This window comes from Mustela putorius, unplaced genomic scaffold, assembly GCF_011764305.1.
Source record: "Mustela putorius furo isolate JIRA1106 unplaced genomic scaffold, ASM1176430v1.1 tig00003988_pilon_pilon_pilon, whole genome shotgun sequence".
NCBI lineage: Eukaryota > Metazoa > Chordata > Mammalia > Carnivora > Mustelidae > Mustela > Mustela putorius.
Genome location: NW_025422127.1, coordinates 10,880,623 through 10,951,602, shown reverse-complemented (window position 1 = coordinate 10,951,602; position 70,980 = coordinate 10,880,623). Strand labels below are relative to the sequence as shown.

General features: G+C 49.4%; 1 protein-coding gene across 1 annotated transcript; it reads left to right on the top strand.

Annotated features, from left to right (window-relative positions):
- Window positions 1-15,115: 15,115 nt before the first annotated feature.
- On the top strand, window positions 15,116-47,642 carry CD9 (CD9 molecule). The gene is made up of 8 exons (XM_004766733.3): window positions 15,116-15,349; window positions 35,965-36,067; window positions 42,272-42,369; window positions 43,088-43,162; window positions 44,950-45,048; window positions 45,182-45,271; window positions 45,803-45,886; window positions 47,044-47,642. Exons 1-8 carry the CDS (start codon window positions 15,284-15,286, stop codon window positions 47,107-47,109), a joined length of 681 nt encoding a protein of 226 aa, XP_004766790.1. The 5' UTR covers window positions 15,116-15,283; the 3' UTR covers window positions 47,110-47,642.
- Window positions 47,643-70,980: the final 23,338 nt, after the last annotated feature.

Sequence of the window (70,980 nt, the reverse complement as noted above, 5' to 3'; positions counted from 1 at the left end):
GCAGACTGCCAGGGAGAAACGGAGGGAGCAACCACAGGGGTCTTCTAAAGAGAGTCTAAGGGACGCCTGGGTGGCTCAGTCAGTTGAGCCTCTGCTTTTGGCTCAGGTCATGATCCCAGGGTCCTGGGATCGAGTCCTACATCAGGTTCCTTGCTCAGTGAGGAGCCTGCTTCTGCCTCTACTGTTCTCCCTGCTTGTGCTCTCTTTCTCTCTCTCTCTGACAAATAAATAAAACCTTAAAAAAAAAAAATCTAAAGAGAGCTTACTGCAGGGTTAAGTGAACCAACCAGGGATGGAGATGGCCCTGGGAACTAGCCCCGTGGGAAGCCTCTACCTTCCTAAGCCTGAGGGTCAGAGAAAGAAGCCAAGTTACCAAAGCCAAGGAAAACCAGAGCTGTGGCAGCAGAGGGACGCTGCCACTGCCTGGAATGTGACAAGGCAACAGGGAGATAAACACCCCAACCCATCTCTCCTCCCACCTTCCAGCAGGGGGTCAGGGAGGGTAGGGGAAGCAGCTATGGAGAGGGCGAGTAGAGGGTAGAGAGTGGGTGGGCTAGCAAGAAGTGGGGCAAAGAGAAATAACCAGCACACACTCACATTCTAAGGAGCGAGTCCAAGTGCATGAGTTGGACACAGTCTGGCCACACTCTCTCCCTACAACAGGGGTTCCCACGAGTGCCGCCCACCACGGGCACGCCCAAGCCCCCTACCCCAGACTTGCAAGGCCCTCTCCTGACTTCCCACCTTGTCAGGTGCTATTCCCTCGGCTTATTACATTAGCCGCCTTCTCCACGCTCCAAGCTCTCCCCTTCTTTTACACATCAAAGTCCCATTCATCCTTCAAGGCCTTTCTCCAATGGCACCTCCTTCGTGCAGCCTTGACCAAGTCCCACACTCAGAGCAACTCCCGCGCTCCCACAGCCTCCTCCAAAGGCTCCATCAGAGCAGCTGTGCCCTTGTTCTGGGGCGATTTGCTGGTCTACCTCGCTGTTCAGGTCGTGAGCTCCTTGAGACCGGGGATTGAGTGTCTTCCTCTCTCCATCTTTGGCCTAAACACAGTACCAGGCACATCGTCAGTCCATAAACACTCCTCGCATCTATGAATTGAAGATGAGGAGAGGACTTTCGTTTCCTTCCAATTCTCACCCCACCCCTATTTTTTTGCTCCCACAGCAGAGAAGCAGAGGAGGGCAGGAATGAGAAAGAGAAAGAGGAATGTGTACTGCAGTATCAACCCTCTGCTTTTCACTCCCAATCCAGCCCCAGGCTCTGCCTGACCTAATACAGGAAACCTTTCTCCTTGGCCTTTCTATTACTGGACAAGTCCAGGTTTGAGTGGAGTGGACCAAAAGAAACAGCTTTTTCCCCCAGGCCGCTGCCCTGTCCCCAGCACTTTCTGTAGTAGCATCCACCCCACCCACAAGAGGTCCTAACCATCTGGCGTGGTCACAGGGGCGCTCTACTGCCCCTGCGTATTATAAGCACTTTTTGTCATAGCATGTCTGATGGGGCCAGGGCGGCAGGGTGGTGGGGAGACAAGCCTCATTCCTTCCCCTTCTACAGAATTCATTCATTTACAATTTGTACCGAGTGCTTCAAAGGACCAGGCACAGAGGACACTGCCCTGAATGAGCACAAAAGGCCCCTGCCTCCCGGACCTACAGGCTCATGGGGGAGAAGATGCTGAACAAGTAACTGTTCACATATTGTGCGGGGACTGTAGAGAAGGGGGAGGAGGCCGCGGAGGGAAGGAGCAACCAAGAGAACAGATGGAATGAAAGAAAGCCAAAAGCAGAAAGATCCTCACAAACCAGCTCCTCTTCTCTCTTCTGCTTAAAACTCCCGAACTCAAGGGACCGGGAGAGAAAGAATTACCAGGCAGGAGGGGATTGTATCCGCTTCCCGGGGCTGCCAGAGCCTACCACAGGCTGGGGGGCACCGAACAACGGAACCTATTGTGTCACGGTCCCAGGAGCCAGGAGCCTGAGAGGAAGGTGTGCACAGTGTTGTTTCTTGTGAAGGCTGTGAGGGACAAGGTCTCATGCCTGTCCCCCAGCTTCTGGGGGTTGGTGGGCCATCACCGGTATTCCTTGACTTTCAGATGGTGTTCTCCCTGTGTCTTCACAATGTCTTCCCTTTGTCTGTTGTCTCTTTCTCTTCACAGGGGGTGTGTGTGCGTGTGTGTGTATGTATGTATGTGTGTGTGTGTGTGTGTGTGTGTGTGTGTGTAACATACATAACAACAAACTTGTGTGTATGTATGTGTGTGTGTGTGTGTGTGTGTGTGTAACATACATAACAACAAACTTAACTAATTCAGCCATTCTGAAGCACAGAGTTCAGCGGCACTAAGCACCATTCACGACGTTGGGCAACCATCACCACCGTCCATCTCCAGAACTTTTGCATCTTCCCAGACTGTAATTCTGTCCCCGTTCAACACTAACTCCCCATTCCCCACTTCTCTAGCCTCTGGGAGCCCCCCTCTGCATGCAGTCTCTGAATCTGACTATTCTAGGTACCTCCTAAGTGGAACTGTGCAATGTCTGTCCTTTTGTGTCTGGCTGATGGCACTTAGCACGATATCTTCAAAGTTCGTCCCTGTCTGCTTGGCATTCTTTTCATGAGGACACAATCATACTGGATTAGGGGACCGCTCTACCAGTATGATCTTATTTTAACTTGACTGATTATATCTGCAATGACCCGATTGCCAATTGCAGTCACATTCTGAGGTCCTAGGGGGTGGGGACCTCAACATATGAATTCGGGGACAACAGTTCAACCCATACCAGACATGCACTGATCAAGACAGAGATGGGCCATACAGAAAAGTCTCCCCTGATGGGCAGGGCAGGAGCGGTGGATGAGTAAGAGCCTGTTTTGTTGACCCCTAACCCTGCTATACTCCTGACAGGGGCCACTTCCCCGGCACATTTCCCCAGGCTGGCTGACTCACTGCACAGGAAGGGACGGGCAGGAATGGCTGGCTGCTGAGCCAAGGACCCTTCACCTCTGGCTAGGCCTGGCATGACCTCCTACGGAGTCCCACTCATCAGCCCCCCCCCATTCCGCTGTGTCCTGCCTAGATAGTGGGTGCCCACTTAGCCCTCAAAGGGAAGCCAAGGCGGCCCCTCTCTCCCTTGACAATGTCCTTATCCAGGGGCCCAGCCCTCCCAGCCCAGAGGCTTCCGCTGCAAGTCACACCCATCCACACAGACGAAGCACTCCCTTCCTTTCCAGCAAGTATGTATTAACACCCACAGGAGGCCTGATCCAGGCCTTAGCGATAGAGCAGAAAATAAAAGAAACAGCCATTGTCCCTGAGAAACTTACGTTCAAGTGGAAGAAGATAAAGACAAAACAAATCAACGGGCACCAAGGCAGGTGGTGACTAGGGTGATGGAGGGAAAGAAGCCCAGGAGGACCATAGGGAATGGGTGGGTGGGGCTGGGCTGTGTCCTTTGTAAAGTTGAGAAGCCATCCAATAGCAAAGGTCCAGAAGAAGGAGGGGTCCTGAGGAAAGGGATCCAGGCTGAGGGAACAGCACAGGTGCAGGGAGGAATGAAAACAAAATGTCCATGCCCTCAAGGAACTTCCAGTCGAGGTTTGGAAGTGGAGCAATCCCCAGAGGTGGAATTCATGCTGAATAGGCTTGGAACCAAGCTTGCCTTGAGAGAGTCGAACTGCGGTCTGCCAGGCCTGGGGAGACACCGCAGGTCTCAATTTAGAAGCCCAGTGTTGTGTGTCAATGTTGGTTTGAGACTCTTTGTTCCAAAGGAGGTTGTTTGTTTGTTCATCTTAAATTTAAATTGGGAGGGAAAGTCCAGTAATCTCTGGGTTAACCACTTTTGCCTCGGAAAGCTGGTGACTCCAGCCACAGCTAACCCCATGCCATGCAAGGCAGGATGCAGTATGTATGTGTGTGTGTGTGAGAGAGTGCACACACGGGCAGGCAGAGAGCAGTGTATAACGCCTTCCCCAGCTGGCCTCTTGGGCCAAAAATTTGCAGATCTGGTCAAGTTCAGGAGGAGAGGGGTGCCGGGGGATGGTCCAGGGCCAGAGCTGAAAGTATTAGCATCTGTGGGTTCCTGTGGTGGAGAGAGGAGTTTCCGCTGTCACCAAGCTCAGTGGGGCCAGAGAAGAAGGGAGCACTGGGCCGGCCTCAGCTGTCAGCAGTGAGAGAGGACAGTGCTTCCCCCAGAGAGGAAAGAGGCTGCTCCCACTGGGAAGCAAAGCAGAGAGAAGGGCCCCGGGGGCCGCACCCCCCTTCCCCACCCCCCCTGCCCCACCATGGGGCAGGAGGGGCTGAAGGCAGACTGCCCTGCAGCAGAAGATTTCCTGGAGGCCCGCCCATAGGTCCGCACCCTGCACTCCCCCCTAGCCCGAGGGGGTGGGGCCAAGCCTGATGGTGGGTATTAAGGAGGGCACATATTGCATGGAGCACTGGGTGTGGAGCATAAACAATGAATTCTGGAACACTGAAAAGAAATTAAAAAAAAAAAAAAAAAGAACCCAGAAGGTGTGGTCTAGAGCAGGAGAGAAGGAAAGCCAAATTTGCCGGACTTTACTATGTGTGGGATATTTTCCATAGAGTCCCACAATGATCCTGAAACATAGGTGTTTTTGTTCCTTTTCTACAGATGATGAAAACAGAAAAGACTCACACAACCCCATGCCCACCCAGCAAGTGAGTGCCCTACTACACCCAACCTTTCTGTCACACTCATGTAAAAGGCAGAAGAGCTGCTGTGTGTGAGGGGAAGCAAACACATTCCATGCAGCCCCAGAGAGCAGAACATAGAGTTGGTTACAGGCAGGGTGCAAACTTTTCCAATAGCCACAACTACCCCATAGTGGGGGCCCGGCCTGAGGAGGGGTGAGCTCACGCCAAGCTGACTACTGAGTCATTACGGGGGACCCTGGAGGAACAGATCCCTCAGAGAAGCTATGCCGGGTGGGAGCACCATGGGAACCTGCCAGGGTCCCCTTGTGCCCTTGATCTGCCAGGCACTGTGCTTGATGTGTTGCATGCCCTGTACGATTTAACTCTCAAAGCAACACTATGACACAGGTGCTCTTATTATTCCCCTTTATTTATTTTTTTAAGATTTTATTTATTTATTTGAGAGAACAAGAGCGGGGTGAGGGGCAGAGGGAGAAGCAGACTCCCTGCTAAGCAGGGAACCCAATGCAGGCTCCGTCCCAGGACTCCAGGATCATGATCTGAGCTGAAGGCAGATGCTCAACCAACTGAGCCCCCCAGGTGCCCTTTCTTACTCCCTTTTTACAGATAAGGAGACCGGCTCAGAGAGGTGATGTAACTTGCCCAGAATTGCACAGCTTGTGTGTGGCAGAGCCAGGACCCCAGCCCAGATCGGTGAGACTTCAGAACCAGTGTGTCATACAAGGAACTGATGATGCTACCATCTGTACCAATACAGAAAGATCTCCAAGATAGAAGGTGGGAGTTTTCCATGGTGCTGTGACAGGTTACAACACACTTAGAGAAGTCAGAAGTCTGGCACATGGGTCTCACTGGGCTGAAATCAAGGTGCCGGCAGGCCTGCGCTCCTGGTTCTGGGGGCTTTGCCTCTTCCAGCTACTAGAGGCCATCCTCATTCCTTGGCTTGGGTTCCTTTCCTTCAGCTTCAAAGCCAGCCCTCTCCTGTCTTTCTGACCTTTTGTCACATCTCCCTCGGATGACAGCCAGGACCACGGCTCTGATTTTAAGGATCCATGTGATGAGACTGGGTCCACTTGTATAATTCAGGATAATCTCCCATCTCAAAGCTCTTAATCATAATCATATCTGCAAAGTCCCTTTTGCCACATAAAGTAACATAGGTACAGGTTCTGGGGAGAAGGATGTGGACATTTGCACAGAGAGGCGTTATTCCGTCTACTGCATATAATAAAGGTGGGAAAAGGCAAATGCACCAGGAGCGAGGTGCCAAAAAATGGTGGGGAAAAGGAGTGAGTCTTAATATATGAGTATTTGCATAAAGAACCATGCATAAAAACCGGTATTCATTCCTGGGGGAGGGCTAGACTGATAGGGGATGGAGAGGTCCAATGAAGATGTCTTTTGTCATTATGGAAGGGTTCAAATACACACAAGACACAGAGACAAGTATAATGATCTCCATGTACCCATCACCGTGCATCAACAATTACCACCATTTTTCCATTCTTATGTCATTTACCTTCCCACTTTTGGGGAAGGGCCTGAGAAGTATAACACAAGTCCCAGGCACAAGATCATTCTAGCCTTAAAAATTTCAGGATGGGAGTGCCTGTGTGGCTCAGTGGGTTAAAGCCTCTGCCTTTGGCTCAGGTCATGATCTCAGGGTCCTGGGATCGAGCCCCGTATCAGGCTCTCTGCTCAGCAGGGAGCCTGCTTCCCTTCCTCTCTCTCTACCTGCCTCTCTGCCTACTTGTGATCTCTGTCAAACTAATAAATAAAATCTTAAAAAAAAAAAAAAGTTTTTCAGGATGAATCTCTAAGAGATAAGGTTTTTCAAAAATATCCCACAACACCATCATCCTCCTAAAAAAAATTAACAGCATGTCCTTAATATCATTTAATATTTAGACAATATTTAAATTTCCCCCATTGCCTACAAAAAAAATTTTTTTTTAGTCATTGGTATGGTTGAAGGAGGATTCCAACCAGCCCACATGTTCCCCTTAGTTGACAGGACTCCTTAATCTTAATCTAGAACAATTTCCAGAAGGGACACTTCTCCCTCCTTACTCTTTTATGTCTTTATCTTTTAATCATCTAAAGTTAAATTTAGAGGAAAATCCAAACCTAATGCTTAAGGGAGGGTTAGGGCCCCCCAAATGTGGGGGGAGTGAAAGAAAGCCCCCACGCAGTGGAGACTCAAGGGTGGAGAGGATGAAGGGTGGCAGAAAGCCCACCAAAGTTCCAGGAGGTAGAAAGAGTCAGGGAGCCCAGGGGCCTGGCATTCTGGGGGGTTTCCTGGCCTGCTCGGCGAAGGTGGATAGAAGGGGGGTGGGGACAGAAGCCACAATCTAGCTTGGAATAACCTGAGGAAAACCCCCAAAGCCAAGGGTGATAAAATCATTCTAAATATGCATGGTGGTGAGACACCACAGGAAGCTCACCGTCCACCAAATTGAGCCAAGTGTTGTACCAAAGCCCACCCAAATTGGACAACCGGGGACAGTGGAGACAGGCAAAGCACGGAGCACAGAGACAGTCAGAAGAAACTGGAACTCGGACACCTGAGTTCAGGTTCTCACTCTGCCACCAGCTGCCTGCACTGTCCTGGGAAAGTCACCTGTGGCCCTTAAGGAACCATGGTTGGGGGAGGGTGGAGTGAACAGTAATGTATGTTAGTATTTGCTTGTATGGGCATAAAGAAGGATGCAGAAAACCCAACCGCGAGTCAGATGAGATCCTCAGTGTGGAAAAGGCAGTGGCAATTTCCCCACTTAATACTGCAGAATGGGCAGATCCCCAAATCCCACTCCTACCAAGCGCCCCACATTATTTCTAACCCAGCGGAAGGGATGCTGCAGGATGTGTAAGAGTTTGCTGTGAATGGGAAAGCTACTGTAGACAAAGGAAATCACAGGCTCAAAGGCAAATGGATGGGAATGAGCCCAGTGAATTCAGAGAATTAAAAGGAATACAAAATACTAAATCATTCTGGGATCTTAGATTGGGTATTGGAACAGGAAATGGACATTAGTGGAAAAACTGGTGAGATCAGAGTAAATTTGCAGTTCAGTTAATAGTACTGTACCCATATTAACTTCTTAGTTTTGACAAATACCCCATGGTTATGTAAGATGTTAGGGGGAAGCTGTACTATTTTGGCAAATTTTCTGTAAACTTAAAGTAATTTCAAAAAAAAAATTTTTTTAAGCTATTAAGAAAGAGAGAGAAAGTAAAAAAAAGAAAAGTAGTGCAAAACGGCCATAGCATATAAGGAGCTGAAGAGGGGAAATGGGTGACAGGCATCAGCCCACGCCAGGGGCCTCCTATCTTGTGCAGCTTCGGGCAGTGACTCTGTGGCCATATTCTCCCTCTCTGAAACCTCCCCATGGGTCCCGGGGGACACTAGTGACAACTTGTTTTGTTTTTTGTTTTTATTTTTTTTTAAGATTTTATTTATTTATTTGACACAGAGAGAGAGATCACAAGTAGGCAGAGCAGCAGGCAGAGAGGGGTTGGGGGAAGCAGGCTCCCTGCTGAGCAGAGAGCCCGATGTGGGGCTGGATCCCAGGATCCTGAGACCATGACCTGAGCCAAAGGCAGCTGCTTAACCCACTGAGCCACCCAGGTGCCCCTATTTTTATTTTTAAGATTTTCATTTATTTGACAGAAAGAGACTGCCCCTGCACAAGCAGGGGGAGTGGCAGGCAGAAGGAAAGGGAGAAGCAGGCTCCTGACCGAACAGGGAGCCCGATGTGGGGCTCGATCCCAGAACCCCGGGATCATGACCCAAGCTGAAGGCAGACGTCCAACTGACTGAGCCACCCAGGCGCCCTTAGTGACAGCTTCTTAACCCTATTTCTCCCTAACTATAATTCACCTGTCTGTACTTACCTGAACCCACACACTAAGGTCCCAGGTCACACACACACACACACACACACACACACACACACACACTGCCCCTCTGCGAGGAGCCTGTGTCCAGTCTCCGATCCTCCGCCTGAATCCAGAACCACCACCCAGAACAGAAGTCAGCAGCCATCCCTACCCAGTGAAGTACGGAAAATGCAGCAAGTCTCCTGTTCCCACAGCTGCAGAAAGGGAGGCTCAGAAAGGCAGACCCAGGTGCAAATACCACCTGTGCTCGGAGAGTCAGCTTGCTCAGAGGCACCTTCAGGATGACATCGTCCTCAGGGCATCACCCTCCTCCATGATCAAAGGCCAAAAAAAACAAAAAGCCAGTAAAGAACAGTGCCATGTTAACACAGCTCCTTACCCTGTGAAGAGGCAGGTGAGCACCTGGTCCCTGGAGCTGGACCACCTGAGTTCAAATCCTTGCTCTGCTGCTTCCTAGCAAGTTCATTAACCTTCTTGTGCTTCAGTTTGCCCACTTGTAAAATAAAGATCATAAGTCTATCAACCTCATGGGGCCACTTGCAGGCTCAATGAGCTTATCTAGCAGTTAAAACAGCCCCCTAGCACATCATACGTGCCATCCAAGTGTTATGCTTTGGACTATTTTTTCACTGAGTATCTCCAGAGTGCCTACAGCAGCACCCCAGGAGCTGATAATTAGTTGAGGAGATTTTTTTTTAAAGACACATGAGATGTCATATTACCATCCAGGGCAATGTCCGGATACAGTCTAACAGGTAACTCAGAAAGAAATTCCTACAAGAGTACTGGGGTGGAGGGGGGCAGAGCAGACTGATGTGACCAAGGGTACTGGGGCAGGGGGAGGCCCCAGTGGCCCCAAAGCCGGGTCAGCTGCATACAGGGCAAGAGAGGAGGAAGGGCCCTGGGCCAGGAGCTGGGGCTGGGGCTGAAGACAGAGGAAGTGGGAACTTAGGTCTAGATGCGGGAGTGCACACAGGCTCCAAGAACATGGACAGAATTGTAAACATCAATCCATTAAGACAAGAGGGCAAAGGGCTTTTGTGATGAGTTTAGAATTGGAACATCAGCTTTTTGTACATTCAATAAATACAGATTTACTGAGCACCTACTGTGTGTCAGGTACTGTTCAAGGCACTGGGGACACATCTCTGAGCAGGACAGTTCAAACCGCCCACTCTAGTGGGGTTTAAATTCCAGCAGGAAGAGGCAGCCCATAAACGGGACACATACCAAGAAAAGTCTCCACTCGGGCGCCTGGGCGACTCAGTTGGTTAAGTGTCCACCTTTGGCTCAAATCATGATCCCAGGGTCTTGAGAACTGAGTCCCAAATCAGGGTCCCTGCTCAGCAGGGAATCTGCTTCTCCCTCTCCCTCTTCCCCTTCCCACTGCTGGCTCTTGCTCTCAAAAACATGAATAAGATCTTTAAAACGAAAAAAAAGAGAGAGAAAAGAAGCCTCTAGTCTGTTAGGTGAAAGTGCTCAGAAAAACGGTGTCAATGCAGGGGGAGTTAGGAGGTTTTCAAGCAGGAAAAATGAGTAGGAAAGAACAAAGCAAAGCTTCAGGAGTACAACAAAGTATATTAAATATTCATTACCTCCAACCTCTCCTGCCCCTCAGTCGCCTAAAGAGGACAGATCCTGAGAAATACACTTGCTTGGCGGAGCTGGGGAAGTGGGAGTGGAGAATACAGACTGGAAATGCACAGTGAGTACTCACTGCTCCTCATGGACAGAAGGTTGGCTGGTGAGGTCTGGGGGCGGGGCGGGGGTGGGGGGGCTGCGGGCAGGGGACAAGGCAGGAGCGGCTGCCACAGAATGGGAGCTTGCAGAAAGAGACACCCAGAAAGGGTTTTTAGAACTGTGTTCTCTGGCCTTTGAGGAGTCCCCCCTCCTCCAGTTCTCCATGGCATCTTCAGGGACTGCCCACTAAACACGGGTAGTCCCATGTTGACTGGGTGCATGTTTAATGCAATGCAAAGATGTGGCTGGGAGCAGAGGAGCCCAGAGCAGCCCAAGCCCAGTGACGGTGCAAGGCAATGGGTCGAGCGATGTGTGCAGACTGGACAAGTGAAGACAGGGGGTCAGGAAGAGGGTGGAATGGTTGTTTGGTCTGAGGAAAGAGCTTTGAGGGCCTGGCCTACAGGAGACAGGAGGAATGAAGGCTGAGAAACTCAAAGCTGGCAGCAGAAGGCCCAAGACCCAATCTTTGGCCATAAATCACCAACACCTCCTTCTTCAGCTTGCTTCCTTATCTCTAAATTGGGCAGCCTTGTGGCCACTGCCAGGAGCGGTGGGAGAGATTCCCAGAAGCAAGACCCACATTCGAGAGGCAGGTGTGGGACTGGAGGCAGAAGCAGTCACAGGTGCTATGAATCTCTCTGCTGACGGATGAGACAGTGAGGAGAATGACCTCCTGAGCAGGGAGGCTCTCAAGGTCAAGAACTCTGATCTGGATATTTGTTTTGAGATTCCTATTGCTTCTGTAACAAATTACCACCCATTTAGTGGCTTACCATAATACACATCATTTTACAGTCCTGAAGGCCTGGAGTCTAAAATGAGTTGTTCCTTCAGTCAGCCTTAGAGGAGAATCGGCTTCCTTGCTGCCGCCAGCTTTTGGAAGCAGCTGTCTGCGTTCTTTGGCACGTGACCTCACATCACTCAGCCTTCTGCTTCCGCCTTCAAATCTCCTGCTCTGGCTCTGACCTTCCGTCTCTTCTCATAGGACTCCCACTGATCACACCTGGCCCACCAGCATAAGCCAGGATAACCTCCCCATCTCAAGATCCTTAACTTAATCACCTGTGCAAAAAGCCCTCTGGCGCGTGTGACCTCCTCACAGATTTGGAGGGTTTGGACATGACGGGCCATTAAAGCGGAACTGCCCAACAGGCCCCCAGTTACCATGATGAGTTTAGGGAGAGGTCAGCTCCAAAGAGAGAAAGTGAGAGGGGGCAAGTGCCCCGTGAGAGCTGAGAGGAGGGCAGAGGCCCAAAGCCTGAGGAAGGCTCACTCCTCTGCAGCTTCTCCACACATGTTTGCAGAGGGCCTGATGGGCCGGCAAGGGACAGGGTTCTACGGAAAACACAGAAATTAATCAGGTTAAGTTTACTTTAGAGGAGCTTACCACCAAAATGTGAACCCACAAGGGAACATGACGAAGGTCAGTAAGTCAGCATGAGGGAGATTCAAACAAGGTAATCCATGGAGGAAAAGACTGGGATGTTCTTCATGAAGTGGTGGCATTTGACCTTAGTAAGAGGAGCAGGAAAGAAGTTTCTAGAAGTGAAGGGAGTGAACCAAGATGGTACATGTAGCACCAGGGATACCCGAGGGAGAAATGTCTAGAAAGAAGGTAGGGTCAGCATGGTGAAATGCTGCTGCTGCAGCAGCAGCAGGAAGAAAACAAGCCCCCAAATGATCCGTGGTGGGATGTCTAGGAGGGCAGTGAGTGCCCAGTGAGAGCGGGGGTCCTGCCTGTTGCCTTCCATGGCTCGAGAGATGAGCAGTTTCGGGGGAGATAGGTGTGGCAGGTCGTTAGTTCGCCTGCCCCGGAGGTTTCAAACCTTACCACCAGGGGGCGCACAAGAGCCAAAGTGGGCCTTCAGCCCCAACCCGGGTTTTTCCAGAAACAAGATATCCCAAGGGAAGGGCGGGAAAGTTTCCCACTCCCAGCACCACAAAGCCTGGAAGCCCTCTCTGCCTCCATGTGATCTCTGACTCAGGGGCTTACCCAAATTTTCCCCTTCCAGCTGCAGCAAACCACATTTTTTTCCATCTCTCCCTTTCCTGGTTACCCATAGAACTGCCCGTAATAAACACACTTTGGCCCAGAGGCTTTTTGGATTGTCAGATGGAGGGCATCCCGCCATCTCCTAACCCAAAGTGCCCATTCTACAGGTGAACAGCCTGACACCCAGAGACAGCAAGTGACTTGTCCAAAATAAACCAAAGGGTCGGATTAAGACTTCAGATGGCCACACTCAACATTATAAGGACCCCCTTGATTGTATGTAATACCCCCCCCAATTGCTTCTGTAACAGTAACGGTAACATTTCTTGCTCACTTGTGTGCCAGGCACTGAACTAAGCCTTCCTACAGGACTACTTTATTCAATAAGCACATTACCCTGAGAAGGGGTTTCTAGTATAAGCTAAATAGTTCCTGAACTCTCCTCCCACCTGCACTGGTTAACGGGTGGGGGAACCGGGAGGAGAGGAGAGAAGAACACCAAAAGATAAAATCCTCTTTTCCTCTGACCTGTTTCTCCTTAGGTAGGTGGCCTCTGCCTTAGAGCAGCACAATGGAACATTGTCTGATTTCCTACCACCCCCACATACTGCCCGGCCCCAACCGTCCTCAGTGGACACTAGATTAGGGTGAGTGACAAAGGTGAAGCATTACCAAAATTCCTGCAGTTGCTCGCTCTTAGTATTGTGCAACACTGAGGGGAACCCGGCTCCAGCTCCTCGCTTCTCTTTCCTCATCACAGCAGGCTCCCAAGAAGCCTTAGAACACGTGAATGGAGTTCCCCATCATCTGGCTCCAGCTGTTCTGGCTGAGATCTTCCCCCCCCTACACACACACACACACACACACACACACACACACAGAGTCCTCTCTTCTGGTTTTGTTGCACTCTCCAGCCTATACCCCATCGCCCCATCTTGTTCATGTCTCTCTATCTCTCACCTGACCTCTCCTAGGGCCTCCTGACTGCTCTCCACATGTCCCCACCTCACCTTTTGTGTCCCACGCTCCCCTCACACTACCCAGTTACAACGCGTCACCTGTCACCTTCCTCATAATCCCCCAAAGCTCTGAGCCAAGGTCGGGACAGACAAACACTAGTCCTTATCCCCAAGGGGCTTGCTGCCTGCACCTCCTGCCCTCCCCGCCCGACGGCCTAAAATACAGGTAACCCTCAACCTAAATCACACAGCAAGGAGAGGCCCCCCTCACCCCAGCAGCTGGGTCTCCACCTTGACCTTCTACATACCTCCCCCAGCTGTGAGATCCACCCCAGACCCCAGACAGCCCCAGGGCCCCAGCCTTTGCCAGAACATTCTCCTGTGAAACAACCTTCCCTTTGGTTCTGCAGCATCACTTCCCAGTCTGTGTCAGAGGCCCCTCCACAGAGCTCCCTCAGCCTCCAAGCCTATCTCCAAGCCCCAAACAGTACTCTCCCCCACTGTCTGGCCACCTGAGTCCCTCCACTCCTGCCCTGGACACGCAGTTCCTGCCCCTAAGGAGCCCCCTTAGGAGTAGAACATGAAAATGTTTTTGAACAAATCAATGAAACAACTGAGAGTGATAATAAAAAACAAAATCAGAGCTACAAAGGGTGACACCCTCTGTTTCTAGTGGGTGAAATTTGAGTTAGGTTCCTTTTGTGCTTGTTGGTATTTTCTGTTTCTTGCTTTTGTAAGGGAAACTTCATTTGGAAAAAATAAAAATACAAAGGGGCTTGGGGACTTCCAAAGCAAAAGGAATCTCCTCATCCTTTGGTGAGAAAAGGGAGAGGAGTTTCTCCAACTGAAAAGGGTAGGGCCAGGCAGCCCCAAGGCCCACACCACATGCCACAGGCAGGGCTAGGCCACATAGAGGTGGGGAGCTGAGTAGGGCGGGAAAGCAGCATTCAGCATAGACAGGAGATCAGGAACAGAATGCCAGATGGGTAATTTCAACTCAGGTCACTGAATGTGGGGAGCTACAGAAAGTAAGGAGAAACGGGATCAGAACTCAGCATGTAGAGGTCAAAGGGCAAGTGGAAAGGCCATGCGGAGTAGAGGTGAGAACAGAAGCCTGGCTAGGAACGCTCTCTTCTCTCAGGGCATCTGAACCCCAAGACCAGGAAACACGGCAGGACCCCTCGACTTCCTCAGCCATATTACTGTTCAGGAACCATATTTGAAAATTACTCCCATAACCCTCCATCCTCTCTTGCCGCCTGGACTGCCAGTTGCTAATTCCTGTTCCACAGAGTGAGATGCCAAGTAAAGACTGTACTCCATGAATGAAAGTTTGCAAGGAGCCGCCTCAAGGAGAAATAAAGCCGGGCGGCTCCCCTTCAAATCGAGCCCAGAGCAAGAAGAGCCTTCACTCGGCGGGCAGCCGCCTGGACTAAGGGGACTGGATCCCAACCCCAACCCCCAACGACCCGAGAAAGGTCTCCCGAGGCGGAGGGCTCAGGCAGGGAGATCAGAATCAACGAAGCGCGAACTTCAGGGCAAGGCTTCCACAGAACTCCTAGGTAAAAGCGGAGAGGAGGAGGGGAGCGAGCAGTCTGGAATGATCCCGGGGCTGTTGAGAGGAAAGGGGAAGGTCGGTGGCGGGAAGGAGGGTCGGGCCAGCGAAGGTGAGCGAGAGGGCTGTGCCCGGAGGAAAGAGAGGAAAGGGCAGTGCGGGCTCCAAGACCGCTGAGCCCCAGTACCCCCCCGGAAGCCGGGCGGGAGCCGGCCTCTGGGCGTGGGTGGGGCAGGTGGGGCCAGGGGCCGAGTCGGCCGGGGGCGGGGTCCACGGCACATGCGCACCGCAGCCACCGGGCTCAGTAAGGAGTGGCACTTTTTAAAAGTGCAGCCCGGAGGCCAGCCCGCTGCCGCCGAAGACCCGGTCCCAAGTCTGCAAACCCTCGTCCCGGCCGCGCGCGCCCCCAGTTCCACACCGGTCCGGCCCAGGCCAGTCTAGCCTGCACCATGCCGGTCAAAGGAGGCACCAAGTGCATCAAATACCTGCTCTTCGGATTTAACTTCATCTTCTGGGTGAGTGAGCGCCAACCGCCGCGCGCTCCTCTCCGGAGCCACCTGTTCATCCCGGGGACCCTGACCGCGGTCGAGGCTGCCGGTAACTGGCACACCCCGCGCCGGGTGGACTCCGGGCGGGAGGAGACAGGGCACGGTGGCCGCCAGCTGGCTCCTCGACCGGGTCCGGAGACGAGCGGGGCGAGCACGATCCCTAGGGGCTCCAACGAACCCGAGCCGGGCAGCGGAGCGCGGGGGGCTCTAGGGAGCTGAGGCGGGGAGACCGGCTCTAGCCCTCTTTTTCGCCGAGGGTTTGGGGTGGGGTTCGCGTCTGCTCCCTCCCCTCCCCCAGCCCCTCCGAGTGCCGAAGGGGAAGGCAGCAGGGAGAAACGGAGCACCCTTCTGGGAACTTCAGGCCCTGGCCAAGGACGACTGTGGCGGGCAGTACGGTTCGCGATCTGGGTGGGGTCTCACAAGTGGCCGGGGCCGCGAGGAGGGGATGGGGGGAGATGCGGGCGCTCTGAGGACTTCAGTGGGGCGAGGAGAGCTCAGCCCAGACCTGTTGACACTTTTACACTGGAAAGGGAGAGGGAGGGAGGATTGGGAACGCGTCCCTGAGTGAGAGTGGGAGACCCCCTCCACCCTCCAGGAGGTGCCTGCAGGCTTGATTCTGAGCCCGCTGTGAGAAAGTCGGAGCTCCCTCGAAACTACCTGAAAGACTAGCTTGTCTTGATTTTTTTTTTCCCCAAAGGCGATAAGTATCTGAACTGGAGCGAACTCTGGGAGAGTTGGGGAGAAGTGGGGCAAATGCCTGTTGGCGCTTTTAGTCCTGTGTTTCCCCATTTCCGGGGGAAGATCAGGTGCCCTCCGCCTACTGCTAGCCCGGGTCCTCCAGCCTGGCCTACACCCCTGTGCCAGCCCACCCAGTGGCTGGGCCGGGCCACGGACAGTAGTTCACCTGGATAGAACACCGAGCTGGGGAGCTGCAGGACACCCACTGCTGGCCGCACTGGGCCTGTCTGCAACTGGAAAGCCTGAGGCAGGCACCTTCTCTTGGGGAATTAAGGGACCACCCAGAGACGGAAAGAAGCAAGGAAAAGGGAACCTTTGTGTCCTGAGTCGGAGGCCCCCATGCCCTGCACACAAATGGATGGCATTTGCTCCTTGCAGTTAAGGAAGGAGTTTGGAAAGGCAGTTCCTGTACCACTAGAGTGATGGCTGTAGAAACAGGCATGCCACCAGAGCCTTGTAGCAAAAAATATACTGTACCTGTTCCCCTGGAGCTGGTCACGGGGGTCCCCACGAACCTTGGGGCAAACCTCTTGAGATTTTAATCCTCTCTCCTGAGCCGATACTAAGAGTCTGACCTGCTATACGCAATGCATATTCTAGTGAGGATGCCACATAGATGTACCCCTGTCCAACACTTGGCCTGTTTTAAGGAGACCACCCCACACAGCAGTGGGCACTCTTCCTCCCTGTGTTCCCACCAGCCCCCAGCACCCAGCCAGCTGGCTCCCAGGCTGGGCTTCCTCCTCTCACCAACCTCTGGCACCAGAAAAGAATGTGAGAAGGCTGGCTAGCCCCGCCCCACCCCACCCCTGTCCTTGGGGAGTCTTCCTCTCCCCTCCCCAGCACAATCTCCCCTGCCACCCTGTTGCTTAGTCCTCAGTTATCTGCCTCGGCTGCATCAGGGGTTTGGGCCAGGGAGGAACCACAGACTGCCATGTGCCTTCATTAAACACACACACACAGACACACACACACACACCCTCTGCCATGTGGCTCCTGCAGGAGCCTGATGAGAGGCTCCAGTGCTCCTCGGTATCTGCTCAGTCTCATTGTCTCCATCCTGTACCACCCCACCCATATTCAGAGCTGCCCCTACCTGGACTAGGCGCTGCTGGCCAGCCACGTCATCTGAAACAAATAGGAATGTGGAAAACAAATATGAATCAAATATGAAACAAATAGAATCTGGAAATGTTTGGGTCCACAATTGGGAATGACTTTGGTGATTATCCAGTCCAGCCCTGAAATTCACAGTGAGAAAGCAGAGAACCAGAGAGGGGTAGGGTGATTGGCCCAGGATCCCAGAGACCGAATCAATACCATAAGCCCTGGGTCCCTGACTTAAGTCCCATCCTCTTCTGTCTCCATCAGGAAACCAACAAGAGGACCTGGTAATGGACTTGGGGGAGGGGGGACAGCGCGGGTAAGCCACATTTTTCTGAATTAACGATTGTTCAGTAGGCCTGTATGTATTAAGGTCCCTGAAGAGATGCTAGAATAAAGGAGTATCGGGATCCACTGGGGCAGTGTTCTACAGTCTGCAGAGGCCTTTTCCAGGTCCCATGAGAGAAGCCGGAGCAGGAAGCATTATCCCTATGGTACCAGTAACCTCCAGAGAGGTTAAGTGACTTATCCAGGGTCATGTGGCAGGATAGCATCAGGAGTAAGTTTAAAGCCACATCTGGTTGGCTTAAAGTGCAGTCTGCTTTCCACCCCAACCCGCTGCCATCCCCAGCCGGGCAGAAACAAGCTCTCATAGATACCTTTAAAGGGAACGGCTCAGATTGTAATGATGGCACCTTTCTCTCTTGAGACCAGGAATTTTTAAACTTGGCATTTGGGATCTGATGCTGGCCTTGGAAAACAGGAGTGTGAGGCCAGGAGCCAGCAACACCTCATGAACAAAGGATGCTGGGAGGGGTGGCCTAGCAGCGATCCAGAGAGAGAAGCAGTGGGATGATCAGGATGGGGAGATGGCACACGTCTGCGCTGGCCTTGGGGAACCCCAGTGACAGCTGAGCCCACACTCCCTGAGTAGGGCCTCTGATGCTCACAGCCAGACCAGCAACCAGTCTTTTCGTCCAACACCCCACAACCCTAACTTCTTGACTCTCAGTTGTTTCTATATTTTCCTCTGGCATCTTGCCTACCCATCTACTCCCCCCCCAAAAAAACAACAACAACAACAACAAAAGAAAAAACAGTGGAAATCTGGACAGGGACCTGGGTATTCGTCTAGATCTGTCCTCAGGTCACTTTCAGACCCTGGGAGGTGGCTTTTGTGTTTCAGACCTCAGTTTGCTCATCTGTAAAACCAATGGGTTTTACAATTTTTTACAATTGGGTCTTTACCTCTGAGGCCTGATTCTTGGTCTGTTGACCTCACATCTCCCTCTGTCGCCCTGGATAGGGTCCCTCTGTTTAGGGGTTCTCTGTTTTCCTGGCCCTCAGCAATCCGTGGTAGTCCTGCCCACTGGTTGGCGCATGGTACATTCAGCCCTCCCCCGCCATGAGCAGACAGAGCTGGTGTCTACGCCAAGGACTTGCCGTGGGTTAAACGAGAGAACGTATGAGCTGCCCTTGGCATAGCTTAGCGCCAAACCCAGTAAACTTCCAACCAAAGCCGCTATTACTCCACAGTTGAGAAAGTAGATTGAGGCCATGGGGAGGGTAGGAGCCCTTCCCCAAGAAGTGTGGAAATTGAAACCAGGGATGTAGGCAGGCATCCACACTCCACACATCCCCCCGCCCCCTTCCAACTTCCTGCATCCCGGCCAGCCTCGTGATCCACCCCTCCTCCATGATTCCTGCTCCAGGACACCCACTCCATCGCATGTGCGGCTCCACGTTTGACTATTGTGGGACGGCCCCAATTCTGAAAATAAACTACACGGCAGAGAAACCCTAAGACCTCAGACTTCTGGGCCTGGGCAATGTACAGACCTAGCAGTGTAGACAGGGGCAAAAGCCCCTCCCACCCCACTTGCTGCTTCCCCCAGAAGCTGTTGGCCTTCTGTGTTGGGCTGAGCAAGCAGCTGGGACGCTTGCCTGAAATGGCTCCCCACCTTTGGCACACAAACAGCGGGAGCTCTGGTAAAGCTGGCGGTGTCTATACTGAGGCTGGCAGGTTTGGGGAGAGGTGAGAGGAGGCCAGGTGTCTGCATCTGCTAAGAAAAAGAGGACCTCTTCCCTGCGCGGAATCTTGACGGCTCGCCCCTCACTTTTCCCTGCAGTGGTTGTCAACAGCAAAGCTCTGATTCCTGATTTTGGGGGGCAGGGGGATTCCTCTACACAAACGCTACCCCTGTCCTTTCAGAGTGGCCCATGGCACCATTCCAGACCTGACTCTTCTGTACTCAAAGGAAGAGGTTTGAGGACTTGGAACCACTTGAATAAGCAGCCCATGTAGGGCCGTCCTTGCCAGGACACCTAACCAACTATGCTAAATGAGTCTTCTGTGGCTTCAAACGTCACAAGTCAGCGTTCTCACACCCTTTTGTATTAGATGTGGAATCTTCCTGTTAGACGCAGTGCTGGGTGTCATGTGTTTGATTTGTGTGCTTGTTTTCCGGTTCAGTTCAATTTTATGAGGAGGTGTGGCTTTGGGTCACACAGTTCCCAACTTATTAATACACCTCCAACTGGCAAAAGCGCCTTTTCTTCTGAAGAACCTAAGCCTTGACAGTTCTTTGCTGGGTGTGCCTGGCTGTAGGTAAGGGTTACGGACCTGAGGTCATGGGTCATCATGGCTTCTGTGGCCTGTTGTCTCCTTGGTAGACAAGTATTCTTGACAGACCTGTGTCCAGCTGGGGAGAAGAGAGTGAAGTTTGAGGGGGAGCAAGTTTCTATTCTGCATTCCCCCCTCCCCGGTACAGGGGAGGGGAGTGGGGGAGTCAGTGGGATTGCCTCTGGGCCTGCCACAGGTCTTTTCAACCAAAGCCCTGCAGAAACCATCTCTTCGAAACGAAAAAGCAGTGACTTACTTATTCTGGGGTTTTGAAACTCTGGGCAAGAGCCCGATGTTCTCAACTACTCAGAAATGTCCTCTGCAACTGAGGGAATTTAGGAGACCAGAAGGGCTAATCTTAACAATACACTTTTTCAAAAATTTATGTTTTGAAGTCTGACTGCAGATCACTTGCCTGTTTCATTCTGTGGAAAAAGTAATGCTGGTCCAGGGACATTTTCATTTTCCATCAAGTGATGGCATGCAGCTGTGGAAAGCAGCATCCTGTCTCCAGATGAGATAATTTTATAATAATTACATCCATCCGGTAATTCCAACTCCTGTCCGCCCCCCATCCCCAACTACCACCGCCACCCCCAAAAAGTCCTTCATTCTGAATCGTTTTTAAGTACTGTGTGCCATTGTCCTAGGCTCATGGACCTTAACCTTTTTAGGGAATTCCACAAAAATCAGAGACCCACCTCCAGAAAAATGCTTTTGCCTCCCTTTTTTTTTTTTTGCTTTTTTTTTTCTAGAGGCCAATGAATGCCTCATACTGGCTTTTCTCCTCTCTTGGTTTCCAAGCAACCTCTTCTCTGTTCTGAATCCCATGCTTCAGCCATAAGCCGGGGGTTGCCTCGCCACCACCCAGGGACTGTGTGGGGGAATCTGGGGTGACTTGAGAAAGCGTGAGTTCCCCAAAGATCAAGAGCAGCCTGGACTGGAGAGCCAGCCTCCCCACCCATACTTGCTCTGACTCTCAGCTTAATCATTGCCCAAGGAGTGGCTTTGACTCTCGATTAATTTAATGAGTGTTCTGTATTTCTGATCCACATGAAGAATCCGACTTTATGAGCTTCTCGCCAAGTTTTGCTTCTTGGGTTAGTTTTTCCCATAGTTCAGGTGATTTGTATTTGTTTAGGAAGAACTGAGTTCTCCATTTCCCTCCACCTCCTTCCCATCAAATGGAGAGTGATAGAACCAACCTTCCCCAGCCTTGCCCTTGAAGGCTTTGGAAGGGGGGTGGGGTGGGGGTGCAGGGGTGGTGTTTGGAGATTTGGACTCCTGGGGAGATGATATTCAGTTTGGTTGAATATCAGAGGAGGATGAACCCCTCTGACTGAGAGGGGCCTGGATTCATTTGATTCTGGCAAAGATCCCTGGGTAGAGAGGTGTGGGGACTATGGACTTGGAGGGAAAAAAAATCAGAAATCTGGATTTTAAAGGTCCTTCTTGTTCAATCCTCTTGCCAGCCACTGCACAGGGAGGCTGAAACAGTCACTCTTGCTGGCTCTTGCTGAAGGAAAGTCAGCCTTCAAAGCTTAATCCTGTTACTGTTGTGTTCAATGTACATTCCGGGTTCCAGTGAACACCTCTCAGGCCGGGCAGACCAATGGCCTGTGATTTCTACTAAGCCCTCGCCTCCAAATTGCTCCGGACTCAGCCCCTTGCTTCTGTTCCCAGTATAAGCTGCTTTTCAGTTTCCAAGTATAAAAACACCACAACACATGGATCATAGCAGAAGACCCTTGCATGGGACTTAAAAATATGATAAAGTAAATCAGACAGTTTTACCGAATTCAAAACAGGTTTCTATAGCGTTCTAGTTTTATCTTTAAGCCTACATTGATTGAAGCAATAGCACGATAAATGAAAACCTGATGTATTAAAACGTTACACAGAAAGATCAGCAAAGGGACAGATGCTTAGGTGGCTCAGTCGGGAGCATTCAGCTCCCAGGGTCATGGGATTGAGTCCCATACCTGACTCCTTGCTCACTGAGGAGCCTGCTTCTCCCTCTGACTGCTGATCCCTCTGCTTGTATTACCCCCCCCATGACAAATAAATAAATATAATCTTTAAAAAAAAAATCAGCAAAATCATATTTACAAACTCTTGCTTTTCAAGTCAGTAGAATTTTGGTGTTTTTAAAAGATAGTTTGCTATAGACTAGAATGTTTGTGTTCCCCCAAAATTCATATGTTAAATCCTAAAGCCCAGTGTAATGGTATTTGGAGGTGGGCTTTTAGGGGTGATGAGGTCATGCGGTTGGAGCTCTCATGAATGGGATAAGTGCCCTTATAAAAGAAGAGGCCCCAGAGCGTGCCCCCCTCCCTTCCACCATCTGAGATTATAGCAAGAAGACAGCCCCCTGTGGACCAGGAAACAATTCCACACCAGACACCAAGTCTTTGGTGTCTTGATCTCGGACTTCCCAGCCTCCAGGACAGTAAAAAGCAATTTTTGTTGTTAAGCTGCCTGACCGATGGTTATTGGTTATAGCCACCCAAACGGGCTAAGACATAATTATTCACAGGTTCAAATCAACATCCCTTCTTCCCGTCTAGGTGAGCAGTTGCGGTGTGCCATATTTCATGCCCAGCTCACATCAGTGCCCCCCTCTAGTGGGCAGCAGCCCCCCTGCTCCAGTCCTTAGAGGCAAGAAACTTGTCTCTTGTCCCTTCCCACTAAGACTCTCTCTCCTGCTCTCCCCATTGCTTCCTGTGATACGGGGCTGTGGATTTAAATACGTTACTGTTATGCTTAGGCTTTCTAAAGTTTTCTTTCTGCCAGCCTGAGAACCTCTTCTCATGTTCTACTTTCTCCCATTCCCACCATATTCTAGTAGCTCCGATTCCCTAAGACAGATAACCCTTAAGAGACCCAGAAAGCTTATTTCAAGTAGAAATTAGCTTCTCTCCCAGTGCTGGGGAGAGAGCCCGTTAGGATGAGAAGCTGGCATTATCCTCCTCCTGTGGCAGGTACCTCCCAGGACCCCATAGCCAGGGCCATAATACAGGCCTGTGGTCATGCCCACTCGTGCCCTTTGGTGGCAGGATGGTGCTGTGGGGGAAGGGCAGAGGTTCTGGGCTTCCCCTTGGGGCCATTCCTATGGGGGATGCAAGGACCATGGCCAGTGGGCAGCTGTAACCGTGTCTGCACTGCAAGGCTTACCGTAGTAGCAAAGCTGGGATGAGAAGAGGACACGCCAGGTGACTCTGGGGACTCTGTTTCCCAGAGCAGTGCTGTGTCCACACCAACTTTCTGGCCAGTACAGCAAGGGCATAGTTGAAGTTCTCAGGCCACAGACCAGCAAGAAGAAGTGCATTCTCTCTCTCTCTCTCTCTCTCTCTCTCTCTCTGTCTCTCTCAACTCTGTTCATTGGGCAGCTGGCCTCAGAGAAAGCCCAGGGTCGGATGCCTCCAGGCCAGGTGGCCTAGGCAGGTGCCTTCCTGTCCTGAGAAGGTAGGGCGTTCTAGTTCAAGTAGGCTCCTCTGAGACCTTTTAAGGATATAAGGTGCACTTTTGAAATGCAGTCAGCTATGGCTGGGAGGGAGACAGGACAAAAGTGAAAAATTTTGGCTCCGAAATTAATGACACTGATCAAGGAGACAGTTCTGCAGAACAACTGAGAATCTGGGCTTTGCAGTCAGACTCTCCGGGGTTCAAGTTCTCGCTCAGCCGCTTATTTGCTATTGGATCTCTGATGAGCTGCTTCTGTGCCCAGGTTTCCTCAGCTAAAAAAATGAAGTAAATGTTACCTACTTGGTAGGTCTGTTGTGAAAATTAAAGAGTACAGGCAAAGAGCTGCAGGCAGGGTATGGGGAGAGCAAGACTTACAGGCCGGCTGGCCAGGAGCATACTGTTAACCCTCGGACAGTATGGGGTTTAGGGACACCAATCCTGTGCAGTCAAAAATCTCTTTCGAACATTTGCCTTCCCAAAACTCTACTACTAATAGCCTACTGTTGACCAGAAGCCTTACGGAAAACAGTAAGATACGTTAGCACATACTCTGTGTATGTATTATATGCTGCATTCTTAAAATAATCAAGAGAAATGAAAATAGTATTAAGAAAATCATAAGGATGGGCGCCTGGGTGGCTCAGTGGGTTAAAGCCTCTGCCTTCAGCTCAGGTCATGATCTCAGGGTCCTGGGATCGAGCCCCACATCGGGCTCCCTGTTTGGCGGGAAGCCTGCTTCTCCCTCTACCACTCCCCCTGCTTGTGCTTCTGCTCTCTCTCTCTGTCAAGTAAACAAATAAAATCTTTAACAAAAAATAAATAAATAAAATCATAAGGTAGAGAAGAACTGTAGTGTATTTATCTGCAAAATTTGCATATAAACTAAAATCTGTGTGTGCAAATGCAACTATAATTAAGAGACCCAAAATGAAGGCAGAGATCATGGCAAAGGGATGGATGATAGGTTAGACGCAGCAGTTGGAGACCTTCGGCCCCGCTCCTCCCCTGGCTTTGGGCTCAGAATGCCCCATGATGAGGAAGGAGGGCCATTTCACTGAGCAGAGCTGGGTGTGCCTGTTGCCAGCACTGCCAATCCACACACCACATGGCATGGCTTCAAAGGTCTAAACAAAGGGGCATCTCCCACCACTCAGGGCTATGCAGGCAAGTGGTAACCGGTCCCACAGATGGAATGAGAGCTAGCTGGTCCACATGGCTAAAGTGTATAAACAAGAGTGAGTGAGTGAGTGAGTGAGTGTGTGTGTGTGTGTGTGGTCGCCAGGCATCTTAGTGAGGCATACACAATGGAAAACAAATGTGTGGTATTCTGGAATTTAAAGCAAAACATCCCCAAAACAATCCCCCACATCAGATGATTTTGGTTAAGATCAGAATGCCTGCTTTCAGCAGGAACCAGATTTATGGGCTGGCTGATGTGTGTTCCATGTCTGGCAAGCAGGCAGTGGAAACTTGCAGTGAGGTTTCTTGTTTAGAAAGAGGTTATCTTGGGCCCTCCCTCTGGATCCGTCATCCCCCAAACTGCTTAATATTAATATACCATATTAGCTAAAACTTTCTTTCTCTTTTGGGCAGAATAGAGCTCTGGTTTTTAAATGATGCTGACTTTGTCCTTGGAAGGGAGAATTTCTCAGTTCTTGACCTTGTTCAGACCAGGTTGCTGCCTAATTACCATCAAGGTGTGCTTAAAAAAAAAAAAAAAAAAAAAGCTTACAAGGCCCTTCATCCCCTGCCACACCCTGAAGAGAGGACCTTGCTAACTCCCTTCCACCAGGGCTGCTTCAGGCAGTCAAGTAACTGACCTCTTCATGGCTCTTAGCCATCAGCTCTCTCCCTCAGTCATACGCAGAACAGGATGACAGAGGGAGAGAGCTGATAGCTAAGTCGTTCCATACCTGCTCTGTGACCTTGGGCAAGTTACTTTACCTCTCTGAGCCCATTTCCTCATCTCCAACTGGGATGATCCTAACTATTTCAAAGGGTATAAGGCAGTCCTACCAGCCCTCTTAGATTCAGAAGGAGTAGAAATCTAGCTCCCTCATATTCCTCTTCTCCCTGGGAAATCCCACTGTTGTTCCTACAGGGCGTGTTCCCCTCTTAGCTGTGCACCAGTCTTAGGCAAGCTGGAGTATACCATGGCCCCAAAGAGCCATGCTTAGCAAACGGAGGGTACCCGTATGGTATAGCTGTTGAGCCCCTCCGCCCAGGAACCCCCCCACCCCAAAGTGCACAGAATCCCCAGGACCTGAACCCCTGCAAGGTCAGCAGGCAGGCTAAGCAGGTGCTTAGGAGGTCAGCGATGCAGGTAAGCCCAAGGAATCGTGGGGAAACTAGGTACTTTTTTGAACTACTTTATATTTTATATTTCTGATTTTTAAAAAAATACTGAATTATATAGGTGGTGGGATGGGTGTTGCCATTTTCTCAGTATTTAGGGCAGTAAATGGTCACAGGAGGCAGAAATGTGCCTCCTCAGGGGCCTGGCTTCTCAAGGATGGTTGGGTTTGCGTTTTGACCTCCTGACATGCCATCGAGGAGCAGCCCCCTTTAGCGGGGCCCTTTATGACCCAGGGGGTGGTTGGGGGTGGGAGGAGTTGACTTGTCAGAAATGCAGATTCCTAGGGGAGGCAGCAAATCAGTGACTCTCCTTATGCCTCACTTTTATTATTTGAGTCCTGAAGGTCATACTGCCAGGGTCTTACGGCTGTTGGACATGATGGTGTATTTAATGTGAAGCGTGTGGCAGTGCCTGGCTCAGAGCAAGAGCTCAGGGGTTGCTTCGGGCCCCTCTGGCTGTAGTTACTGTTACCACGACCACTCAGAACGTTCCAGAGATTGGAGTTGTCCAAAACACACTCCTCTGTGTCTTCTTGCTTTGGTTCTGTAAAGCCGCCTCACACAGGATTGTTCCAGGCCAAAACTTAACCACAAGACTCCATCCTTTTCAGAAGGTGAATTCAAGAACCCCTCCTTCCACCTGTCCACAAAATGCTCATTTCAGAGATATCCCCAGCGTGGGAAAGGTGAGTGAGGCGAGGCCCCAGTTTTGGCCTTAACTGGCCATGGCCCCAGCATCAGGACCATTTGCCCCAGCCCCCCTCCCCCTTGTGGGGTCTGAGAGTTTAACAACAGCCATAGGAAAAAATGTGCTCTGCCTCCAGACCAGGAAGGGTGGCCTCAGCACCTCTCCTGTTCACTTCTCATGTTTCCCAAAAGGAGGGCAATTCCTCTTATCTAGAACTTTTTTTATACCTTGAAGCCAGGTGTCGGAGCAGGGCAGGGCCAAAGTCACCACAGCTTCTATGTGGACACCACAGGGAGGAGAGGGAATGTGGAGCTGGCCCCAGAGGGTGCCTTTTCTTCACCCGGTGATCGTGGGCTTGCCACCACCATCTCTCTTAGCCTCAACAGACGGGGAGGGGAAGGAGAGCGAGAACAAACCCCAAGAAGTTAGCGGTCGGGGCTCCGTCCCTCTTGGCCTTCCCTTAGGTGGGGCCTGGTGCCCTGAATCTAAATGACCTCGCCGCAGCAGGTGAGGTAAGGTTCAGTCAGGGCAGAGCATTCAGCCAAATTCATCATGTCCAGAGGACCTTCTTGTCCCCCAAGAAAAGTCCGTAGGGGTCCCCAGTCTTCCCATTTCCAGCTAGGCAGGGAGGGAGCACAGTGGAGGAGGACAGGAGCTTTGAGTCATCTGCCTGGTTCAGGTTCAGTGTGAACGCAGCCTCTGGCTGGCTGTGTTTCTTGGAGCGAGTTGTTACTTAACCTCTTGGAACCTGTTTCACCTCTAAAGTAAAGGTGACGAGGATTAAATGAGATGGTGTATGCCCATCACTGCCTGTAGCGTGGGACACGCATGGGTACTCAGAATAACTAATTGCTCCATTTTCTATATGATTTTCCTTTGTTTAGCCTCTGAAGGAGTTGCTCATGACAGAAAAGGCTGCCAGAAGTCAACTCAACACTAACCTACAACATCATTACCCATCAGCCCCTGCTTTAAAAAAAAATTTCTCCCCCCCCCCCCCCAAATTAGGGTTGGCTGAGGAAAAGAATCCACTCAGCCATAATGGCAGCCCCACCTGGGGAGAACACTGGTTGCAGAAATCAGGAGGAAGTTTTCTTACCAGGAGTGCCCTGCTACAGAGGCTGTGGGAAGCATTTTGGCTTCTTGGGGAAGAGAGTTCACAGGGCTGAGGCTATGGGATGAATACCGCATTTGGAAGCCAAATGCAGGTTCTAACTTGACCTGTTTACTAGGACTGCTCAGGCTTAGTGGGTTCAAGATGGAGTTGTCCAGCCATTATCTGTTTCATACCTCTCACTTCCTTCCTGCTTACCTGTCCTGTATCCTCCCTGTTCACCGTCACCGTGCGGCAGTTCAGGCTGGCCCTGAGGCCCTGTCCTGTGGTGGGACTGCTGAGCCCACACTCTGGATTGCAGTGTAAACGGGAATGCCAAAATTTTGCCCCATGTGGAGCCCAGTGAGAGCTCATCCCCCACCCCCACCCCCTCCATGGCTTCCTGCCCTTCAGCACTGATGTCTAGGAAGCTAGTCTCTGGGCTCAGAACACCCAGAGAAAGCTTCTCCATGTGGTCCCAATTGTTTGATCTTTACATAAAGGCCTAGAGCATTGGTTCTCAGATGTGAGGGCACATCAGAATCATCTGGGGCAATTGCTGGGCTCCACCCCACCTGCCTCTAATTCAGTACGTATAGGACGCGGACAGTGAATTTTCATTTCTAGCACATTCCCCAGATGCTGCTGGCTGCTGCTGGTCTGGGGTCCACACATTTCTCGGTGGCCCGTCTTCTGCCCTCATTGTCTTGGTAAAAGCCCCAGGGCAGAAGTGATCCAGAGGGCCGAGATGACCCCAGGGATGACCAGATTCACAGAGAGACTTACTCTCCAGGACCTTCACCTCCGACGTTTATTCAGCTCCTCTCTAACAAAACTAAACTTAATAACAAGCCCATGTTGATACCTTCAAATTCTGCTCGGAAGTAACTAACACATGTAAGTTACTTGTGATCCTTAGCGAGGCAGGGCATGGCAGTTTTTTCCTGCTCAGTAGAGCAGAATTGGGTTTTTGGTGGTATTTCCCTATGTCGTGGGACCGGTTCTTGGGAGCACTCCAGCCTCCGTTCCCGCCGGGTGCCTGTGCCCTTCCAGAGGCAACAGCTTCAGCCTTCTTCTGGAGGTGGCAGAGGAGGGTTCCAGCAGAGGATCTGAAGAGGTGGTAAGGTCTGGGCTCCTGTTTGTGCTTGTCGCCAGTGCCCGGCCTGGCCTCCTGACGGGTGAATCAGCCCATCCGAAGCTTGGCAGTCAGCGGTGAGCCAGGGTTGCCATGGAGATGGGTGAGGCCCAAGCCCACAGGTCTGGGTGGCCTGACTTGTTTGTAAATGTTGAAGCCTGTGCGAACATAGAGGCTCTTATCGCCACTTCTGAAGCCTTCTTAAAGTGTGGCTGGTATTTTGGGGCCCAGAAAAGGCCGATAGGGGAAACTCCCATCCTTGGTATTCAGTCTGTTATTGATTTCCTGGGTGCCATGGGCAACAATGCCTACAGGTCTCCCAGGCTTGGTACCTTTTAAAAAAATAATAATAGTAACAACCAGGGCTGCTACATATCTTTCTGAAGAAGGGAAGTAAAGAGGTAAAATCCCTTCCCTCTCTGCGCCATGAATACCTCCTTCCCACGGAGGTCATTCGGATTACCATTCCTGTCTCATCCTTGCAGAGCTCCTGGGAGGCATGTATGGGTGTGAGGAAGGTAAATTTATCCATGATCCTTCCACCACAGGGCGCTCGCGCAGACCCACAGAATCCAGAACCCCTGTGACTTAAATTGCCCTGCTCCCTCCTGCTCGACCGCCTCCTAAGACCGTAGGGACACAACCAACAGCCACTGGGTGCCGTGAATCCCCCCCCCCCATTGTCTTGTGTCTTTCTCAAGGTTTATTATTCTTATTACTGGCATTATTTTCTCTACAGAATCCAGCTGGCTATGCCACATTGTGGCTTCCAGACAAGATCTTGTCTGTGCCTCACCTTTCTGAATCCCCCACTTCAAGCTAGGTTAAAGCCAAGACAGGGATCTTGCCATCTTTTTTCACTAATGAGAACTCTGAGGTGTGGAGAAGTCAAGGAAAATGCTAGTGTCAGCACCTTGGGAGAGAGGAGCGTGAGACCCAGAGTCCACGGCTGGTCACAAGTCCACGGCTTCTCAGCAGAGGTGTGCCAGAGACTCCCCTGGCGGGTGCGGGACTCCACAAGCACCTACAGAATTCTCACAGGGGATTCTGACGCCCAGCGCACGTAGATCAGGCCCTGGGTGGCCCTGCCGGCGGAGCGGGGGCCTCCTACTCCTTGCTTTGTCATTCTTTCTGGGAGGCCACCTGCCCCTCACGCAACAGTGTTGCATCATCTCCTTGACCACAGGTTCACCAAGGGAACAAAATAGCCATAGCTTTTCCAGAAGGACAGTGGGAAGCAGGATAGCAAGCACCCCTCTTTCCCCTATCCCAGCCCCTCCCTGCGACCTGCCTCCAACCCCACCAGAGTGCTGACGTGACTACCTAAAGTCTGAGGCCAGCTTCAGAGAAACCACATGTGGAGAATGAGCCACTCTCCCCCTCTGGGCTTTCTAAGGCAGCTGGATAGAGATAGCATAATGAATATTTTGTCCTATTAAAAAGAAGAAGGTATGACCCTCAGGTCGCATTGCAGGAGAAAAGAGGGGACCTGGAGGAGAGAAGGGCCTAGCCAAGACCACCCAGTTTGTTTGCCATGAGAAGATTTTTCTTGGGACTGGGATTTGTCCAAGGCAGATAGGGCTCTTTCCACCTGAGGGGGTGGACTGCGGTGCCACACGTATGTACACACACACACACATACACATGCTGCTCTTTTCCTTCTTGTCACATCCTTCTGCAGGCTTTCTTCAAGTGTTTCCATCCGAGGGGCTGCCTATCTGTAAATACCTCCTCAGGTTGGAACTAGAACGAGTTTTGCAAACTTGGCATGGGGTCCAAAGCATCCAGGTGCCCCTAAGTGGCATCACACTTTGATTTGTTTTCAATCCGCCTTCAGAAATTGGAGACATTTCCTCTAACTCCAGGTGTGTTTTAGCATAAGATTTCTGGGCCTGGCCCTCCCACCAGGTTTGTGGGGTGACTCCCTGAAGTACTCCTCTTCACGTGGGTGCCTTGAGCAAGGTGTGTGTTCAGCGTTGGCAGAGGGGATGACCAGGAAACTCCACTGTGGGCCCGAGCTGGTACACTGCTGGGCTCTCAGGTCCCCTGGAACCGGCATGAGCCCCAGGTGACAGGGTTACCTGTGCACTCTTCAAAGATCCGAGTGTCAAACTGGACTTCCTGGTGGGGTGAGGACAGTGACTCAGGGGCTCTGCATGAAGTCTCATTTTCAAAAGACTCCATTCGGATTTGTCCCTAAATTTCACTGTGATGTTCGTCACCTGCCCTTGTGGGTCTTTATCAGTATTTTCTTTGGACAAGTTACTGTTCTTGGCAATTTTTGACTTTGGTAGTGAGATAGCAGAAGTTGGATCTGGATGAAAAGCCAGATGGGAAAGGAGGCTGGTTGAAGGGAAGAGAGAGAGAGGAGAAGGTTCAGGTGGGAGTTTCAGAGATTCTGTCCCTTTGAAGTAATTGTCTCATGTACGGGATAATTATTTGTTGATTGATAATTTATTCACTGTTGTGTGTGAGGTGTGACTGGGCCAAGGGACTAGAAAGCCTGAGAAACAGCCCTGCCGTAAAGGAGCTTGTGCCTCCAGTGAGACCCAAGCCCAGCACACCTGCGAGAGGAAGGGTGTGTGTGTGTGTAGTGTAAGGGCACAGGAGAGAATACACGCGAAGCTCGTGGGCTTGCATTTCCTTGGGAGGAGGCTGAGGACATCTTTGGTGGGGAAGCAGCAGGCCACTGTGGCCAGGATGGTCTTCCAGGAGGAAGGACTGGCATGAGCAGAGGAGAGAAGGCAGGAGACTTACTTGGGAACCTGAGTGATTCCATATAAGGGGTGGCTGGGAGAAGGTGGGCTCAGGGCTCAATGGTGTCATGCTGCTGAGAGATCAGAAAAGCTGAACCACAGCTAATGCCTTAATTAAAACTTAAAAACGAGGGACGCCTGGGTGGCTCAGTTGGTTAAGTGTCTGCTTTTGGCTCAGGTCATAATCTCAGGGTCCTGGAATGGAGCCACACATCAGGCTCCTTGCTCAGTGGGGAGCCTGCCTTTCCCTCTGCCTGCTACTCCCCCTGCTCATGCTCTCTCTCTCTGACAAATAAATACAATCTTTTTAAAAAAAAAAAAAAAAAAAACTTAAAACTGAGCAATTGACCTCAGCCGCATGAGCTTTTCAGGAAAATGGCTGCTGCCCCACATGGAGGGTGGGAGGCAGGCTGGGTGTGTTCTACAGTGACTACTTTGTGGGGACCTGGAGGTGAATAAGCCACCAGTTTCGGTGTCAGAGCACCAAGCAACCAGAAGGGAGCAGTGAACCTGGAGGCAGAGTGGGTTTGTTTCTATTTGGAATTTTAGGATCGAGAGACAGAATCTTTGAAAGAAGAAACCCAGCTCGGTTTTAGATCTATGGATCTTAGTTTAGATTACAGTTTCAGATTGATAGAAAGGTTGCAGAGAGAGTATAGCGAGCCCCCCATTCCCCATCGGTTTCCCTGTGATTAACACCTCTGGGAGCATATTGCATGTGTCACAACTAAGAAGAAAACTAACGTGGTACATTACTGTTGCCTAAACCTAAACCAGGCTCCATCGAACCTGACTTATTTCACGGTTAAGACCCTTTTCTCTTCTGGAATCCCAGCCATGATACCACGTGACAGTTACCATGTCTTCTTCATCTCTGATCTGTGACACGTCTGGTCTTCCCTGGTTTCTCAGAGATGACCTTACACTTCGGAGAAGCGTGGGCCAAGTATTTTGTAGAATGTCCTCAACGTGGGTTTTTCTCCTGGCTATCTTCTAAGAAAAAACATGCATGAAGAACGCAAGCATTTCCAACACAACAGTGGGGGAAAGCTCTTCTTTTTCTCTCTGCACTGTCAGATAGATGGGCCCATTTGGGGGCCTAAAGGGAAAGAAGCTTTTCTTGGCAAAACCAAAATGTTTCCCCTTGGCTTCCTTTGGGAACAAGGTAACCAGGTAGACTCGGCTGTGCCTCAGGCTGGGAGTCAAGGCTTGGAATTCTCCACTTCCATCCCCACACACAGTTGGTGATCTTGGACAGTTTGCTGTCCTTTTCGGGAGGGGCCCTATGAGAGGAACTGGTTCACTGAGCGTCTCCATCAGACCTGCTCGGATCCTGCATTGTTGGAAAAGCAAGATGGCAGCCGGGGCATCGGTGTGGCCAGCGTTCCTGTCATAGGTCAGCTTGTTCACCCAGGAGGAAACCTGCAAATTTTTGGCCTCCCAGACCCCTGTTTTCTTAGTTTATGGAGTCCCTTCATAATCGACTCTGTGCCTTTTTTTCAAAGTGAAAGCTCTCTCTGGTTCTTGCCGTTTGTTTTTTCCTAGTGTTCTAAATAGCTGGGGGTGAGAGCCAGGTCGGGGGGCTGGGGCGCCCCCCAGCACCACGCCAAAAACTGAATTCTTCTAGAAAGTACTCCAGAGCCCCTTAGATAGTGCCACATGCACAACCAGGAGCCATTATTAGGTGGTGACCAGTATATGTGGCCCTGTGACCCCAAGCCATCCATCCTGACCTGGCAGACTAAAGCAATTTCTCCCAGTAGCATTCCAGAAAATAGGGCAGCTAATGGCTTACACATCTTCCCCCTCAGGCCAATTAACTCAGTAATCCAATACAAAAAGGCCTTAAGACTCACTCCTCTGATTTCTGTGAACCACGGGCTCTCAGACCCACCTCTGACCCTCCCTTCTACCTGGGTATCTTGAAGCCTCCTCCTCTTTCTCTCTTTCCGTGAGTTTATAGGCCTAAAAAACTGAGATCAATTACTGCTTTTTCCATTTCTCCAGAGCCAGCCGCTTTTTCTTCCTCATTTTAGCGAAACACTGTGGCTTTGACAACCAAGGGCACATGTGTGGGATCCCCAATTCTCTCTGGCCCTGTCCTTGGCCAGGGTGAGACCTGAAGTCTTTTCTTCTCCTGGCTCCAGTTCTCCAGCCTGGTGTCCTTCTTGCCACTGGTGTGTGTAAACCAGAGAAATGATTGGACTTAACACAGATTTGGCTCAGGGTCCTTGAAATGATACAATGGAAGAGGTCTAACCATTGCAGGTGTGGTTTGGGTACCCCTGCTGTTATCCATGGAATCATTCCCGAAGAGAAATAATTGCACATAATCGAGAAAGCATAGAGCAGGACAGGCAGGCCTCTCCTCAGTCCCAGGTGTTCTCAGCAATAGCACCAGCAAGAGGGAGGACTGAGGACAAGGTTTGTGGCCAAGCTTGGACTGAAATTGAGACCTCCCTCCAGCCTATAGTGTTCTCAGTTTAACACGATCATGTCCACAGGGAGGCCCGCGGCCTCAGTCTCCCATAGTCCAGGGCACTCATTGGGCCTCCATATGTTGTGGGGAGATGAGAAAGTATTGTCGTCTTTCCTTTAACTCTTCCAGGACCCCAGGGGAGCTAGGCCAGGGCCTGATCACCACAGCCAGGACCCCACTTAGTGTGTGCTTGTCCTGGACTCAGCGCATGGGGATGGGGATGTCGGAGCTGGCCCCACCGTGTCCCTGCCCCAATGGTGGCACTCCTGAGCCAGGAGAACCCAGTCTGAACCAGGGTACCCAGGCTAGAAATGGGGGAGAGACGCCTACTTCTACACTACCCTCGTCCTGCCGCCCTCACCCCCCGCCCCAGAGCTGTGTCTGCTGTCTTTGGATTAGGCCAGGAGGCCCTCACTCACCTGCAGGTCTTTTGTGAATAAGAAGGAAAACTTGGCACCGTGAGTTTTTCTATTCTGCACTGTGTAGCTATGGGTCACCTGGTGTCCTTACTTCTTACTGATGTTTAGTGTTGCCTTCCATCAGATGAGAGCTAAGAGGAGATGCTGAATGACTGTCCTCCGCAGGGAGGGGTACAACCCTGGGGACCTGAGAGCTGACTGAGTTACTCTCACAAGGCCCACTTGGTGGTACCTCCCTTCTAATGTCATCTCTTTTATTTCTACCCATACATAAATGGTAAGGAGGGGCCACATGTCACCGTTCCTGTTCTACAGATGGGAAAACTGAGGCAGTAGAACCCTGAGCCAGGAATTCCAGAGCTGTGGATACACAGTGCTGGAGGTGTGGGCAAGGGTTTGACCCTACTGCAGGCCGAGGCCCTGGGTCATCACATCCGCTGTCGCCGCCTCCACCCCGCACATCTGCACCCAGTGCCAATTCCCCGGGAAAAGGAGAGGAGCAAACAGTGACAGAGAGAGAGGCCTGGCCTCACCATGGCTGGCCCACTCCCAGGGCAGAGAACCAAGCTCCCTCAGGAGCAGGGGCTCTGACACAGGGCACCTGTGTCAAGGAGGGTGGCCTGGGAGCCACTCACTCATCCCGTGGGCCCTGCAATGCAGCTTGGGAGTCACTTTCACACAAAACCCGGGCCGGGTGAGAGACGAGGGAGCTCAGCTCCGCCCTGGGGGTCGAGGACGGCTTGGCTGGGGGCCGCCTACACAGGCCTCTAGTTCAGCAGTGCCAGGCGGGGATGTGGCACCTTAGTTGTACTTCCTAGTGGGAAGCTCTGCCCTTCAGGGTCCAGTATCTCAACTTGCCCACCTACAAAATGGGATTTTGGGGAAGATTGGGGGATTACTCACACGTATCTTACCTGATGTTTATAAGGATCACTCGTTTGGGCGTGTGCCTAAAACCTAGAATGGGTCCGGTCAGCCTCTAAGGTTTGTCAGAGACAGAAGGAAAGGACAAATGTGGGCCACTCCGGGGAGACTCTGCTGAGTCGCTTACTGAGCCATGTGATTTCGTGAGGAATCACAGCTGCTCTCATGCGTGCTACACTGTGCCCGCTGAGCATCTGTCGTCTTTTTTACCATACAGTGCATATACGGAGTAGTTCATGAAACACGAATGGTTTAAAGCCTCATTACGACGTCAGTATCCATGGCACCACCACCCAAGTCCAAAGCTAGACTGTTCCCAGTGCCCTAGACCCTGCCCTTGTGAGTGCTATTCTCTCCCTCCCCCTACAGGGCACCCCACACTTGACTTTATGATAATTGCTGTCTTTTCCTTTTCCTTTGTCATTTACATGGACCCCTAAACAGTAAAGCGATTTGTAACTATAAAGAATCACACTGCATGTGTTTTTGTGTCCCTTGCTTCTCTTGTTGGACACCATGAGATGTGCTCATAGAATTGCATGTGGCTAACCGTGACCCGTGTTCAGGGCTGGGTAGTGTTCCAGCATTGTTCTGCCGCTGGGCTGCTGGTAGGTAGTGGCTCCCCACCAGCTGATATTTTTAGCAAATGGATTGATCCCCACACTGGCTGCTGTTACTAGCAGGTGCACAGTGAGAGGCAGAGACCAAGGGTGGTCCCAGAGCCCTTTGCAAGCCTCCCTTCCGGTGTCATGGCGCTATGTTCCCCTGGCAGGACTAATGCCCACATCTGGGATATCTTGCAGCTTGCCGGAATCGCAGTCCTTGCCGTTGGACTATGGCTCCGATTCGACTCCCAGACAAAGAGCATCTTCGAGCAAGACAATCAGCCTTCCAGCTTTTACACAGGTGAGTGGGGAGGAGGTGCTGAGTACCTCCCCTTAACTGTGGAGATTCTGTGTTGATCCAGGGATTGGCCCTGGCAAAGACTTTTTCTCTGGCACCCCCATTGGCCTGTTCTGTCCTTTTCAAGCCATGCTTTGTGCAGTCCAGCCCACAAATTTGCATTTGACTGTTGTGGTTTCTTTTATCCTGCTGACTAAATTTGGCATCCTGACCATCCCCCCCAATAGGAAGCTGGCTGTGCCCAAGTTGCTGCCACTCTTGAGGGTTTAAGAACCTCTGTGTTTGTCCCTGACCCTCTCTTAATGCCCTGTCTTCTTGATCTTACTCAGTTCCTTAATTCAAAAACTTTGTCCTGGGCATTCAGACTACCAGGAGTAGGAGAGGTGAGCCTTCCCCACTGTGCAGACAGGGGCTCTGAGACTCCAGACCACCTACTTCCTGGATCAGACAGTCAAAATGAATGAGAGTCTAGCAGAGATGCCAACCTGGCAGACCTCGGCGGGTTGGTTAATGCCGCTGGTATTCGAGGGTATTTGGCGGGTATTTGGTTTTATTTGTTTGTTTTCTGAAGTGCTTTTGCTTTAGGGCAAAGGTTTGCACTTTAAACACACATAGACTTAGCAGCTTACACAGGGTTCCTGGACATCTTTTTATCTTTTCTACCATTATTCTGTCCCTTCCACCCACTGCCAAGGCTTGTCAAATGCAATTCCCCAGTTTCTAGTCAACTCACAGAATACAAAATCCCACTGCTCTTTCTGTTTTGGGATAGGAAACACTCATTTACGAGAAATAAGAGCAGCCCCCTATTTTTAGGACGATGCTGCCGTGTCATCAGGCTCAAAGTGTAAGTTTGGTCATTTCCTTCCCACCCACCAAAGAAGTTATTTTAAAAAAAGATGGAGAACACAACCTGAAGAGAGTGAGCCCCCAGGCCTTTTGGAAGGACACAATGGCCGGTGGGCACAGGGACCCCCTTCCCACCTCCCAGACGCAACCTGAGCCAGGCCCCCATGGGCCACTTGGCTGCGTGCACTTGGCACTGTGGAAGTTCCCCTGCTTGTATTGCCTGTTGCTGTTGTTTTGGGGATTTTTCAGGGTGTGTCTCCCACTTTCCGGAAAGAAACTGAGGGAAAGAATAGTACAAGTATGTTTTCTGAAAAAACTATGCTCATGCATGCAGCGCGCACACACACACACACACACACACACAGAGTTTTTAGGGAGTAGGTCTCCAAAGTGCCCAGACTTGTTTTAGCAACAGCATTTTTGCAGGGTGGCGGGGGAGGGCGGCCTGGAATGCTGCCCTGTGGAGAGGAAGCAGCATAGGGGCGCTGTGCTGAGGGGGACCTGACGCGCTCCTGCCCTCCTCCTTGTCATGCCAGGGAGCTGCGAGCCCTCTGGGGGAGACAGGAGAGCAGATCTGTCCAGGAATGGAGAAGTGGGTGGCAGCGTTGGGCCCGTGTCCTGAGGAGAGCCTGGCCTCCTGCTCCCGCTGCCATTGTCCTCTGCAGAGTGCCTGGCAGGCTTCTGTCTTTTGCTTCCTAGGACTGTGGCTAATTCCCCATGTTTCTGGATCTGGGAGGCGAGGCTCTCACTGGCGAGTGGAGGAACCAGGAGGAAGACAGCTCCTCCTCCGTGGGTTGCTCGCTGTCTCACGCGTGTTCTTACATGATTTAATCCTCAGAACTCTTTAGGATACATGAAATGATTCCCACCTTATCAATGAAGGAACCAAGACCCAGGGATTAGAGAACATGCTGAGCTCGTACCTGTTAAGAGGCAGGGCTAGGATTTGAACCCAGGCCTACGAAAGCTGTTTCTTGGCCTACCCGTGGTAGATTGTGGGAAGGACTCCCCATGTAGAAAGAGAAAGTATCTCTACCAACTGGATGTTCCCTGTTGGGGAGGTGGGCAGGGAGGAGGCTAGTTTGGCCTTTGACCTCACCCAAATTGTAGTTGGGGGAAGGGAAGCGCCCAGCACTGGTGGCCCTGGCCAGCAGGTGACAGGTGGGGAAGTCACGCAGGATAGCAGGAGAGTGAAGAGCACATGGTTGGAGGAGCCATGGCCTTCCTCTGGGAGTCACAGGGTGCAGGATGGCCATGATCCTACGCAAAGTGACCAGAGGCACAGTCCCAAAGAAACATGGTGATCCCTAGTTAGGGCCAGCGACCACTGCTCCGTCGGCTCCAATACAGGAATACTGACACTTTGCTTCCCTGGGAAAGAGCTCAGCTTTGGAGAGTGTGTTCTGCTTGCAGAAGCCCAACAAAGGAGGGCAATGCAAGGGACACTCAAGCATCCTCAGACAAATGGCCACTTGGGTCTGGCTGGGCCTTGCACTTCACCGAGTGTGCTGGGAAACCGAGTCACCGTCACTCATGGGCAGAGGGCCAAGAAGGCGTCACCCTTTCCCCTCGAGCTATGACACCAGCCTTTGTACTGACCCATGTCCCCTCTTCTGGCGGAGTGCCCGCTCCACCCCTGCCGATATTCTGGGCATAGTGGGGTGACCGTACCTTGCACAGGGGGCCTCCCCATCTGCCGCGCAGCCCACCAGCCAGCCTGACCACACAACCGGCCCTTCGGAAAACCTGAAGGACCCCGGGGTGGGTTTTCTCCAGGGTGGGCAACGGCTTTTAAAATAGAGAAAGAATGCATAACCAGTCTGAGAAGCAAGTGAAAAAAGAAACTTTCCAACATTCACAACAGTCAATAGTAAATCCGGAGCAGCTGACAGCCTTATATGGGCCTTCTTCCCAGTTCAGGCCCTGGGAGATTCAGCCCGTCAGCAGTATCCATAATCCCAGGCCACAAACACATTGGGGAACTTTATTTTCTTGGTCCCAGGCCAGCAGCCCTTCTTAACTCCTTGGCGTCCTTCCAGAACCATAGCCACTGACTGAGGGCATCCGGGGGCCCCAGGCAGAGGCTATGGATGTCCTGGTCTACCCTTCCCTGGGACCATTCCTCTTCTTAGGACAAGGCACCTAAGAGTTTCCAGGGTACGTGGCTTTTGCCCTCAACGAGCTTGCGGCCTCGGGCGCTTTGTTGCTCTGTGCCCAGTTCTCCCCAGCCTGAGACTGGCAGAGCTCACACACCCACAGCCTCTCCGAAACAGAAATATACCGTGCTTGGCAAGTGGGGCATCACCATGATGCTTATATTAGTGCAAACGGCCACCTACAGGACAGAGCGGGACCAAGAGAGAGCCACTGGGGAGCCATGTAGGGTTCCTTTGAACCCCTGATTGAGTATTTGGAGACAAGAAACTGTTGTTGTCAGTGGCAAGCTGGGGCCGGGGCAGGAGGCTGACGTGTCCCCCTGGAGCTGAAGCCCAGAGCCCTGATACGCAGGTGAAAAGAACGCTCAGTTTTGTGTATAAAGGACATCCCGGCATATGCTTCTGCTCTACCAAAGGTTTTTCTTCTCCTCTGACCAGGCCTATAATGTCAGCCTGAAAACAGAATCAACAGCCCTTAAGCAAATTAATACAGTAATCCTGGAGAAGGCTCCGTGACGAATAACTTTTTCCATGAGTCAGACAGAAAGCTAACATTCATTTGTTTTGTAAAGGGGAACGCTTTGTCATTTGTCATTGCCTTTGCTAACAAGCTCAGGATGTAGGCTAGGAGCAGCCTGTCCAGAGGGAAGCCCAGCAGGAACCTGCGAAGAAGCAGCCAAACCCTCCAGTGGTTCCATGGCTTCCGAGGTGGGGGAGGGGGCCTGTTGCCCAGGAGCCCCGACTGCAGCTTCATGGCCACTGCTGAAGTGCCTGTCAACAGCCCCCCACCCCGGGAATTGCTTATCTTCCTCCCCAGCCGGAGAGGGTGAAGCCAAGACACCCCCACATCTGCAGCTCTCCAAACAAGATACTGCACCAATGACCTTTGTCCTGCAGTCTTCATCTGCTGAGCCCAAAAATGAATATTTACCATTAACCAGAAAGCAAGCCCATTAGGAGGAGAATCCATCGCATGCGCTCTTTCTCTCTCTCCCTCTGCAGAGGGAAGTGCTTTTTCCTTTAGTAGCTCTCCATGCTGCCAACCCAACTCCCCTGACTTCTGCCAGGGCTGTCCTGGTTTACGAAGTGGGGTCTGGACTTAACAGAAGACATGTCCACCCACTCCCACTCCGACTCTGTTCCATGTGCTTGCAAATCCTTTTGATCTCTTAATACCTCCTGTGTATTCAGCCCTTGCTGTGGAGCTCAAAGGAGTGACCTCATCCTTCGTTGTCTTCCCCCGATGAGACGGGGAGAAACCGGGGCCATTTGACTGCCATGGCTCGCCTGTGTCCCCATGGCAGGGCCACCCCTCCCGCAGTGCCCGTGCAGTGCGTGGGGCCGCGTGGCCTGTCTGAGTCCGGCCCGCCATCCCCACACTGTCGGACAGCCCAGGAGGCTAGGACTTGACTCGAGGACAAGCTGCATTTGTCCCCATGCCCAGTCTGGGCCGGGCATGCACGGAAACAATACCCATATTCATACGACGAAGGGGTTTGCCAGTAAACCCACGTGACTTGACATCACGACAGATGTGGGGGGGAAAGGGGAGAGACACAAACGCTCCGTTGTGTGCGCTCCGCTCGGGTCTGCCCGGGAAGCTCAGCTGCAGGCTGCACGGTTTGTTGCCTGCAAAGCCTCAGCTCTGGACTAGGAGTACAGCTGGGGGACAGTGAAGTCACTGTAACACCTGCCGAGGTTCTCACTGCACTGTCCCGTTGTGCATTGTGCGGAAACATCACAGACACGCTCTCTCAGCTTCAGCCAGCACTTGGGGGAAGTCTCTCTAGTCCCAGTGAGTAGGAGAGATCAGCAAATGTATGAAGATGCACCACTGTGGTTCTGAGTGACGGCCCTCTGACCCTCGTATTACGCAGAATCACGGCAGCCAGCATTTGTTGCACACCTTTGGATCCTGTCCCTTCGTCTGCACTGCGAACCCTGAGGTGGGCATCGTTCGCACTCCCATCTCACAGATAGAAGGTCGTTGCACAGAGAGAGGCAGTCGCTTTCCCAGGGTCACAGAGCTGGCTCTCAAACCCAGACGTGCTCTCCCCACGTGACAGGAGCCCCTCTCCGGATTGAACAGAACTCACCTGCAAGACAGGGAGGCACGGGACCTCTCTGCCAGCTTCCCCATGGGGCCTCTGCACTGGGGAGTGGGGCAGCTGTGACTTCTCCAGAATAGGACTACAAAGACTGGCCCCTCTGGGCATTCCCTGGGGGGTGCCGGAAGGAAGGACGAGGGCAAGGCTCCACTGTGTTCCCCTCCCAGGGTTTTACACCATGTTGGGTCCAGGCAAAAAGTCACTGACCTTCTCACTCAAGATTGAGGACTTTAGAAACCATGTCCTCATCCTCCCTTTAAAGGAGGATCCTGTTCACCCTTCACCTGGAACAAATGATTTGCAACCCTAAGACCTCTTCAGTGTGCTTTAAGGGATGTTTTGAAATTTTCTAATCACCGGACTCTCATTTTACTGATAAAGATACCAAGACCCAGAGAGGGAACGTGTCTTACCCAAGATCGCACAGCCCCTAGTAGCAGAGTCAGGATCAAAGTGGGAGGTCTTCTGACCCCAGGCCTATGTTTTGCTCCCTAGAGCAAATACTCATTCCTTGGCCAACACGTGCCCTTGGCCTTACTGACCATGCGTGCCTCACTGCCCCCCCGAAGCAGGGCAGGGAGGCACCCCTTCTGGGAATGAGGCAGAGCTGGCCCACCCTAAGCAGGGCTGTTTGATCACTGCAATCCCTTCCTACCAAAGCGGGCACTCTTCTGTCTGGGGGAAGCCAGGCCAAGGCTCCTCGGAGTCCCAGGAAGTCAGTCCCAGTCTGGAGGGTCTGTTTTAATTGGTGTGCATGGATTCATCTTGCTGGAAACAGCTGACAGACTGGATCCGTTTGTGTCCTGAGTCAAATCTGAGGATTTCTGTGGATCTCTTTGTCCTGGTTAGGGGGACGTGAGCACCTTCCAGAAAGGCGAGGGTAAGATGGAGTGAGGGCTTGATGGGGTGGGGTCCTAGAAGACAGACTGGTGGGAAGGAGACTTAAGAGCAGGGATGGAAGAGGCTGTTTTGAAGGATGGGACACTTCTCCCCTGAGGGAGGAGTGATAAGGATGGGGGCACAAGGAATTGTAGGACATATCTGGGCCTCCACACTATTGACTCCCTGCCTTGCCCTCTGTTCTCTCCCCTCAGGAGTTTATATTCTGATTGGAGCTGGTGCCCTCATGATGTTGGTGGGCTTCCTGGGCTGCTGTGGAGCCGTGCAAGAGTCCCAGTGCATGCTGGGATTGGTGAGTACCCCATCCACTCCCTGCAGCCACTCTGACCCCCAGACCCCTGCCCCCAAGATCTCATAGAACACATGGGGTGGGATGGAGTGAAGAGGGTTTCCTAAGGGCTTGAGCTCTCCTCAGCAACTCCACCGCAGGCCCCGCCCCAGCCTCCTACAAGGCAGCCATCTTGTCCTCCTCCCCCGCAGCAATGCCTTGCTCCTCTTCCTTTCTGGAGCCTCTCTCTCTTATCACTTCCCTTAGGCGACTAAATGCCAGGACTTTGTTTTCCCCTTTATCGAGGACCACGTTTGCTTTTTTTCCCTGAATCCGCAGGTACCTTTGCTTTCTCTTATTTTAAGATTTGTTACAGATTTCTTCAAATTCCACAGTATATTCTCTCTTTATTTCCTCAAATCCCTGTGGTTTTTGTGAGTGAGTGATGGGATTTTATCACTGACTCTTCATTAACACCTTAGAAGTACCAGTTCTGGGGTCAGCTGTGCCCCGTTCTTTCCTCCTGAGGAATCTCTTCCTACCACTGCTTTCACTCCTCACCTTAGCTAAGGCTCACAGTTTGATAAACTTCTCCCCTGTCCCTTCCAGGGTGTTCATTTGTGCCCCCAGATGCCCGACCCCCAGAGACTTGCCATTCTTCCTTGGTCTCCAGAATACCCTTTGGTTGCTCTCATTGCCTGTCTGGGATTTCTCCTCATCCTATCCCTTCTTTGTCTTCTAGTTCTTCGGCTTCCTCTTGGTGATATTTGCCATTGAGATAGCTGCGGCCATCTGGGGATATTCCCACAAAGATGAGGTAGGTTTCTCCCGTAAGATCTCTTGGGAGTAATACAGGTTTGGGAATTTGGGAGTGGGAATGGTGAGGACGGACGGGTGTCCCAGTTGGTCACTTCGGTCAGCTTTCAGCCATCGCACATGCCTCTTATTTCACCATGCTTCCGCGTGCCCATCAGAATGTGATCTCCTCCAGGGAAGGGGATGTGGCTGTCCTACCAGCCACTCCGTCCAGTTCCGTGGATGGTGCTGGCACATGATAGATGTTCAGGAAATACTCACTGGGTCTGTGTATGTGTATGTGTGTCTCACAAATCAGCAGCCCTGCCCCCATCTCCTCTGGAAAGATGGCTTAGGAAAACAAGACTTTGTGTGGGCTGGACCCACCACCACCCCCGCCCCTTCACCTAGTCTCTGAATATGTGCCTCCATGAGCTGAGTGCTGTCCAGACCCCACGTGAGTCCAGAGATGTGCAAGCCGTGGGCCCCCCTTGAAGCAACTGCCACCTGGGTGAAGGATATGCATGATAAGTGTCATAGAAGTCATTTATATCCAGAAGTTCCAAGGAGTTGGAGATGGTAGCATGCCAAAGGGAAATCTCTTCTGGCTTCATGGAGAAGTGGGCATCAACACAAGCCTTGGATGAGGGAGAGGATTTCAGGAGGAAAGTTGGTGGGAGACTGAGTACTTTGTTTTATTTTTTTTTAAGATGTTTATTTATGTATTTATTTGAGAGAGAGAGAGGAAGCAAGCCTGAGCAGGGCGGGGGTGACAGAGGGAGAGGGAGAAGCAGACTCCCCACTGAGCTGGGACCCCCAACATGGGGCTCAATCCCAGGACCCTGGGACCATGACCTGAGCTGAAGGCAGCTCTTAACGGACTGAGCCATCCAGGTGCCCTTCGAGGACTTTCCTTTAAAAAAAGACAGCTGAACATGGGCTCCCACAGGGAGCCACTAAAGAGTTGTGGGCCAGGATAGGCCACATCAGAACAGTGTTTTAGGAAGGGCTGTCTTGGCTTGTACAGCAGCAGCAAGTGCAGGGAGACTGGATGCCCGGACCCCGTTTAAAGAGAGAAAAAAATAGAGATTTAACGGTCCAGATATAAATGCTGTAACCATGGAAATAGGAAGGGATGCTAGTGGAAGCTGCTGAAGGAGAGATTCTGGATGTTGGTCAGGGCGAGAGACAGGTGTTGGTTAAACTAGGGTGTACCCCGGTGCAGAAGGAGAATAATTGTCCTTAATATTATAGTTGCTAATACTTATGCCAAATTTACTCTATACCAGACACCGTGCTAAGGGCTTAACATGCAGTATCTCCTGTAAATCCTCACCATAACCCCTGAGGCACAAACTCCTATAATCTCCATCCTACATACGCAGAAAAGGAGGTACAGAGAGGTTTGGTAATTTGCCAGAAGTCACACAGCCTCTAAGTGATGAAGAAACAAAGGGAAGCCTGAGGAGCTAGCCTGGTCAGGAGTAGGATGTTGTTGTTACCGTTCATTAGACTGGGGAGAGTCCATTTTGTTCACAAGTAGAAGGGAAGGAGCTAAGTTGGGTGGAAGGGACCAGCCAAAGTTACAAGAGAAGAAGGGAAAATGGCCAGCGTGAGTTCCTAGGGATGTGGGAGGAGACGAGAAGGGCCCTGGAGGCTCTGGGAGAGGCAGGACCAGTCTGGTAGCTTCAGTCTGCAGGGACATTCTCTGAGCACAAGAATCTGTTGTCTGAGCAGGAACAAGATAGAACAGGTGACATTTGTCCAAGAAAATGCCCTGTCTGCCCCTCTCTTTTCTGCCCATCCCAGGTGATTAAGGAAGTCCAGGAGTTTTACAAGGACACTTACAACAAGCTGAAGTCCAAGGACGAGCCCCAGCGGGATACCCTGAAAGCCATCCACTACGCGGTACGTCATCCCCGCAAAAGTTCCTTGGGCACGCGCATGTGCACAGGGACCTGAGCACACCAGACCCGGCGTCTGTATTCTGGTAGTCTGCGTTGTTCGTCTTTCTCACCTGTCCCTGCCCTTCCCTCTGCAGCTGAACTGCTGTGGTCTGGTTGGTGGAGTGGAACAGTTTATCTCTGACATCTGCCCCGAGAAGGATGTTCTGTCAACCATCACAGAGAAGGTAAACTCATGTGCCCCCGCCGGCTGCTCTGGACCAATCCCACCAGGGTTGACTTGAAATCCTGCCCTCTCCTCCTGGGAGGAGTTCTCCTCCTGTGCAAGGGCCCCTCAGTGGGTCCATCTCTTTTCTCCCCTCCCCCCAGGCCTCTGCTTCCTCAAGGGCAGCAGAACAAGGACCAAACCAGGGAAATAATGAAGTATTTAAATGTGCCAACAGTTCATGATTGGAAGCTGGACCTAATGTCCAAACTTCAGAATAATCAGAAGTAACCCAATGGCCTAATGGGAGCTAGACCCCAAAGCAGGGGCTTACCCTTCTTCCTTCCCTTATTTCTTACCCAGACTTTAGGGACCCACCTCTATATCCCTTGGGTCTCACTTCCATCCACCAGCCAGGACACCTGGGCACTCCTGTCCCCCGTCCTTTCTGGGACCTCCCAGCATTCCTGGTGTGAGACAGGTGCTATGGGAGGGAGGAGGTACACTGAAGCAGGGATTGTGTGTGACCTGAGTCCTGGTTTCCCCCCCTCAGCCCTGCCCTGAGGCCATAAAAGAAGTCTTCCACAACAAATTCCACATCATCGGCGCGGTGGGCATCGGGATTGCGGTCGTGATGGTGAGTATTGAGGACACCGGGAGGGAATGATTGTCTTCGTGGTTAACATCCATGAAGCACACACTCTGGCCAGGGAGTGTGTTAACTCATCAATTACTTTATCAACTAATTTAATCCTCACCATACCTATGAGTGTGAGCTGTTGGTATGCCCCTTGTACAGACTAGGGAGTGGAGAGACAGAGAGGTTGAGTTGATCAAAGCCTCTGAGCTCATGTGTGAAGCATCTGGGATTTGAGTTCCGTACGTCTCTCTCCAGTACATGTTGGCTTACCATCAACGTTCAGGAGTAAGTGTAAGGTGATGCCAGTGCTGCTGGACCATAGACCACACTCTTGAGTAGCGAGGGTAGAGGTCACCCAGACCTGTTAGCCTGGAATAATCTTCAGGACATGTTTTTGTTATGCACCTGCTTTGCTTTTCCCCAAGAAAGTAGTTCAATAGAAGTTACATGGATAGGAATTGTTTCACACACACACACACACACACACACACATCCCATAGTCTGAAAGGCATCCAAAGGTGGACAGCCAGAAGGAAGATTCCAGGCTTCAGATAATCTACTCTCCTGCTAATCAGCACTCCCAGGAACCATTAAAGGGCAACCAGGATTCCCTGCAGTCACCCCCTCTTGCCCCAAAAGGGAGTAGTAAGAACCATGTAGGGGACTTAGCCCTCCTCTGCCCCAGTAAGACTATCCCAGAAGTGAGAATTGCTTCCTTTCTTAGTGGTTATTTACACCTAAGAAAGGCTTAAGGCCACTTTCAGTAAAAACCATAACAGTACTTCTTAAAATGGAATATAAATCAGAGACACACACATAGGTGGAAAGCAGTACAAGCCTGTGTGGATCATTGGAATATCTGCCCTTTGAGCATTAAATTGAGCTCTGAGCTTATTTGTCATGCTCTGGAAGTTTCCTCAGGGAAGTGGCTTGTGCCATTTACATGAGCAAGTCACCACAGACCCGCAGAACCCCAGCAGTCAGTGACTCTTCCTGTTACCCAGCCCCCGTCTCTCCTTCGGCACCCCTCAGTGTGCCTGGCCCTGTGGTCACTATCCTTGTTTGTCTTGGCCCAGATGACTCATGTCTTTCCTCTCCCTCACCCTTCCCTCGGCAAAGCCTCCCTGTTCCTCATGTTCCCTTCTGTCTTCTAGATATTTGGCATGATCTTCAGTATGATCCTGTGCTGTGCCATCCGCAGGAGCCGAGAGATGGTCTAGAGTCAGCTTGCACCCCTGAGCAGGAAAGTCCAGTCCTGAAGATTGTCGGTTATTTTCTTGGGGTTCTGTTTTTTAGCTTTGGGAGTTTTTTTGTTTTGTTTTTATTTTTGTTTTGGGGGGTTTTTTGGTGTTGTCTTTTTCTGGTTTTTTTACTTTTTTTTTTTTTTTTTTTTTTTTTTTTTTTTTTTTTTTTTTTGCCACTAACCTTAGTATTCATTCTGCATTTCTAAACAAAAAAGTTATTCCATGTTTGTCTTTTTAATGCTTTATTCAATATTGGTATTCATAGTTGAGATATTTGGGGATTTGGTTTGCTTTGGTTTATATTTTGTTGTTGTTGTTTGTTTTGCTTATTATGTTAAGCAGAAATCCTGCAATGAAAGGTACTATATTTGCTAGACTCTAGACAAAAGATATTGTACATAAAGAGAATTTTTTTGTCTTTAAACAGATAAAAAAATGTCTATCGTACTTAATCAGGTTGTAACTTATGTTGAAGACAATTTGATACATAATAAATGATGATGACAATATCCTGGACCAGTTTTTGGTTTTTGTTTCCTGTATATTTTGAAAGCTATTTGTTTTTCAAATGTCTTCTAACCTCATTTATTTGAGAATTAGGTTGGAAAAGTTGGTCTCCCTACTTGACTAATGAAGAAAGCAAGACAGGAAGGGATTTTGATCTCACATCACACAGTTGTTAATAGAGTCTGCACCAGAACCTAGCCCATGCCTCTTTCTTGTATCATAGGTTGTATGTCGGGAAGATAGCAGTAAATGTGACCTCCCTGTTGGCGGGGGACTTAGTTTTTCTTCACTGCTCTACCCCCAACACTTAGAACCTACTGTCTCCGGTGTGTAGTAGGTGCTCAATAAATATTTGTTGGCAACTAATATTTGTTGAATAAATGAGGGCATTTGATCAGGGAGGCAGAATATTAAATGTTAAATATTATATATATTATAATTTACATTTTATATATGAATGTGTGTGTGTGTATAATTTGCTGCACGGATTTGACCTTGTACGATCATTAGCGTTGATTGCATAGTCTCTTTAAGACCATTGGCTTTGCATCAGACACAGGAACTTGAAGCCTTGTGGTCAGGGGGCAGATAGGAAGGACACCTGGATGTCCTTGGGGAGAGCAAGAACAGGCCAGAACTCAAACAGGAGCTTGAGAAGACAGACAACTCTGTGTCAGTTCTTGTTCCTCTGATGGGGGTATGGGTCCCACTGAGGCTAGCACTCTGTGTTAGAGCTAAACACAGGCCAGGAGCTGGAGGAGCTGACATGAGCCAGCAAAATAAGCAACAGTTTTGTGTGAGCTGGAAAATGTCTCATTACCTTTCAGGCCTCCCATGTGAGGAGGGGGAAAACCCACAGTTAGCACGCTTGCATCTCATTGCTATTCTGTGGCCCCAGGAGCCGTATTAATCTGAGCATTTGAGAGCTAATTGTACTGTTTCAATGTGGAAATAGCAGGCCAACTCTTTATTCTATGAAAATGTGAATGAGCCCATCTTAAGTCAGCATCATAATCCCTGGTTAATTCTAATGTCTGCCCTGTTGGTGACTGCCAGCTCCCTCTAGGTAAAGCAGGTTCCATCTACACAATTTCCACTCTTCTCTGCTGAAGAGTAGGTGGGGGTCAGAGTATAACAGATTTGCTACTACTTAAATCGAGGAATACCTCAGCATTATACCCTGTCTTCTCAGTTTGTCATAAATAATGGGTCAATTGGCTAGCTTAAGCGAAAGCTAAAGAACACAAGTAGTATCTCCTGGAACCCAAGAATGGAAACACAGTTGAGCCATAGGAAGTTTCTGGAACCACGGACTAGGAACTCCTGCGGCTTTGCACTTCTGAGTGCTGTGTTCTGCTCCCCAAAGAGACCACTTGTCTCTGCTAGCTACTCCATCCACATGGGTTGCAAAGAGAGCTGGTGTTCAACCCCCAAGTTTACGCAGACAACCTCCAGTAGCCTCACTTGAAATTTCCAGAGAGAAAATCTGCCCCAGTTTTCAGTGCAGTATCTATCCCTGACTTCAGTGGAGGGGTACGTGTAGTAAAGACTCATCCATCCTCTCACCTGTAGACTGAACCTAAGATCAGAAACAGAGGGATCACTGAGAGCTGGCAGACCCCAGAAGGGAGCGTCCACGCTGTGCTCAGTCCAGCCCAGTAAGCTTGCCCTGACTCCTGGTGAATGGGTCTAGTTGAAGGTCTACAACTAAGGCAAAACCAAGATCGGCCAATGCTCTCAGGGCCTGAAGGGCTTTTGGAACAAAGTCCTTCAGGAAGTTATAGGTCACAAAAAGGCAATAGACTGCCAATAACAGTAATAGCTATGGGTCCAGAAAGAACCTCCTTGGGCAAAAGAGAAAGGGAAACAGTTGGATGTGTCAACCTCTTGGTTCAACTGGGAAAGGCAGAACAGGGGCAGCAAATTTGAATATAAACAAACGGACAGTAAAGGTTATTACAGGTTATTACTTTATCTGGTGCCCTTCAAGGACTGAGAGTGCTTTAATATCCCCAAACTCCACGCCTTCTACTGTGGAGCTGAGTGGTGCGAGGGTGGAGGCAAGACCACAGGTATCAGGCACTCCTTCCATGCTTTGCCATTTCCCTGGCCAAGTAGTCTGAACTAGCGCATCAGGACACTCCCAAAGGGTGGTGTATTTTTGTTTCACTGAAAATGAAGGATCTCCTGGGCTGCTTGGGCACAGGATGGAATAGTCTGGGTGATCTTCCAGCACAATCAGATCCATAGCTGCGTGAACACTCCCATACAAGAGGAGAGATCCACTGGTGGGCTTGGGGTTGGGGAGACCCTGCTTTGCCCTCTCTGGTCAGTATTTTAAATAATTTGGAATATTATGAAATATTACAGGTTTCACAAAGCTCTGAGGAATACCCAGTAATGGGAGTAACACAATTATAGTTCAAAGAGATCTCAGGATTTGTAATACTGGATTATGACACACAAAGGATATATCTTATGGGGAATAAATAATAAGTAAGTGTGTTTAAACACAGCTCCTCATCCCTTAACGCTTCTAGCTGAAGAAGAAGTTAAGTGCGTGTTTGGCTGGCTAGGTAATAGGGGTTTTCTCTCATGCATTAAGTCTGGAGACAACTACAGGTATTGATTCAGCAGCTAAACACTCACAAAGATGGCATCTCTGTGATTCTCTTGGCTTTCTTCTGTCACAAGGTAGCTGCCATGGCTCCAACCATCTCTACATTCACAGCAGGAAGTAGAAGGGCAAATCCTTGCTACAAGTATCCCATTTATCTAAAATGCAAAATCTTCGGGTGCCTGGGTGGCTCAGTGGGTTGGGCCTCTGGTTTCTGCTCAGGTCATAATCCCAGGTCCTGGGATCGAGCCCCACATCAGGCTCTCTGCTCAGCAGGAGCCTTCCTCCTCTTTCTTTCTCTCTCTCTCTCTGCCTGCCTCTCTGCCTACTTGTGGTCTCTGTCAAATAAATAAATAAAATATTTTAAAAAATAAAATAAATAAATAAAAGAAGATTCCAGGGCGCCTGGGTGGTTCAGTGGGTTAAGCCCCTGTCTTAGGCTCAGTTCATGATCTCAGGGTCCTGGGATCGAGCCCCACATCAGGCTCTCTGCTCGAAAAGGAGCCTGCTTCCCCCCCTCTCTCTGCCCGCTTCTCTGCTTGCTTGTGATCTCTCTCTGTCAAATAAATAAAATATATTTTTTTAAGTTAGTAGATTCCATTTTAAAGAAGCTCCGTATTTGCCCCCAGAACATACAATTAATATATTGGATACAGATTTGAATCCAATTCTATTTTTCTCCAGTCTTACTGCACATCTCACATAGTGGCGCCTCCAGGATTAATAATACCACAGGAAGAAATTTAACAGGAATATACTGGAATCACTTGATTGGAAGAACTCATTACATAAATGCAGGATGGAGAAATAACTTCATTTGAAAAAAAAAAAAAAGACAAAGAAATGTAGCTTACCACAAACTTAAAGAAGCCAAAACTGTGAGGTGAGGCTGTTACAGGTTCCATCCAGAGACATAGATGTCTGGATGGAGGGAGATAATAAAGCTACCACAGATGAAGCAGTCAGGCCTTAGGGCAGTATGGTGCTCCACTCTGGGGCCTGTCCTCAAAAAATAAGGGAGCCAAATAAAGACCTAGAGATAGGAGAGGGGAGGGATTAAAACCATGTCATCCCAAAGGAGAGTGAAGGACCAAAGGATTCTAACCTGGGTGAGGTGGGGAGAACCAACATGCAACAATCTTGGTTTCCAAATATCTAAAGAACTGTAGGGTAGACCAGGGGCATATGTGGTCCCAGAGACCGCAATGAGAACTCATGGCAGAATTAACAGGGAACAGATGTTGGCTTAAAACAAGGAAAACTCCTTGGAACCTGGGGCTATTGAACAGAGTAGTGGGGCCCGAAGTGTGAAGGAGGCTCCAGGAGAATCTGGAGATGGGGTGTGCCAATCCCTGCACCAATGGGGCCTTGAAGAGCCCAGCAATGGCACTGAATATGGAAAATATGCAACAGTTTCAGATAGAAAACATTATTTTGAAATATTTTTGGGTTGCCCATAGAAATATTCATGGTTCCTATTACTTTAACCTTTATTAGAGGTCCTCTCCCCTACATCCCTCCCATCTCTAAAATCATATAGAGATGTACGTCTCCAAGCAAATACTCAGTGTTGGGGTGGAAGAATTTTCTCTGCTGTTCAAGGTCCTTCCTGTTGGACTAAGAATCAAATTGACAGGAGGCAGATTAACAGTAGGAAGCCATATTTAAGAGCATACATACAGGGAATCCACACAGACATGGAAATTCCAAAGACAGGCAACATGATACTTATATAAGCTAAGGAGGGGGGTAAAGATATGAGGATACAAAGGGGAGAAAGACCAAGAAGGTGAAAAGAGATGCTTGGAAAACAAAGGTTGCTCTATTATGCAATAAATGTCTTAGGTAACATGGAATCTGTTAACAGCTCTCTTCCTGGTACAAGCAGGCAGTTGATGGGGAGGTAGAGAGCTTTTCCTGAATGTGCTGGGGTTTGATGGCTTTTAATTCAAAATAATGTTTATACCAAAGTGGCCCATCTTGGGGTACCTGCCCTTGGCCCTTCCATCAGGAAGCCAGTGCTCTCTCTCTATATATATGTGTGTTTTCCTTTTCATTATCGGAGGAGAGGGATGAGAGTGAGGAGAGGACCTCTAATAAAGGTTAAAGTAATAGGAACCATGAATATTTCTATGGGCAACCCAAAAATATTTCAAAATAATGTTTTCTATCTGAAACTGTTGCATATTTTCCATATTCAGTGCCATTGCTGGGCTCTTCAAGATGCAGGGAAAAGAGCACCCCAGTCCTTAAATAATAGGTTTGTTGAAAGGATATTCAGCATCTCAGCAACCACCCACAACTTCTGATTTTTGCATTTCTAGCCTGGATGGTGCAGCAGGCCTAGCAGAGGTCTAAGATTGGGCTCATCCCAGCTCTGCAAATGCATCTCTGCTTCTCCCTGCATCTCACATTCAAGATCCCTTAGCAGAAGGGATCTAATGATTAGTTTGGCCCTGCCCAATAAGAAGCATACATTGACATCCCTTCTCAGGACACCCATCCCTGGTCCTGTGGTTGTGGCCAAGGGAGCAGTGTTAATGTTCAGGATGCCCTTTGGATGGCCTTCCAAGCATAGGAAATTGGGCAGAAAAGACTCCCCATTCTGGACCACTTTCCTGGGGAGTCTTGGTCATCCTGGTCAGAGCTAACTGGCGCAAAGATGACTAGGTCAGCCACCCTGGATGAGCCCTGACACAGAGTCTTTACCCCAATGTGACCTGCAATGGAATTCTCAGAGTAAATATGCCTGGCGAGGATGTTCTCCTTAAGTGTGACCACACTCCAAGAGAGGCGGGATTTTATGTAAGGGTCTCTGAGAAAGAGAAGTTCCAGAGAGGTCTGTGAACCATGGAAAGTTAATGGCAGTTACAAGTTCATGAGTCCCAAGACAGGGATCATCACCCCATGGAGCTAAGTTCTCTCCTCGTCCCCTGAGCCCACCCGACTGCCGTCAGTTTTAATGCTGACTTGGAGAGGCCTGGGAAGCAAATGTAATAGCTTTTATTCAAGCACTGGCCAGCAGACCCCTGGAGAGCTAATTCAATTTCTTTATTTTTAAATTAGATTTCCCCAAACCATCTGCTTCCCCTGCAGCAATGCAGACAGGATCAGATCTTTTCCCAATGTGGAATCTCTACTACTCCGCAGGGCTCTAGGAGCCAGAACTGACCTACCCAAGCAAGGCAGTGAGGGACCCGGGGGGGCTATTCCAACACACCCTGCAAGGGCAGTCACTGGTACCCACAGATCTCATTGCAGGATGTGGGCTATCCAACTGGCCCTCAGCACTGCCCTGGGAGTCAGGGAAACATGAGGAATATTCTCTATTCTTAACACATGGGGAAACTGAGAACCCAAGGAAGGAGGCAGTGACTTGCCCATGACCACAAAGCTCAGTCAAGCCTAGAGAAGCCCTTTGGTGATGGGGGAAGGTCAGAGAGAAACACTAAAACAGATCTACATTCTAGCATTTAGCTAGCATGGTCTTGGACCTTGGTTTCTTCATGTGTAAGTAGGAACTGATACAACATAACTCACAAGGAAGTTTTGAAAAGTGAAAGTATTTTAAAAAGGGGGGGGGTGCGCTACCAAGCTGTGAAAAGACATGGAGGAACCTTAAATTCATCCTGCTAAGAGAAAGAAGCTAATCTGAAAAGGCTATGTACTATGTGATTCCAACTATATGACATTCTGGAAAAGGCAAAACTAAGAAGACAGTCAAAGGACAGATGGTTGCCAAGCATTAGGAAGGGGGAGCGGATGGAGAGGTAGAGCACAAAGGATTTTAAGGGCAGTGAAACTACTCTGCAGGATACTGTATGTAATGGTGGATGCACGGCATCATAAATTGGTCAAAACCCAGGGAATATACAGTGTCAAAATAAACTATGGACTTCGAGTGATGACAATGTGTCAGCATTGGTTCATCAGTTGTGACAAATGTATCCTTTGATGCCAATGTTGATGGTGTGGGAGGTTATATGTGTAAGGGGCATAGGGGGGAAGAAGTATTTGGAAACTCTGTACTTTCCAGTCAATGTTCCTGTGACTCTAAAAACAGCTCTAACAAATAAAGTCTATTAATTTAAAACAATTTTAAAATGTTAATCTGTATATAACAGGATGATAACATGGAAGTTTGAACTCAGACATCAAGATAGAGTAGATAGAAGAGTCCACAGTAGGGTGCCAGGTACCAGTTTTCTATGGATCCATCTAAACACTGGTTACGGGCGCCTGGGTGGCTCAGTGGGTTGAGCCGCTGCCTTTGGCTCAGGTCATGATCTCAGGGTCCTGGGATCTAGTCCCACATCGGGCTCTCTGCTCAGCAGGGAGCCTGCTTCCTTCTCTCACTCTCTATCTGCCTGCCTCTCTGCCTACTTGTGATCTCTGTCTGTCAAATAAATAAAATCTTTTTTAAAAAAAAAATAAATAAATAAATAAACACTGGTTACATTATTTGAGCCTGCTTGCCATGGTGGTGCTGGGTGGTAGCAAGTTCCATGGACTTCCATGAGAACTTGAAGGCTACTCATTGGCATGTAGGCCAGAGTAACGATCCTTTTTTTTTTTCTTCATTTTGTTTTGTTTCTGATTATGATAAGTCCATTCTTTTTAAGACTTTATTTATTTATTTATTTGACAGAGAGAGAGAGCACAAATAAGCAAAGAATCAGGCAGAGAGAGGAGGAAGCAGGCTCCCTGCTGAGCAGAGAGCCCGATGCGGGTCTCGAACCCGGGACCCAGGGATCATGACCTGAGCCAAAGGCAGAGGCTTTAACCCACTGAGCCACCCAAGCGCCCTGATAAGTGCATTCTTTAACCCCCATCCCCTATTTCCCCCCAAACCTCCACCCACCTCCTCTCTGATAACCATCAGTTTGTTCTCTATAATTATAATTAAGAGTCTGTTTCTTGGTTTGTCTCTCTCTCTCTCTCTCTCTCTCTTTTTGTTTCCTTTGCTCGTTTGTTTTAGTTTTTAAATTCCACATACGAATGAGACCATAATGGCATTCTCTTTCTCTGACTGACTTGTTTCACTTAACATTACACTCTCTGGCTCCAACCATGTTGTTGCAAAGATTTCATTCTTTTTTATGGCTGAGTAATATTCCATCACGTGCACGTGTGTGTGTGTGTGTGTGTGTGTACATACATAGAAAATCTTCTTTATCTACTTATCAGTCGATGGGCATTTGGGCTGCTTCCTTAGTTTGGCTATTGTAAATAATGCTGCAATAAACACAGAGGTGTAGGTATCCCTTTGAATTAGTGTTTTTGTATTTTGGGGGTGAATATCCAGTAGTGTGATTCCTGGATCATAGGGTAGTTCTATTTTTAACTTTTTTGAGGAACCTCCATACTGTTTTCCAGAGTGACTGCCCCAGTTTGTATTCTCACCAATAGTGCAAGAAAGTTCCTTTTTCTCCACATCCAACACTTATTGTTTCTTAAGTTTTTTATGTTAGCCATTCTGACAGGTATGAGGTGATACCTCGTTGTAGTTTGGATTTGCATTTCCCTGCTGGTAAGTAGGAATGTTGAGAATCTGGATGTATTCTTTGGAGAAAAGTCTGTTTGTGTCTTCTGCCCATCATTAATTGGATTATTTGGTTTTTGGGTATTATATTGCATCTGTTCTTTATATATTTTGGATACTAATCCTTTATTGGATCTGTCATTTGCAAATATAATTCTCCCATTCCATTAGTTGCCTTTTAGTTTTGTTGATTGTTTCCCTCACTGTGTAGAAGCTTTTTATTTTTATGTAGTTCCAATAACTTATTTTTGCTTTTATTTCCCTTGCCTCAGGAGATATATCTAGAAAAATGTTGCTTCAGCCAATGTCAGAGAGATTACTGTCTGTGCTCTCTTCTAGGGTTTTTATCGTTTCAGGTCTCATATTTAGGTCTTTAATCCATTTTGAATTTGTTTCTGTGTATGGTTAAAAAAAAAAAAAGTGGTCTGGTTTCATTCTTTTGCATGTAGCTGTCCAATTTTCCCAACACCATTTGTCTTTTTCCCATTGTATATTCATTCCTCCTTTGTCAAAGATTAATTTACTATATAATTACGGTTTATTTCTGGGCTTTCTGTTCTATTCATCTCTGTGTTTTGTTTTGTTTTTTTTAATGCCAGTAACATGCTGTTGTAATTACTACCATTTGTAATATAAGTTGAAATCTGGAATTGTTCCTCAACCTCTCTTTCTCTATGGTATTCTCTTAACAACATCCCAACTCTCATTGCTCCTAGACTTCGACTTATACCACATGTACATCTAAGCAGTGAACAACTTGGCTGACTGATAATACCATTTAAATTTCTACCCGCAGATCTCAACTGGGTCCTTCGCTATCTTACCATATTTTTCTGATGATCTCCTCCTCTCTCATAGAACACATTTATATTTTCTCACTCCTCTCTGACTCACTTCTATAGAGAAATAGACATTTTATTCCATCTTCTATGTCACCTCCTCTACTTCCTCCTCACCATCCCTTTACTAAATCTGCCCTTGCACCTGCCTTCCCTCCCATTATAATGAATGGATTTCTCTTTGCCCCAAGCACAGCGAACATTAATACATTGCTCCAAGCCTCTGTGCTCATTCACAGGAACCTATGGACTCTCATTTTTTACTCCTTTTTCACTCCCACCAACATACAGTCACAAAAAACTAACTCTCATATTTTAAAAATAAATCCCATCTTAGACCCCACAACTTCTTTCAACTATTATCCCATTTCCCTGTTTTGATTTATAATAAAAATCTTTGAAAATATTATTTTTAAAAAAAGAAATCTGGAGTTGTGGTACCTCCAGTTTTGTCTTTCTTTTTCAGCTTGCTTAGGCTATTCGAGGCCTTGTGTGGTTCCATACAAATTTTAGGATTGTTTGTTCCAGCTCTGTGAAAAATGCTTTTGGTATTTTGATAAGGATTGCATTAAATCTGTAGATTGCTTTGGGTAGGATAGACATTTTAACAATATTTATTCTTCCAACCCAGGAGCACAAAATGTCTTTCCCTCTCTTTGCATCACCTTGAATTTCTTTCTTCAGTGTTTCATAGCTTTTAGAGTACAGGTCTTTCACCTCTTTGGTTAGGTTTATCCCTCAATATTTTATTGGTTTTGGTGTGACTGTAAAGGGATTTTTTCTTAATTTCACTCTCTGCTGCTTTATTATTAGTGTGTAGAAATGCGACAGGTTTCTGTACATTGGTTTTCTATCCTACAACTTTACTGAATTCACTTATCAGTTCCAGCAGGGTTTTGGTGGGTTAGGGTTTCCTATATGCAGTATCATATCATCTGCATATAATGAGAATTTTCCTTCTTCCTTGCCCATTTGTATGCTTTCAGCACAACGATTCTGATATGTGGGATGATACAGCTCTGTTGATGTTTAAGGTTGATGGTAAAATTGTACCTTTGTTTAAGAGTGCACTAAAGGTGGTGAAACATTTGAAGATTCTGACCAAAACTGTGAAACCCATAAAACAAAGTCTGTTAAAAACCATTAGAGAAAAGAAGGTAGAGAAGGAGCAGAGGAAGGGGGAGGAGGAAGTCAAGGGAAGAAGAGGGAAAAGGGGAGGGAAGGAAAAGAAGGGGAGGGAAGGGGAAGCAGGAGGAGGGGGAGAGAGGAGGAGAGGGATGGGAGGAAGAGGAGGGAAGGAGCAGGAGCACACAACTCTAATGAAACAATGAGGAGTGGAAGCAACAACAGAAGGCAACAACATTCACTGAGCTACCTTGCTTTGGTTTGGCAATAAAGAGGAGCCAACTCCCCTTAGTCCATTTTTCTTCCTCTTTAAAAGAGTTATCAGGAATTAAATGAACCAGAGAATGAAGATGACATGTAAAGATGATATTCAGCAAATTAAAGTTAGGAATCCTCTGAGTCTCTTGAAAATAAATCCAACCCCATGATGTCAAGGTGGGGGACACATTTTCATCTCTTCTGCCACATCTCCTGTCCCCACTAGCTCTAGAAAAACCTAGACTTAAATTCAGTGACCACCATGCTTTATATCAAGCTCCGCCCCCCTCATTTCCTTCTGGACCAGAGTGGAGTCCCTCATCTCTTCCCACTCCCAGATCCTACAGATGATGCTGATGGGATGGAAGGCATATTCATAGTTTGGTCCATGAATGACATATTTATTAGGTGCCCTCTGGGTTAAAAGCAGAGGCAGAGAAGGAAGGTCATAGCACTCAGTTAAGTACAAATCTTTCCCAGGGAGAACAGTACTTTATTAAACCCTGGCTTACATGAGCAAATATTACATTATTTTCCCCATAAATAACTGACCATTATATTTAACATAATCTACATCTTTTTTCAGTTGTGGCTGGTTGGATATCATTAAATAACCAATGTATAATCAGAGTCTGACCAAGAAGACAGAATCTAAAATAGGTAATGCATCAGAAAGAATCGAATACACGGAGCTGGTTAAACACATCTTTCTCAAAAATCAGAAAAGGAAAGGAGGGAATGCAGAAGGAATAACCACGGGATAGGGGAAGAGAAGGAGGAGGTCAGACTATCAGACCCCAGAAGCTCAGACGCAGGGCCATGTTCCCACTGCTGCCGGTACCGGAGGGCTTGGGAGATGCTGATTCTATGCCTCTGATCATTGGCCTGGGATATCTTTAACCTCCTCCAACTGGGAGCTCAGAAAATGCAGTTAGGGGAGGAGAGGTTTCAAGCAAGAAAGGAAACACTGGGCACACTCCTTTCCGAGCACAAGGAAAGCAGCCATAACTTTAACTGTAATTGGAAGCTTTGACTATCACCTGTGACTAAACCTTGTAATTCTGGAATGAAAACTGTGTTTTGCGACTCAAAGTCGCTGTAGGCCTTTACCCTAAAAGTCACCAGGATAGTCCTAAGACTGCCACACATCCGTCCCGGACAACGATAGACTCCTTCCATTGAACACAATTTAAGAACAGGACGAGACAAAAGAGAGTGGCTGTAAGGTTACAACCCATGGGCCCTGCTTGTTGGGCCTACTAAGTGCAAATAGAAGGTGCCTCAAATGTGGTAGGTGCACAATAAGTCCTTTTGTTATTACTGAATCCAAGGGCTCCGACCCCTCCCGCAGTGTTACATGACACAGAGCACAATGACACAGAGCACATTGGGATCAGGACTCCCCTTCTCCGAGTGGGAGGGGCTGTCCCAAACTCAGCTGCCCACAGCTTACCAACCCATGGAGCCAAGGTCATCCCCTATGGCCAACAGTGAGCCCCCAAATCTAGACTGACTGGCCCCAAGCTGCCTGTGGGTTTTCTCACTGACACAGTTGCTTTTGTATCTGCCCTGTAGAAAGGGCCAGGGTCTTTTTATTAGAACATGACAACTTATTTTTCTGACCCTGGGCTTATACAGTTTCTTTCCCGCCCCCCGCCCACCCCTCAATAAATAAATAAAGCATGCTGTTCCTTTATCCATGCCATGGAATATTGTGGGTCTTGAATGCTCATGCTTACCAGGTAGGGACCCAAGCAGAGCCCATCTGCATAACAGCCCAACCCAACTCTGGGGAACACAAAGCACAAGAGATTGACGCAGATGTGCAAGGCCCTCTGTATTCTGGTCTCATTCTCTCCACTCAAGTGTATAGACCTCTCCACCCCAAATGCAGGCCTTACCCCAACTGGACCCCCTTTGAATCGGCTTTTTCCCTTAATACACACTGTGCCCACCACCACCCACTGAACGTCCATCTCTCCTCCCTCACCAGGTCCCTCCCCACTCGAGGCCCAGCCTGGACTCCCATCAACCCACCATCATAGCTGCCAGCAGAGAAGGCACGCTGATCCTCAGCTCTTCCTGCTCCCCCCGTGGCGGATGCAGTTGTTACTGGAAGCGGGGCTGCCCAGCCAGTCTCCTTGCAGCTGTAGGTGAGTAGATCTTCCAGCTGGAAATGCTTAAGAACTAGGCGTACCTTCCACACCCCCACCTAGCAGCTACACCCCAAGCACAGAGAGGAAGGAAGGAAGGATCATGGGTCCCCAAATGACCACCCAAAAGGTCGCCTTATTGGGACCATGCACTGACAGGGACACAAGGAAAAATAGTTTGTATTGCATTAAACCAAGACTTCCTGGTTTATCTGTCACAGTCGTGAGCTTACAGCTCAGGCTGCCTCCGACCCCTGCTTTGCTTGACCTCCCACAGCGCTCCAAGCCAAGGCCACCTGAGGCCACACTCTACCTTAACCGGTGAAGATGCTTTGGGATACAAGCTTCAGGAGGCTAGACTCAAAAATCTTCACCATTGAGGAACTTACTCACGTACAAGAAATTCAGACGTAGAGCAGCTCCATGGCTGACTGTCCTCAGCACACTGGCTTTTGCCCTGAGTTTGTCCCTTCGTGGTCACAGGTGGCTATACCAGCTCAAGGCTTCATCTCCTCTCACAACATCTATATTTAAATAAAAGAAGAGGGTGTCTTTTTAAGAACACGAAAATTATTCCCCAAATTCCCTCAGAAACCATTCCTTCACATCTCATTGGCCAAAATGGATTACATACACATTCTTTTTTCCAATACTTCTATTTTTTTCTTTTTTTTAATATCTTATTTAGTTATTTGACACAGAGAGAGAGAGAGAGAGCAAAAGCAGGTGGAGCGGCAGAGGGAGAAGAAGAAACAGACACCCTGCTGAGCAGGGAGCCTGATCTGGGGCTCCACCCGAGGACCTTGGGATCAGGACCCAAGCCGAAGGCAGATGCCCCTAATTCCCCTACTTTTTAAAAAAAAAAATTTTTTTTTAATTCTTAATTGAAGACAGTTGACACACAATGTTACATTGGTTTCAAGTGTCCAGTGTAGCGGTTCGACAAGTGTGTCCGTCATGCTGTGCTCATCACGAGTGTAGCTACCGTCTGTCACTATATAAGGCGAGTGCAATAACATTGACTATATTCCCCGCACAGTGCCTTTCCTCCCCATGTCTTACTCATTCCATACCTGGAAACCTGTACCTTCCACTCCCCTTCACTCATTTTGCTGCTTCTCCCACTGCCCTCGTTGATTACACACTCTTTTTTTTTTTTCTTTAAAGATTTTATTTATTTATTTGACAGACAGAGATCACAAGTAGGCAGAGAGGCAGGCAGAGAGAGAGAGAGTGGAAGCAGGCTCCCTGCTGAGCAGAGAGCCCGATGCAGGGCTCGATCCCAGGACCCTGAGATCATGACCTGAGCCAAAGGCAGAGGCTTTAACAACTGAGCCACCCAGGTGCCCCACACACTCATTCTTAAATCTAGGCAAGTAGAGTGGAATTATCATAAGAGGGTCAGACTAAGGAAGACTCATTCCCCAGGACCCAGGCCCAAGACTGGGAAGGGTTGCAGCCTCACCTGGAGCCCATGCCTCTGGACACCTGGAGTAGGGTAGGATCTGGTATTTAGGTAGAGTCCTAGCACTGTGAGCCCAGTTCATAGATGTCCCATACTTTCCTTTCATCGTCTCAACCTGTGGAAGTATAAACTACTGGACAGGAAACCTGGATTCTGAAGCCACCAAGATTTTATAGGGATAGGGGTGCCTGGGTGGCTCAGTGGGTTAAAGCCTCTGCCTTCAGCTCGGATCATGACTCCAGGGTCCTGGGATCGAGCCCCAAGTCATCGCAGCAGCAGCAGCAGTGTCATCATCATCATCATCATCATCATCATCATCGGGCTTTCTGCTCAGCAAGGAGCCTGCTTCCCACCCCCACCCCCGCCTGCTTCTCAGCCTACTTGTCATCTCTGTCTGTCAAATAAATAAATAAAATCTTTTTAAAAAAAGAAAAAAGATTTTATAGGGATAGAGTTGGAAACACTTTTTACTAGGTACTAAAAACTTCAAGAAATGTTGAGGCATGACCTAGGAGTTTATAAATGACTAATCCCAAATCCTTGCTCCACAGCTTCTAATATTTTCTCCATTACGAGTCAAGCCTCAGTTTTGTCATTTGTTAAATGTGGGGAATCTCTGAGGTCTCGAGTCCCCTGATTGTAACCTCCCGAGGCCAGGGCCTGGCCTTCACTCTTTCCCTGTAACCCCAGTGCAGTTCTGGGTACAAGGCTTGCTTTCAATGGAAACAGAAGCCATTCAAGAATTCTGATGTTGGGGCGCCTGGGTGGCTCAGTCAGTTAAGCATCCGACTCTTGATCTAAGCTCAGGTCTTAATCTCAGGGTCATGAGTTCAAGCCCAGCATTGGGCTCCATGTTGGTCATGGAGCCTACTTTTAAAAATTAATTCATTAAAAAATGAAGTAAAAACAAAAGAATTTTGTGTTTACATATCAACTTTGTGAGAGAACCTATGATATTGTGAGTTACCATAAGAAATATGTATTTGGTATTCCTCTATTTCTGGCATAGAGCTCCTTTAGGAATGTCCTTGGGATTTCCTTAGTGACAAGAACAATGACGGTGTCTTGATATTCACAGCAAACCCCTTTCAACCCCATCTGCAGTTATATGAATGAGGTGACTTTTGGAACAGCACCCAAGGGTGGGGTTGGGTGTTAGGGAAACCAACCATGTGACTAGAGGGTTGGAAATTTCAGTCACACCCCCTTGACATCTGGGGAGACGAGAGGGGCTGGAGGTTGAATTAATCTCCAGTGGCCAATGTCTTAACCAATTTACCTATGTGCTGAAACTGCCATAAAAACCCAGAAGGATATCTTTTTTAAAAAAATCTTTAACAACAACAAAAAAAGTAAGGGGCTCCTGGGTGGCTCATTTGTTAAGCATCTGCCTTCAGCTCAGGTTGTGATCCCAGGGTCCTGGGATCGACCCCGCATCAGGCTCCCTGTTCAGCGGGAAGCCTGCTTCTCTTCTCCCTCCCCCACTCCCCCTGCTTGTGTTCCCTCTCTCGCTGTGTCTCTCTCTATCAAATAAATAATTTAAAATCTTTTTTAAAAATCTTAAAAAAAAAGAACCCAGAAGGATAGAGTTTGGAGAGTTTCCACACTGATGAACAAGAATGTGTCCACGTGCCACGGTGTCAACTCCACAGGGACAGAAGCTCCTGTACTGGAAACCCCACCCTGTGTATCTCTTCATCTGCCTGTTGATTCATATCCTTTAATATCCTTTGTAATAACCCGTAATCTCAGAAGTAAACTGGTTTCCTGAGTTCTGTGAGCAGCTCTAGCAAATTAATTAGATCCACAGAGGGGATCCTAAGAACCTCCCATAGATAGCCAGTCAGCTAGAGGCACAAATGACAATCTGAGCTTGCGAATGGGGTCTGAAGCGGGGCAGAGGGGGAGGGACAGTCTTGTGGGACTGAGCCCTCAACCCGTGGCATCTGATGCCATCTCCGGGTAGATGGTGTCAGAATTGATTGGAATTGTAGGACATTCTCTGACTGCTGTCAGAGAATTCCTTGGTGTAGGGGGTAAAAAACCACACATCAGAACTAGAGTCAGAACTGTAGAACCCAGCCTCTGTGAAATGTAGTGCTTTGTAGTTGTATTGGAACATGAAATCTGAATTTCATGCTGTGAGGACAGTCTGTAAGAGGGAATCCATCAGCCGTTGAGGGAGGCAGCGGGGCTGCACTGCAAAGGCTTCCCTGGGAAAACAGACCTGAGTTCAAATCCTGGCCTCTGCCACTGAGTGACCTTCTGTTTTTCCCAAGTTGCTTAACCCCTGAACTCCCAGCTCTCTTCCTTAAAATGAAGGGGAATTTGTACTTTGCCAGGTTCCTACAGAGCACAGAGAGGGCCTCAGTAAATGATGGTTCACCTTAATACTGGATTCTGTGATCACTAATGAGCAGGCTCAGAGACAGTGGAGGGATGAGTGAGGAAGCCAGCCCCTGGGGTTATGACCCGGGAGTCGGGAGCAGGTGGCTAAGGCTCCTGGGGCAGATTGCAATATGCTGGTGGAGAAAAAAGAGCCGGCAGGCTCTGGGCCGGGGAAGCACGGGAAAGGATTAGATTGAGAAGTCTTAGAGCAAGGAGTGATCCCCACTTCATTGCAATCATCGACAGACTCTCAGGACATTTCTTGAAGAATGAGGAACCTGGTAAAATATCTTTCTCTCCGCTACCACCCCTATAAAGTCTTGGTGATTTCAGGATTCACAAGAAACTCCTTCCGATGACCTGACCTGTCAGTTGTCTGACCTTCTCACCCACTCTCATGGCCAATGGTTTTCACATTTGTTTGTCCATGACCCAACCATACATGTGACTCAGTATAACCCCCACCATATATAAAACCGACATCCACACATACATAAATGAAATAGTTTTATAATACGATACCCTTGCCACATGCACTGTGCTCTGCTCTTTCCTATTCTGTTCCTCTTCATTTTTTATAGATGCACCAACTTAAATTTTATGATTCACCAATGGGCAATGTCTCTCAAGTTAGAAAACACTGACTGCCCCAGACTTTTTCATTACTTCACTCCAGTTTTGGAAATCAAAAAGCTGAAGAGAAACCAATGAAGGAGACTGAGATGAAGTAGCCAATGAGGTAGAACAGAGAACCTCCCTCCACTCAGTCCGGGTATCACACTCTTTAATTTCTCCCTGTCACTGAAACTCATTGTCTCTCATAGTCCAGATGCAACCCTCTCCCAACCCTACCCAGAGCCTCCCAACAATTGATCTTACCACCTCTCCCCGCCTACCCCCTCCATGATGCGACTTCCTCTTTATCTGGGTTAGATGACATAGTTCCTAATAATAATAATCCATTAGCTGATTCGTTCAAGAGATAGTTGTCCACTCTGTGCCAAGCACTGTTCTAGATGCTAGAGATGCAGCAGAAAAGAAACCAAAGGTCCTGCCTGCAAAGAGCTTTTTATTGGGAGGAAGCGGACGATAAGCAAAGAAACAAGAACACTGAAGCTACTTCCCGATAACAAGCAGTGCAAAGGCCTAAGGCAGCAGGGTGCCCACAGGTCCAGGGTCAGCACAGAAGCCAGCAAGACTGGAGCAGAGTGAGCAAAAGCGGGAGTCACAGGAGAGGAGGTCAGAAGGAAGCAAGAGGGCAGGGGGGGGGGTCTCCTAGGCTATTCCAAGGACAGCAGGTTTTCCTCTCAATGAGATGGGCAGTCATTGCTGGTTTTGAGCAGAGGTAGCGTTCTGATCTGATTTATGTCTTAAAGATTTCTCTCTGGTTGGAGAATGGATGGTAGGGAAGTGAAGGAGGAGGGTGCAGGTTACGATACTATTGGGTTAAGCCAGGTGAGAGACGATACTGACGTCCACCACGGCAGTAGGGGAGGAAGCAGGGAGAAGTGGGTACCATTTTGAAGGCAAACCTAATGGGATTTGCTGATGGGAAAACGTCAAGGATGACTCCAAGGTTGGGGACGTGAGAAGCCTGAAGTATGGAGGTGCCTGCTACCGATATGGGAAGGCTTGAGGAGGAGGTGTGGGGAGTGAAGAAATCAGGAGCTGAACTTTAGATATAAGAGTTGGAAATCCCAGTAGAGAAAGACATAGGCAGTAGTTTAATATATGAAGTTCAGGAGAGGGGCGTCTAGGCAGCCACTAAAACTGGGAGACGTTAGCATATACTTAATAGGAAAGTCACGAGTCTGGATGAGAGGACGTATGTGTAAGTGACAACAGGACGGAGAAGAGGTCCAAGGATGGCCAGGAGGTCGGGCAGGCAAGGAGAAAGGGGCGAAGGAGAGCAGGAAGGAGCCGCTCCGAGGGGAGCTGATCGACTCGACTCGACTCGACTCGACTCGACTCGACTCTGCTGCTGCAGAGCCGGAAGAGCCCAAGAGGCCATCGCAGGAGAGCGGATAACTGAGCTGTTTCCTGTGCTCTATGAGATAGTACACAGCTGTGACCATGAACGGTCGGAGACACACTTTTAAAAACGTAAGTCAAATTATGCACTCGGCTCGAACCTTTCAGTGGCTTTCCCTGTCTGGATGAAAGCCAGTCTTTACGGGCACCTTCAGACGATGGCGTGCATCTGAGAGCCCCACCATTTTCCTTCCGGCTCGGGCCAAGCAGGTGTGAGCAGGTGCGTGCCTCCGCTTCTAACGCCCTTACCCTGCTTGCTTTCTGTTTTTCCCATAGCCCCTGTCACCCCGATTTCTTTCCCCTGACCATAGTAGAAGCTCCTAGAAGGCAGAACATTGTTTTGTTCTAGGCATGGCAAGATGCCCAGCGCCAGGGCTACCTCCAGGTGCGGCAAGGTGGTCCTGGGCAAATATTCCTTTTCTGGACCAATGTCTAGATAAACAGTTCAGTCACACAAAATCAACATGTCAGCACCATTCTGGCAACTCAACTTTCTGGGATCCCACGGCCGCCAGCAGAAGCAAGCTGACTCCAGGCTGTTCTCCTGGAGCTGAGATGAAGCTGCAGAGCCCCTGAAGGACCCCTGAGCATGAGTCCCAAAGCTTCTCAGGTCAAGTTTATTCATGGGTAGAGAGGGTCAGAGGGCACACTGGAGTGGGAAGGGGGTCAGTGGAGACCAGGCCCGGGTCTACAGGTGGTTCTTCCCAGTGCACAGAATGTATCCCTAAAAATTATCAAACCAATATCCTGAACTTGATTTTTTTTTTCTCCTTCTTCTTGGGTCCAAACACTGGTTAAGAGACCGTAAGTGCTCACATAAACAGAGACTCCCTGCCATGGAGTGTTTTTGCCAGCTCACATAGAAGGGTATGCACAGGGAACAGCGGTAGGGCCCCTGTCCATGCCCAGGGCTGGGTCATTTGGGGGTGTCATTAAGGAATCAGGAGCAGCTCAGTGTCCACAAATGAGCTTTCTGGGCCTCTAGAGCTCAGGGTGTCAGCCTACAACACTCACGGGGGGATAGAGTCCCCGCTGCCTTCGTGAGTGACCTTGGCTGGACAGATCAAATCTCCCAGTGAGGCTTTCCGAGGAGCCCGAAGAAGCCAGACTTGGGGGTGGGTGGGAGTGCCAGGAGAGTCCCCCCTCCTCTGAGGCACCAGAGGCTATAGAGGGCAGGGCCAGCCTCTCTGCTCCCTGGACCTTGACCTGAACATGGGGGTCTCGTGCAAAGTGCACACCATATTTTATCTTCCTCATCCTCTGAGCAGCCTTCACAAAGAAGGTGTTGTGATCCCCACAGTTACAAATGAAGAAACTCAGGCTCAGAAAGTTTAAGTGAGGGCATCTGGGTGGCTCAGTGGGTTAAGCCTCTGCCTTCAGCTAAGGTCATGATCTCAGGGTCCTGGGATCAAGCCCTGCATGGGGATCCCTGCTCAGCCGGGAGCCTGCTTCTCCCTCTCCCACTCCCCCTGCTTGTCTCTCTCTCTGTAAAATAAATCAATAAAGTGTTAAAAAAAAAAAAAGTTTAAGTGATTGGTCCAAATTAACACAGTAAGTGACAGAGATGGGAGTCAGGACTGAAGCATGTCTGTTTGCCTCCGAAGCCCACAGCACCAGCGTCCCGTATCTGCATGCCTTTTGGGAACCCAAAGACCCCCAGAGCCTGGGAATGTGACCTCTGTTGTGCTTCATGGGCAGCCTTCAAAGCCTGTAACAAGGGACAGGGCATGTAGACAGCGAGGAGGCATAGGAGGGCTCTAAATACAAGAGCTCAAAGTGGAGAGGGATACCAGGGGCCTCCTGGTAGGTGCCTACCTGAGTTCCGAGTCAGTCAAGTGCCATTTCAGACCAAACCTTCCAGCCCTCTGGCCACGGTGCTCACTCACTATGGCCGAGTCACAGGGAAGAACAAAGCACAGAGTTGTGTTGGGTCAGAGCCTGGAGACTTCAGCTCACGTCCATAGGAGACCTGTCCTCGCAACAGAGTGTTACCTGCCACAAGCCAGACAGATGGAGGTGGACTTCTCACCTGGCCAGTCCTGGGAAGGGCAGCGCCTGGGCTGGCCTCAGACACTGTCTCATCCCAGCTCCTGGGGCAGAAAGAGCCAAACCCCACCGGTGCAAGAGCACAAGGCAGCTGCTAACTCTCAGAGATTTCTCAGAAAGCATCTGCCCACACCCAGAATCCCCAGAGGAAGGCATGGAGCCAAAATGAACGTTATGGGTGAAAGAAAGTGGAATTCCTGGGACATCTGGGTGGCTCAGTCGGTAAGTGTCTGCTTTTGGCTCAGGTCATGATCCCAGGGTCCTGGGATCAAGCCCCACATCGGGCTCCCTGCTCAGCGGGGAACCTGCTTCTCCCTCTCACTCTCCCTCTGTGCTCTCTCTCACTCTGTCTGTCTCTGTCAAATAAATAAATAAATAAAACCTTAAAAAAAAAGAAAGGGTGGAATTCCCTGTGGGTAAAAATTGTGGGAGCACCTGGGTGGCTCAGTCAGTTAAGCCTCTGCCTTTGGCTCAGGTCATGATCCCAAGGTCCTGGGATCAAGCCCTGCGTGGGGATCCCTAGTTAGCAGGGAGCCTGCTTCTCCCTCTGCCTGCTGCTTCCCCTGCTTGTGTGCACTCTCTCTCAAATAAATAAAATCTTTACAAAAAGAAAGAAAGAATGTGAGGAAGCTAATTTTACTTCTGAGAGGAAGAGGACAGTGACAACAGAGGGCACAGGAAGGAACATGAGGAAGAGAGCAGGAGCTGCGGCTTTAGAAATGGCCACAAGAAGCCTGAATGAGAACATGCAGTCTAATCTCCAATTTGTAGTCCTCACAGCTGCTCAGTAACTCCTTTCCATCTCCCCAGGTCATCAGGAAAACCTGCCACACAAGACACTTCATGGTTTTGGGGAGGAGACGAGTTTTGAAAGAAGGGGAAAAGGTTGTGAGGTTGACAAACAGGATCTTGCCCAGTCAGTCATGGTAAGATCACTACCTGGGCAAAAGCAGGAACTCGGGGCCATCTGACCAAGAGGATGAGTTCCAACCTCCAACCCTAGTAGTCTGAGAAATCTGGAGGGAGATACTGGAATTTCCACAACAGGAGTGAACTCTGATTCCAATATGGGAGGTGGCATGACTCAGCTGCCCAGCTGCCTCCTTTCTGGTAAAAGTGTGTGTGTACTTTCCATCTGGGTCGAATGCAATTTCACACAGCTTTGCTCTAGCCTCCTGCGTGTTGGTTCAGAAAGCATTCTTGGGTCCAGTAAAGAGGAGAGAACTCCTTGATGACTGCTTGCCACCATAGCTCTGTGGCCCTGAGTTAGTTAACCTTGTCACTTCTCTGAGTCTTCTTTCTCTCTTCATCAATAGGGATCCCAGTTTGCAGGGATTAGACAGACAGTTCGGAACAGAATGAGGAGCAGAGCCCTGGCCCACTGGCTTCATGCTGAGTGGTTTCAGGTAACTTCAGTCCCTGAGAAACAGGTCAAGGAACTTCCTCTAGATCACAGTGCAGCAAAGTAGAGGAGCTGGGATATGAACCCAGGTCTACCACACTTGGAAACTTGCCCCTAGGACAGCAAACCAAGACTTAACTGCAGTTTCAACTTCTCCAGGAATGGAATTTTCAATCAGTCCTTCTGGAATGTTCTGGTCAGCTCCAATAAGGTAATCTGTCACATGGGCCCTCACTATCCCTCAGAAGAAGAGGAGGAAATCCACCTAATGAGACACCTTGCCCTTCTCCCTAAAGGAAGATGACCTGGGTTGGTTGACCTGGTTGGCTCAGTTAGTTGGGCAAATGACTCTTGATCTCCAGGGTTGTGTATTTGAGCCTCACATCGGGTGTAGCAATTACTTAGAAAAATAAATAAAGGAAAGAAAATGACCTGGCCTGAAACAATCTTTGCTTTTGCTAGTAACATTCTTGCCCTACCCTCCTTCCTGTAAAAACCCTCCATTCTGTACAATTCCTGGGAGCTCCCCTCTCCCTGCTAGACTCCCATCTACCAAATACATAAAACACTTCATAAAGCCAATTAGATCTTCAAATTTACTTGGTTGGATTTTGTTTTCTAGCAGAGGTCCCTGACCTTGCACAAATCGGTTTACTAGACCACTGCCCACAGGAGGCAGGTAGTGATGTGCCTAAGTGATGAGGGAGTATGAGGCTGGCTGAGGACAAAGCAAAAGCTGGCGTCTTGTACCCCTCCCATCCGCTCCCCCTCAGTCCTATGTGTAGCATCCCTCAGGCAGCCCTGACTGCCATGAACAATAAGCAAATAGTTAACTTGCCTAGCTCACAATCCTGCTAGACCGGAGTCTCACTAACAAAGACGATTGGTAGCAGGATTGTGACAACCCACCAAAAAGTCTCCCAACTATCTTACTGTTAATGGCTGGTCTAAAGACAACATTGATCCAGCAGCAAGGGCAAGGCCTGAGACATCCTGGCACCTTGTAGGCCCTCTTTGGCATATGAAAACTCCATTGAAACCTCCCTTCCCCTCACCTTCCCCCCACCTTCCCCCAACCGCAGGGTACATAACCTGCCTTCCCTCACAACCCGGGGCAGCAGCTCTTCCTGCCCACGGGTCCTGTCCCCGTGCTTTAATAAACCACCATTTTGCACCAAAGATGTCTCAAGAATTCTTTCTTGGTCATCAGCTCCGGACCTCAGCCCACCGAACCTCACTTAGGTTCTAGAACTTCATCATAAGCATACTGTCACTAGAGGCGAATGGCCCATCTGGCTCTGAAACCAGAATGACTTACTTACTATGTGGGGATTGCACTCGCTGTGATCACACTTAACCCCTCCAGCCTCAGTTTCCACATCTATAAAATGGGCACGTAGTAGTAACTACCTTTTTGGGTTGTTGTTGTGAGGATTCAAAGGGTCAGTACATGTAAGTGTTTAGAATAGCACCT

What these genes read in the sequence shown, in the direction of transcription:
- CD9 (XM_004766733.3), top strand. Translation starts at nt 15,284, where the DNA reads ATGCCGGTCAAAGGAGGCACCAAGTGCATCAAATACCTGCTCTTCGGA. An exon ending in CCCAGTGCATGCTGGGATTG is followed by an intron (nt 42,370 to 43,087) that starts GTGAGTACCCCA and finishes TTTGTCTTCTAG; the next exon opens with TTCTTCGGCTTCCTCTTGGT. An exon ending in GATATTCCCACAAAGATGAG is followed by an intron (nt 43,163 to 44,949) that starts GTAGGTTTCTCC and finishes TGCCCATCCCAG; the next exon opens with GTGATTAAGGAAGTCCAGGA.